This window comes from Balaenoptera borealis (assembly GCF_965194805.1).
Source record: "Balaenoptera borealis genome assembly, chromosome: 20".
In the NCBI taxonomy this organism is placed as follows: domain Eukaryota; kingdom Metazoa; phylum Chordata; class Mammalia; order Artiodactyla; family Balaenopteridae; genus Balaenoptera; species Balaenoptera borealis.
The window spans coordinates 33,111,415-33,173,398 of NC_138879.1; the positions used below are offsets into that span (position 1 = coordinate 33,111,415).

A 61,984-nucleotide genomic window follows, 5' to 3' on the forward strand; every position below is an offset into this window, starting at 1 on the left:
TCTCAGGTCTTTGTATTTTTATTTTACTAGTGAGGAAACTAAAACTCAGCAGTGTTAAGTCCTTAACTTGCCTGGGATGCACTGATAGTTACTACACACCTTTTGGGTGCCAAGAACTTGTTGAATGTTCCAGTTGAGCATATAGAAACCAGTAAGTAAAGCATGATTTCTGCTCTCAGGGAGCTTATACTCTAGGACAGTAAAGCCACAGGTAATCTTTCTGCTAGAGGGAATACCAAACAGCTATGGGAGATCCTTGGAAGATGAAACCAGTCTGGTCCAGGTGGCAGGGAAATCTTCATGGTAGACTGGTACTTGACAGTGTAAGTAGGGAAGGAGAGAAGGTGATTCTAGTTGGAAGGAACAGCCTATATATAAACATAGCTCAGAAAAGTGAAAATCTGCAGAGAGCTTTGAGTAGCCTGTGTGGCTGAATTTGAGAGAGCATGGGGCAGACAGGGAGCAGTCCAAATAAGACTGGAAATGGTTGCTGGTGAGATCATTGCTTCAGGGTTGAGTTTAGACTTTATTTTGAGAGCAATGTGGGTTTTGAATAGGATGGCATGGTCGGCTCTGCGCTTTGTCAGTAGTAGCCTGGCATTAAAGTGTTGGGATGCACAGGGCCGGAGGCGGGGTGCTGGGGGTGGGGAGTCAAAACGGGGAAGCCAGAAAGTGTGCAAATTAGAGAACCTTTGTGAATGTCCACATGAGAGTGCTGGGGGTCTGATAATGGAAAATGCATACAGGTGGGGAGTCACTACAATGGGTAGAATCGGTAAAAGTTGGCAATGGATTTCACAGGGTAAAATTACCAAGGGAGAGGGGTTTGTAAGGTTTTTAAGCCTAAGTAATTAATAGCTTGGTGATACTGTCAGCAGAAATAGAGGGCAGGGTGCGGAGGGTATACACTTAGTTTGGTTAGCATAGCTATCCATTTCTCCAACAGAGAGGCAAATGCTAGAGAAAGTGGCATTACTGCTTGACTACTAATTTGTGAAGCATTGTCTTAGTGGCCAAATAATGCTGTCATAGTCTCACAGATGAATTTTCCACTAAAATTATGATTGAATTTATAATTCACTTCATTTCATGCAAACACACAAAATTGCAGATACATATGCAATATACATACATGATTTGAGATTGCTAACTTTCTGCCTGGAACAAGAAATAAATATTTTAAGAATTCAGATTTGAGACTTTAGATGTACTGACTATATGCAAATAATATATTGATTCAATTTTAAAGTTTAATTTTAAACTCCTCAAAAACAAGAACATAAGTATGCAGTTCTTTTTGTACAGTGTTTAGCATGAAAAAGGCACCTCAAAGACGTTTTCTGGGAATGAAAATGTTTTCTCCTCCCATTGATCACTACTCCAAGGGTTCGTATAGAGAGTGCCAATCATTTCATATTTGGAGAAACAGCCTTTGTCTGTTATTAAAATTAAGAGCTAATTTTATGTTGCCCCATGAGTTAAAGCTTTAAAAAAAAAAAAAAAGCAGTCCCAGTCCACTATGGATTTCTTTAGAAATGTCCTGTTTTGGGCCTCATGCATTGTAAGCAAGCCTTCACATTAGGGTTTACCAAGATCATGTTGACTGGAAAATCTCCCATAAGTTCCTGAAGGATAGTATTAGCAATTATATGTGTAAGGAAAGTTTTTGCCAAATAAATGAACAAGTAAAAGGATGACTCTATATTGAAATCAGATATAAACTTGAAAACTCAGATCATTTTTCAAATGGATAATTTCAAAGTGTCCAGCTATTTAGTGCTAATTACATTAGTTATTCAGTTATAATTGAATTACTCAATTATTATTTGCATTTTCCAGTATTCTTTGGATGGTGGGTACCCTGTAGACCCAACAAGAGGCTGTACCTAATAATAAACAAATATTTATTGAACATTTAGTTTGTGTTATATACTTTTTATAGATTTATTATTTCATTTAATACTCATAAATAATCCAAGATGTAGCTGCCAGACAGTCCCATTATACAAATGAAGAGATGAGGGACTTGTTTTGGGAAGTCACCATTTAGAAGATGGTGAAGCCCAGAGCTAGAACCAAAGCCTGTTTGACTCCAAAGTTTATCCCTATGCATTATTGTTTCTGTGTTCAGATGATATGCATGTTTTCTGTTGCTCATAGGAGTTTACACTCACCCCAGAATAAACTTGGGTTTAGAAAAAATTACTTTGCCAGAAGAAACATGCAATCACCTTCCCACAGAACCCCTGTAGTGACCCACTGATGAGAATAGGATCAGCTCGAGAAACTGTTTGGAAGTATTTTTAACCACTTAAAAAGTCTTTGGTGTTCACAACGTGGGTGGATAGTGGGAAAGGGAACCATTTGCCCAGCTGAACTGAGGTCAAACTAGAACTATTTATCTTATGAACTTATGGAACAATGAAGAGAACAGATCCCTTGCTTTCTTTCTTTAGATAAAAATTTTAAAGTCTTGCTTCACAAAGGAGATGGTAACTTGCTGTCTCCTTGTTTACTTAAGTAAACTATACAGGAAATGGGCATTATTGTCTTTGTAAAAGCAAGTGTAAAACTTGATAAAACTAATGATCCCAAGACAGTGCATGGCCACAGAATGAGAACACGATGTTTCTTCCATCGTGCACACTGAGGGCTTCAAGTCCACTTTGAACTCCGACTGGCCACTGAGCCTGGTCAGTAAATCTGCCATTGATATCTTTGGATGACTTCCAATTTGAGGGACTCGATGGTCTCAGGGGAACCTCTCTCCCCTGACTATTTCTATTTATCCTCTAAGTTAAACTTAGTTTGGAAAGGCTTCTTTACAGCTCTGATATAACTTGTTCTTTCTTTCTAGGGTTACAGGGTAAGGTTTTGGATCACTTCCACAACAAAATTAACATTTCTGACTCTACACTCTTGTTGTGCAATGAAAACAGCCATAAACTGAAAGTGAGGAAACTTGGGTTTGAATCTTTTTTTTCCTTCTTGTTGACCTTAGGCAAGACACCCAGCCACTCAGGTTCCCATTTGTCAGATCTCAGGGTCCCCTCTGTAGGTTCTTTACTATTCTTTCCTTTTATTCTATTTTAAAAATCCTATTTGGGGTCCTATAATTTCCCATATCATTATCAGAGAACATAGATGAGACAACTTGGGAAAATAGCTAACACAACTACCCTAGCTACCAGGAAATCTCTTTAAAAAAATATTCCCTGGTGCAGCATCTGTCAGCGAAGCCATTGACCTCTTACTGTGGATATTCATCTATTTCCCTGAGAGGAGAGTTGCAGACATCTGGCTCAGAGACAGACTGCAGTGCAAAGGTTTCCTCCAGTTCAAATCAGAAATTCTAGGATTGCAGTGTTTACACACTAATTTCCACTCTTGCTGATCCAAAGCGAATATAGTAAGAAGTGTCCAAGGAAATCAGTTAAGCCATAGATGGCAAGTTGAATTTGGAAGGCAAGCATCAGGGGCCAGAATTCCCACTGGTGGAGCCTTACTCTGCTGTGACTGACATGATGAGATATAAGTCCGAGATCTCAGCTCACATCTTAACGTGACAGGACACAGGAGCAGCCAGATTCAGGGAAGACTGGTGGGAAAGCCCAAGGGTGAGTCTCTCTGGGAACAGGAAGCAGGTACTGCTGTACCAATAAGGCTTTGGGACACAGAATTTTTCAAGTTGGAGAAGCAACTGAGCTTCCCAGAGGCTGCCAAGCGTGTGTCACATGGAGCGTGCACTTCCTTAGTGCTTCTCCTGTCCCAGGTCACAGAATCCAGAAGGGAGCAGCTGTGTTGCTTTATGACTTGCATTAACACAGATTCCTATATAAGCACCCAGTTCAGATCCTCACATTGTGGATTAGAGCAGAGACAAGGATGAGTCTATATATTCCTCTCTTTCTGAAATTCCTTTTTGTTTTCTTTGTGGTGGGAGTATAATTTTACCACCATCAAATATATTCTGTATACCAGTGAGGAGTTGGACTACCCGCATGAGAATTGCACAGAGTACTTACCAAAAAAATATGTGTTTCAGGGTTCTACCTAGACCTACTCTATTATTGCATCAGGATGTTTGGTGTGTGTGTATGTTGGTAGGTCAGGAATCTGCATTTTTTATTCATATCCCAAATGAAGTTTGAGATCCTCTGCTTGACACTAATATAGCAAACTATTGAGTATGTGCAGTTAGCCACATGGTTCTCTGGTTAAAACTATCAGTGGTTCCTTTTCATTGAAGGGTCAGCTTCAGCTTAGATCAAATTGCAAATACAACACACTATTTCATGTTCCTCTTGCCTGTTGGTTCTTACCTATACTCAGGATGATGTCTACTCATTTTTCCTGATACCTCAAGCATCACCTACTTCCCTGATAAGTCCTCCTCTGTCATTGGACCAGGCAGACCTGAATTTCCTTCCACTGTGTCCTTATACTGCTCTATGCTAGGGTGTCTCGACCTAGGCACTTTTGACATTTGGGGCTGGATAATTCTTTGTTGTGGGTGGCTGTCCTGTTCATTGATGGATGTTAACATCATTCTTGGCTCTACCCACTAGATGCCAGTAGCAACTCCTGAGCTGTGAGAACCAAAAATGTCTTCACGCACTGCCAAATGTCTCTTGGGGGGCAAAATTGTACCTGGTTGAGGACACTGCTCTACACTTGCAAATATCATAGCCCTAGCCAAATAATGTGGAAAGTTTCTGCTTGCTTGTTTATCTCCTCTGAGATTCTCAGAGTTCAAGAGTAGGGAGTTTGCAAAATGTATCCCTGTGTTCCCTGTGCCAAGGCATAGCACCTGATGCACAGTAGGCATATAATACACATTTCCTTAGCAAAACTTTATTGAGGTACTAGATGTCAGAAGACCTGGATTTTAGCTTATCTTGGTTGGCTCTACGGTTTAAAATGTGGTGACTCTGGATACATCAATTAGCATCTCTGTGCCTCAGTTTCCCTCATTGGAAACATCAGCATTGTGCCTTCGGATTGTATGTGGATGGAATGTGAGTGGGTCTATGAAAGCGTAAAGTGCAGAAAGAAGCCTAGTTAAGGCACCGTGTCCTGAGGAAAACATGCTGCTGTCATGTTTTTATCCTCCAGGCACAAAGTCTGGGTAGCACTGAAAATTCAGGTCTGTGCAAACAGTACAATGTTTTATAACAGTATCTAGAGGATTTCTTTAATGTGGAACACTATAAATACAAGAAACTTTGTTGAACTGGTTGAACCTGTGATATGGAATGAGACTACCACAAAGACTAAGCATAATGCTGTACAACACACTATAGAAACCTTAAAGTTTCAACTCCCTGCCCCCAGATACACTTGTGTGGGTCTGATAAAGACCCAGCCAGGATTAAGGGAGCCTTCTCTGCTCTAGGTCTGTCTGATGTTCTGTGGCCTGCAGGATCCTCCAGATCCTCTGCTTGACACTAATATAGCAAACTACTGAGTATGTGCACTTAACCACATGGTTCTGTGGTTAAAACCATCAATGGTTCCTTTTCATTGAAGGGTCAGCTTCAGCTTAGATCAAATTGTAAATACAACACATTATTTCATGTTCCTCTTGCCTGTTGGTTCCTACCTATACTCAGGATGATGTACCCAAACCCATTCTTTGAGCCCTATTCTGTTCTATGCTGGGACTGTGGCTTCCTTGTTTCCTGACCTTTAATATCAGTATCAGGAAATTAGCAGGTTTTGCATCTGCAACTGCACAGAACGTGTGGCATTAGTAGGGAGTCTCATCCACTCTTTGTAAAGATTTTTTCCTCTAATACACCCTATGGAATGCCTCTCCAGTTATTTATTACCTTCAAAAACCTCTCTCTCATTCTGCTTACCTACTTTTATGACTTCCTTTTACACCCTGGGCATGCCATCACTCTTGCCTCTATGCTCTCCCAGTGCTGTGGTGGGCTGGTTTATAGATCTCTCTCCCTTCTTTTAGAAGAATGAATTAGTTTCCAGGTTGCGCTCAGCTGGGAAAAACCTCTGTCGCATGGAAATGTGGACTCTGATACGCGCGCGCAAGCTTGTGTGTGTGTGTACCATCATCAACTCTCCTCCAGCTGCAACCGGCCAGGACTTTCCCACTAACCATTTCATGCCCCAAACATGTAGGCTGCAAAAGCACTCACAAATTGTAAAACTATACAAACAAGTCAAAAAGTCCTGAACACATGTACTGCTAGGTCTGCAAGAGGGCTTGATAACCATTTAGTCTAGCTCTTCCATTTTAAATTTGAGAACACTGAAGCCTGCACAGGTTAACTGACTCCCTCTTAGTATTTTCTTTGCAGTTTCTGACCATGTCAGAAAGCTACCATGAATCATTCCATTACTTTTTAAATGCATCACAGCTAATCTTTATTTTCCAACTTTTTCTATACTTCATGATCATCTCTTTAAGCTTAAAATAATAATTTCCTTTCAATATAGGGCTTGGGGATATCTCATCTGAAAGAGGTGGTAGGTGTTTTTAAAATAGTGAGCTCTGTGTATTTTTACAATGACACATGGTTTAGAGCAATGAATAGGACCTTTTTTTCCATACAAATTGACAATTATTCTGCTCCAAAATTTTTCTTACAATTTCTTTTTAAAATATCTTAGGCAGATTTCTGAGATTTGTTTGTAAGAACATGGCTCTGGAGGATATTTGTCTGCTCATTAGCCACTAAAATTTTTCTATTTTGAGAATTTTAGAGAACTTATAGAATGGATGTACCTGTCTACTAGTTTATCCGAAGAGCTCATGGACAGCTTTTTTTTTTTTAAAGAATAAACAGTCAATTTTATTGGGTTCAGACTAGGAATCCATGGGTCTTGAGGACCTCTGTGAATTTGTCAGTTTTCTTCTCTCTGTTCTTTTTGCCCTGCTTCCATAGCCTCATAAGCTGCTTCTTCTTCCAGTAATGGATCTTGGCCTTCTCCTTCTTATTCTCCTCCAGGGTAGCTGTTACTGCCTGGGACTTCCAGCCAACCTCATGAGCCAGGCACCCTATGTTAGCAAACTTTTTCATAGGCTTCAGATGCACAACCTTAAGGGCAGCAGGAACCACCATCTGCTTTTCTTGTCATGGGGGTGGTGTGATCCCACCAAACATCTTGAGGTGGTCCAGAGCAGCCTGGCCTCTCTTGGTCTTATGGGGCAGCATGCCTGTGGGCAGAGGACAGCAGCCCTGCTCAGTGGGGCACACGAGGACACTGCTGCCTGACCCAGGCAGGCAGACAGGTGGCCTCAGATGGTAATGCGTGTGGAGTCTTCTCATGGTTGGGAAACTCAAACATGAGTGAGAAAAGTCCTCATCACCAGCCTCATGGACAGTTTTATTGAAAAGCTTGGCAGCCTGAGAATCCAGGATTGTTCATTGCTGATCAAAAACTGTGTTTCCTTGGGAACTCAGATCAGTAAAAAAGTAAAATGAGGAGGGAGAGACTGATATAGGATTTCAAACTTTTTTTGACCACCTGACTTGAAGAAAAAACTAAGAAGTAATAGTCCCTCCTTCCATGCACACCATTCCCAACCCATTCTACCTAAAAATCCTTCATATTGTGGGTTTTATTTTTCATTTTAATATTAATTGTATTTTAAATTAGGTCTCTAAGAAAGAAGTTGGCCTTTCTCATTCTTTTCAGAGTGGTCTGGGAAATACTACATCAATGCATCTGAGAAAAACATAGGAAAACAGGATCTCTTGTAGTTTTGTTTTTGAGTCAATACCCGAAATAATGATCAGAAGCAAAAATCCACTGGTGGGTCCACAAGCAGGGTGCTGGGCCAGTCAGCTTCATCCTTCCCGCCCTGAGCTGTTCTCCTGCAGCCTCCATGCCACTGCTGCGAGCCCCTAGAGCAGATAGAAAATGTAGGACAGAATGAGCAGATCTATGATGGCAAAGAACATCAGGATGAAAATATCCAGCATTGTGGACTCCTTGGCCAAAGAGGCCTCTGGATTCCAGAGAGATGTGAGCTGTGAGCACAGAGTTTGCAGTCGGTGGAGAGAAATGGCTCTTTCTTCCCCGTGCTGCTCAGCCCTCCTTTCCCCTCCCCCTCCCAGGGCCTGCGACTACTACTACGGGTTGCTGCAGCTCCATCAGCAGCTTACTTCCCTCCTCCCTCACTTCCACAGCCAACCAATCACAAAGCCTGGAGGAGGTAACCAGGGAACTGCTCCATATAGACCAGGCAGAAGTGAAGAGGTTTAATTTCTCCCTAGGAACCCAGTCCCACCCCTTTGTATCTAAATGGAGTCTGCATGACATGAACATAGGAGGAGATCTGATCTGTATCCAGATGCCCTAGGGATGAATCCTCCTGACTGCCTTTCTTCTCCCTTTTCCCACTCACACACTCTGGGCAAATTATCTCAGAAAAATGACAGTTGGGAGTTGGATGGGCCGACCACTGGCAAGTAGTAAAAGTCATGTCATGGAAGACATGGACAAAGGTCCCATGTGAGTCTCAGCTGGCATCTCTGTGGATGGAGCTAACACTGATGGGGATTCCTAAGCTGTGCCAGATTCTGCACACGTGGTGTAACTTTTTTTTAAAGAACAATTCAATTTATTTAAATTAAGCAAAAAAACACATCAAAACAGTTCACCTATTGCCCCCACACCAACAATTAATCTGTTCTCTGTATCTATGAGCTTGCTTTCTTTTGCAAAACAAGTACTTTAAAGAAAAAAAAAAAAAAAAAAAGCAGTGTACCACCATCCACAATCATGATTATTTCTTAAAAGAGAGAATACTTTAGAGCAAAAACAAAAACAGGATATAACCTCATGAAATTGCTTTTATTTTTCACATTTTTCAGTGCATGTCTCCAAATTAGCATTTGGAAATCACCAAAGCTAGATTAATTAATCCAGGAGCCAGAGATGTGAGTTATAATGTCAAATCCTGTAAAAAATAATGGAGGACCAAAATTCTTTGATTTGCATTGGTATTAACTATTGCTCATACCGTGTGGCTCTTTCATGGGTCCAAGGTGTTATGTCTGAAGATTTCTCGATTATTTGAGAGACAGCATATGGAAATCAGCATGCCCAGACACACAAGCCTTGCTGAGAGAAACTCTAACTTTGCCACACTCCATAAACCACTCAGCCTTCATCTTTAAAAGAAGGATCTGTTTTACAGGATGTTATATGAAATGAAATAGTAAATCTGAAAGCATTTAATAAACTATAAAGTGATCTGTAGCCATCAGATTTTGTCAGTATCTCTAAGCTTTATAGACGTTTTCTTTAATCAAAACCTCATCAAGGGGCTTCCCTGGTGGTGCAGTGGTTGAGAGTCCGCCTGCCAATGCAGGGGACACAGGTTCAAGCCCTGGTCTGGGAGGATCCCACATGCCGCGGAGCGACTGGGCCCGTGAGCCACAACTACTGAGCCTGTGCATCTGGAGCCTGTGCTCCGCAACAAGAGAGGCCGCGATAGTGAGAGGCCTGCGCACCGCGATGAAGAGTGGCCCCCACTCGCCGCAACTAGAGAAAGCCCTCGCACAGAAACGAAGATCCAACACAGCCAAAAATAAACAAATACAATTAAAAAACAAAACAAAACAAAACCTCATCAAGGCTGTGTTAATTTGCCTGCAATGTCTGATGAAACATCAAAATATGTTCTACATAGGAGACCACAGTATATAATGTATATGTCAGTGCCTGGCACAAAATAGGCACTCAATTATTTTCTGTTCCCTTTACCCACTGAAAGTACGTGCTTTGACTCTCTAGGTAATGCCAAACATTTTGCTGTAAAAGCAATAGACAAACTGCAGTTATGCATCTATGATCTTTTTGAAATTTTCTTGGATAAATGAATGGAAAGGAAATCAGAATAATCTTTATGTTATGAAAACCTTCATCCTACTCATACATCAGCTTTTTCACTTCACTTCCTTCTCTCTCTCCTTGCGCCCTCTACTGACTGCAAGTTTGTATTGATTTAGCAAATTTAACTGTTCTGAACAAAAAGATCACAATTTTCTCCAGCCTGTGACAGTGACTAATATGTATGCTACTTTTCCCACATATATAGGATCAAGCTGTATATCAGTTTTTGAAAATCGCTTTTAGCACTAACTGTGTATGGCAAACATCTCTCCATGTCAATAAATGGACCATCCAAGTGGCTACATAGTGTGCCATTGCAAGGATGTCTCATCTTTATGGGAACACATTTAGTCTGTCTCAGCTTTTCTCACTGCTGTATTTTAAAAAGTTTCCTTTTATGTCTCATATTCTCCATGAAGATATGTTAGAAACTAGAGCCAAAATTGATAACACTCCATAATTAACATTGGAATCTAAAAAAGATACACCAGTACTCAAAATTGCAATATACAGTACTGTCAAATATTTATTCTGCCACTTTCTTTTCCCTGCACTGCTTATCCTTTTCTACTAAATTGCACCAAAATATATTTATCATAATCAAAGAGCAAATATTTAAAAAGACTTAAAATCTTGTTTACAATAGAACCCAAGAAGATATTTCATCTCCAAAATGAATGAGGGTTGATTGTCATGAATAAGGAAAAATCTGAGGTCTGGAAAAGCTAGGTGAAAATTAGAAATATATTTGCTATGTTCACCCCCCCACCAATGAAGGAGTGAATGTCCTATATTACACTGAAAAAATCCAATTAATGAAGCTGAAGAAAAACTTGAGCATTCTCTCAAAATTCACAGGAAAATTATAAATAATTGAAAATAATGAAATAAAAGATAAGAAATAAGGAGTCCAAAACATGTAGTTATACAAAGTAGGAATTCCAAAGCAGGAAATGAAACCAGGAGAACACAAGCAAAAATTAAATGACAGAAGAAGAAATTTTTAAGCTAAAGAAATATTTAAGTTTGAAGCTTTAAAAACTTCACTAAAAATAAATGAAACACATGCCTAGGTATATCAGGCAAAATTCTTGACTATAAAAGATAAATCAAGCTTCCTACATGAATTGAGGCTTTTTAAACAGGAAAAAATCATGTATTCTAGAGAAGAACACAAATCAAGCTATTCTCCCTAAAGCTAAATGCCAATCCTCAAAGTTTACAGAACTTTGAGGATGGGTCAAAATTAAGAATTCAAGAACTGTAGAGACTTAGCTTAAAAGAACTAACAGTGAACAATAAAAGCATGGTTTTGAAGCAATTTGCAAATATAAAAATATAATTATTTAAAGACAGGATGGATGTTGTAAACCATAACAGTAATAATCTAGGTTTTCATTCCAAAATAATATAAGCAAACCCAAGAAATAGCAAAGGTTAATGAAAGGTAGTATAAAATCACTATATTTTTTTCTTTTTTTGGATGAGATTAATATTTTTTATTGCAGTATAGTTGATGTACAATATTATATGTTACAGGTATACACCACAGTGATTCACAATTTTTAAAGGTTATACTCCATTTATAGCTATTATAAAATATTGACCATACTCCCCATGTGGTACAATATATCCTTGTACCTTATTTTATATCTAATAGCTTTTACCTTTTTTTTTTTTTTTTTTCCAACATCTTTATTGGAGTATAATTGCTCTTCAGTGGTGTGTTAGTTTCTGCTGTAAAACAAAGTGAATCAGCTATATGTATACATATATCCATATTTCCTCCCTCTTGCGTCTCCCTCCCACCCTCCCTATCCCACCCCTCTAGGTGGTCACAAAGCACCAAGTTGATTTCTCTGTGCTGTGCAGTTGCTGCCCACCAGCCATCCATTCTACATTTGGTAGTATATATATGTCCATGCCACTCTCTCACCTTGTTCCAGCCCACCCCTCCCCCTCCCCATGTCTTCAAGTCCACCCTCCAAGTCTGCGTCTTAATTCTTTTCGTGCCCCTACGTTCTTCAGAACCTTTTTTTTTTTTTAAATACCATATATTTGTGTTAGCATACGGTATTTGTTTTTCTCTTTCTGACTTCACTCTGTATGACAGACTCTAGGTCCATCCACCTCACTACAAATAACTCAATTTTGTTTCTTTATATAGCTGAGTAATATTCCACTGTATATATGTGTCACATTTCTTTATCCATTCGTCTGTCGATGGACACTTATGTTGCTTCCATTTTTTGGCTATTGTAAATAGAGCTGCAATGAGCATTGTGGTACATGACTATTTTTTTTTCTTTTCATTTATTTTACTTTATTTTTTAAACACCTTTATTGGAGTATAATTGCTTTACAATGGTGTGTTAGTTTCTGCTTTATAACAAAGTGAATCAGCTATACATATACATATATCCCCATATCTCCTCCATCTTGCGTCTCTCTCCCACCCTCCCTATCCCACCCCTCTAGGTGGTCACAAAGCACCGAGCTGATCTCCTTGTGCTATGTGGCTGTTTCCCACTAGCAATCTATTTTACATTTGGTAGTATATATAAGTCCATGACACTCTTCCCTTCGTCCCAGCTTACACTGACCCCTCCCTGTGTCCTCAAGTCCATTCTGTATGTCTGCGTCTTTATTTCTGTCCTGCCCCTAGGTTCTTCAGAAACATTTTTCTTTTTTTTCTTTTAGATTCCATATATATGTGTTAGCATACGGTATTTCTTTTTCTCTTTGTGACTTACTTCACTCTGTATGGCAGTCTCTAGGTCCATGCACCTCACTACAAATAACTCAATTTCGGTTTTTTTATGGCTAATATTCCATTGTATATATGTGCCACATCTTCTTTATTCATTCATCTGTCAATGGACACTTAGGTTGCTTCCATGTCCTGGCTATTGTAAATAGAGCTGCAATGAACATTGTGGTACATGACTCTTTTTGAATTATGGTTTTCTCAGGGTATATGCCCAGTAGTGGGATTGCTGGGTCATATGGTAGTTCTATTTTTAGTTTAAGGAAACTCCATACTGTTTTCCATAGTGGCTGTATCAATTTACATTCCCACCAACAGTGCAAGAGGGTTCCCTTTTTTCCACACCCTCTCCAGCATTTATTGTTTGTAGATTTTTTTTTGATGGCCATTCTGATTGGTGTGAGGTGATACCTCATTGTAGTTTTGATTTGCCTTTCTCTAATGATTAGGGCTGCTTGCATCCTTTCATATGCTTGTTGGCAATATGTATATCTTCTTTGTAGAAATGTCTACTTAGGTCTTCTGGCCATTTTTGATATTGAGCTGCATGAGCTGCTTGTATATTTTGGAGATTAATGCTTTGTTAGTTACTTCATTTGCAAATATTTTCGCCAATCCTGAGGGTGGTCTGTTGGTCTTGTTTATGGTTTCCTTTGCCATGTGAAAGCTTTTAAGTTTCATTAGGTCCAATTTGTTTATTTTTGTTTTTATTTCCATTTCTCTAGGAGGTGGGACAAAAAGGATCTTGCTGTGATTTATGTCATAGAGTGTTCTGCCTATGTTTTCCTCTAAGAGTTTAATAATGTCTGGCCTTACACTTTGGTCTTTAATCCATTTTGAGTTTATTTTTGTGTATGGTGTTAGGGAGTGTTCTAATTTCATTCTTTTACATGTAGCTGTCCAGTTTTCCCAGCACCACTTATGGAAGAGTCTGTCTTCTCTCCACTGTATATTCTTGCCTCCTTTATCAAAGATAAGGTGACCATATGTGCGTGGGTTTATCTCTGGGCTTTCTATACTGTTCCATTGATCTGTATTTCTGTTTTTGTGGCAGTACCATACTGTCTTGATTACTGTAGCTTTGTAGTATAGTCTGAAGTCAGGGAGCCTGATTCCTCCAGCTCCGTTTTTCGTTCTCAAGATTGCTTTGGCTATTCGGGGTCTTTTGTGTTTCCATACAAATCGTGAAATTTTTGGTTCTAGCTCTGTGAAAAATGCCAGTGGTAGTTTGATAGGGATTGCATTGAATCTGTAGATTGCTTTGGGTAGTAGAGTCATTTTCACAATGTTGATTCTTCCAAACCAAGAACATGCTGTATCTCTCCATCTATTTGTATCATCTTTAATTTCTTTCATCAGTGTCTTATAATTTTCTGCATACAGGTCTTTTGTCTCCTCAGGTAGGTTTATTCCTAGGCATTTTACTCTTTTTGTTGCAATGATAAATGGGAGTGTTTCCTCAATTCCTCATTCAGAATTTTGTCATTAGTGTATAGGAATGCAAGAGATTTCTGTACATTAATTGTGTATCCTGCTACTTTACAAAATTCATTGATTAGCTCTAGTAGTTTTCTGGTAGCATATTTAGGATTCTCTACATATAGTATCATGCCATCTGCAAACAGTGACAGCTTTACTTCTTCTTTTCTGATTTGGATTCCTTTTATTTCTTTTTCTTCTGTGATTGATGTGGCTAAAACTTCCAAAGCTATGTTGAATAATAGTGGTGAGAGTGGACAACCTTGTCTTGTTCCTGATCTTAGAGGAAATGGTTTCAATGTTTCACCATTGAGAACCATGTTAGCTGTGGGTTTGTCATATATGGCCTTAATTATGTTGAGGTAAGTTCCCTCTTTGCCTTCTTTCTGGAGGGTTTTTATCATAAATGGGTGTTGAATTTTCTGGAAAGCTTTCTCTGCATCTATTGAGATGATCAAATGGTTTTTCTCCTTAAGTTTGTTAATATAGTGTATCACATTGATTGATTTGCGTATATTGAAGAATCCTTGCATTCCTGGGATAAACCCCACTTGACATGGTGTATGATCTTTTTAATGTGCTGTTGGATCCTATTTGCTAGTATTTTGTTGAGGATTTTTGCATCTATGTTCATCAGTGATATTGGCCTGTAGTTCTCTTTTTTTGTGTCATCTTAGTCTGGTTTTGGTATCAGGGTGATGGTTGCCTCATAGAATGAGTTTGGGAGTGTTCCTCCCTCTGCTATAGTTTGGAAGAGTTTGAGAAGGATAGGTGTTAGCCCTTCTCTAAATGTTTGATAGAATTCGCCTGTGAATCCATCTGGTCCTGGGCTTTTGTCTGTTGGAAGATTTTTAATCACAGTTTCAATTTCAGTGCTTGTGATTGGTCTGTTTATATTTTCTACTTCTTCTTGGTTCAGTCTCAGAAGGTTGTGCATTTCTAAGAATTTGTCCATTTCTTCCAGGTTGTCAATTTTATTGGCATAGAGTTGCTTGTAGTAATCTCTCATGATCCTGTGTATTTCTGCAGTGTCAGTGGTTACTTCTCCTTTTTCAATTCTAATTCTATTGATTTGAGTCTTCCTTTTTTTCTTGATGAGTCTGGCTAATGGATTTTCAATTTTGTTTATCTTCTCAAGGAACCAGCTTTTATGTTTTATTGATCTTTGCTATAGTTTCCTTCATTTCTTTTTCAATTATTTCTGATCTGATCTTTATGATTTCTTTCCTTCTGCTAACTTTGGGGGTTTTTGTTCTTCTTTCTCTAATTGCTTTAGGTGTAAGGTTAGGTTGTTTATTTTAGATGTTTCTTGTTTCTTGAGGTAGGATTGTATTTCTCTAAACTTCCCTCTTAGAACTGCTTTTGCTGCAGCCCATAGGTTTTGCTTCATTGTGTTTTCATTGTCATTTGTTTCTAGGTATTTTTTGATTTCCTCTTTGACTTCTTCAGTGATCCCTTGGTTATTTAGTAGTGTATTGTTTAGCCTCCATGTGTTTGTATGTTTTACAGATATTTTCCTGTAATTGATATCTAGTCTCATAGCGTTGTGGTCGGAAAAGATACTTGATACGATTTCAATTTTCTTAAATTTACCAATGCTTGATTTGTGACCCAAGATATCATCTATCCTGGAGAATGCTTCATGAGCACTTACAATGGTGTGTTAGCTTCTGCTTTATAACAAAGTGAATCAGTTATACATATACAATATGTTCCCATTTCTCTTCCCTCTTGCATCTCCCTCCCTCCCACCCTCCCCATCCCACCCCTCTAGGTGGTCACAAAGCACCGAGCTGATCTCCCTGTGCTATGCGGCTGCTTCCCACTAGTTATCTATTTTACATTTGGTAGTGTATATATGTCCATGACACTCTCTTACCCTGTCACATCTCACGCCACCCCCTCCCCATATCCTCAAGTCCATTCTCTAGTAGGTCTGTGTCTTTATTCCGTCTTGCCACTAGGTTCTTCATGGCCTTTTTTTTTTTTCCCTTAGATTCCGTATATATGTGTTAGCATACTGTATTTGTTTTTCTCTTTCTGACTTACTTCACTCTGTATGACAGACTCTAACTCCATCCACCTCATTACAAATACCTCCATTTCATTTCTTTTTATGGATGAGTAATATTCCATTGTATATATGTGCCACATCTTCTTTATCCATTCATCTGTCGATGGACATTTAGGTTGCTTCCATGTCCTGGCTATTGTAAATAGAGCTGCAATGAACATTTTGGTACATGACTCTTTTTGAACTATGGTTTTCTCAGGGTATATGCCCAGTAGTGGGATTGCTGGGTCGTATGGTAGTTCTATTTGTAGTTTTTTGAGGAACCTCCATACTGTTCTCCATAGTGGCTGTATCAATTTACATTCCCACCAACAGTGCAAGAGTGTTCCCTTTCCTCCACACCCTCTCCAGCATTTATTGTTTCTAGATTTTTTGATGATGGCCATTCTGACCGGTGTGAGATGATATCTCATTGTAGTTTTGATTTGCATTTCTCTAATGATTAATGATGTTGAGCATTCTTTCATGTGTCTGTAGGCCATCTGTATATCTTCTTTGGAGAAATATCTATTTAGGTCTTCTGTCCATTTTTGGATTGGGTTGTTCGTTTTTTTGTTATTGAGCTGCATGAGCTGCTTGTAAATCTTGGAGATTAATCCTTTGTCAGTTGCTTCATTTGCAAATATTTTCTCCCATTCTGATGGTTGTCTTTTGGTCTTGTTTATGGTTTCCTTTGCTGTGCAAAAGCTTTTAAGTTTCATTAGGTCCCATTTGTTTATTTGTGTTCTTATTTCCATTTCTCTGGGAGCTGGGTCAAAAAGAATCTTGCTGTGATGTACGTCACAGAGTGTTCTGCCTATGTTTTCCTCTAAGAGTTTGATAGTGTCTGCCCTTACACTTAGGTCTTTAATCCATTTTGAGTTTATTTTTGTGCATGGTGTCAGGGAGTGTTCTAATTTCATACTTTTACATGTACCTGTCCAATTTTCCCAGCACCACTTATTGAAGAGGCTGTCTTTTCTCCACTGTATATGCTTGCCTCCTTTATCAAAGATAAGGTGACCATATGTGCGTGGGTTTATCTCTGGGCTTTCTATCCTGTTCCATTGATCTATATTTCTGTTTTTGTGCCAGTACCAAACTGTCTTGATTACTGAAGCTTTGTAATATAGTCTGAAGTCAGGGAGCCTGATTCCCCCAGCTCCATTTTTCATTCTCAAGATTGCTTTGGCTATTCGGGGTCTTTTGTGTTTCCATACAAATTGTGAAATTTTTTGTTCTAGTTCTGTGAAAAATGCCAGTGGTAGTTTGATAGGGATTGCATTGAATCTGTAGATTGCTTTGGGTAGTAGAGTCATTTTCACAATGTTGATTCTTCCAATCCAGGAACATGGTATATCTCTCCATCTATTTGTATCATCTTTAATTTCTTTCATCAGTGTCTTATAATTTTCTGCATACAGGTCTTTTGTCTCCTTAGGTAGGTTTATTCCTAGATATTTTATTCTTTTTGTTGCAGTGGTAAATGGGAGTGTTTTCTTAATTTCACTTTCAGATTTTTCGTCATTAGTGTATAGAAATGCAAGAGATTTCTGTGCATTAATTTTGTATCCTGCTACTTTACCAAATTCATTGATTAGCTCTAGGAGTTTTCTGGTAGCATCTTTAGGATTCTCTATGTATAGTATCATGTCATCTGCAAATAGTGACAGCTTTACTTCTTCTTTTCCAATTTGGATTCCTTTTATTTCTTTGTCTTCTCTGATTGCTGTGGCTAACACTTCCAAAACTATGTTGAATAATAGTGGTGAGAGTGGGCAACCTTGTCTTGTTCCTGATCTTAGTGGAAATGGTTTCAGTTTTTCACCATTGAGGACAATGTTGGCTGTGGGTTTGTCATATATGGCCTTTATTATGTTGAGGAAAGTTCCCTCTATGCCTACTTTCTGCAGGGCTTTTATCATAAATGGGTGTTGAATTTTGTCGAAAGCTTTCTCTGCATCTATTGAGATGATCATATGGTTTTTCTCCTTCAATTTGTTAATATGGTGTATCACACTGATTGATTTGCGTATATTGAAGAATCCTTGCATTCCTGGGATGAACCCCACTTGATCATGGTGTATGATCCTTTTAATGTGCTGTTGGATTCTGTTTGCTAGTATTTTGTTGAGGATTTTTGCATCTATGTTCATCAGTGATATTGGCCTGTAGTTTTCTTTCTTTGTGACATCTTTGTCTGGTTTTGGTATCAGGGTGATGGTGGCCTCATAGAATGAGTTTGGGAGTGTTCCTCCCTCTGCAATATTTTGGAAGAGTTTGAGAAGGATAGGTGTTAGCTCTTCTCTAAATGTTTGATAGAATTCACCTGTGAAGCCATCTGGTCCTGGGCTTTTGTTTGTTGGAAGGTTTTTAATCACAGTTTCAATTTCAGTGCTTGTGATTGGTCTGTTCATATTTTCTATTTCTTCCTGGTTCAGTCTCGGCAGTTTGTGCATTTCTAAGAATCTGTCCATTTATTCCAGGTTGTCCATTTTATTGGCATAGAGTTGCTTGTAGTAATCTCTCATGATCTTTTGTATTTCTGCAGTGTCAGTGGTTACTTCTCCTTTTTCATTTCTAATTCTATTTATCTGAGTCTTCTCCCTTTTTCTCTTGATGAGTCTGGCTAATGGTTTATCAATTTTGTTTATCTTCTCACAGAACCAGCTTTTGGTTTCATTGATTTTTGCTATTGTTTCCTTCATTTCTTTTTCATTTATTTCTGATCTGATCTTTATGATTTCTTTCCTTCTGCTAACTTTGGGGGTTTTTTGTTCTTCTTTCTCTAATTGCTTTAGGTGTAAGGTTAGGTTGTTTATTTTAGATGTTTCTTGTTTCTTGAGGTAGGATTGTATTTTTCTAAACTTCCCTCTTAGAACTGCTTTTGCTGCAGCCCATAGGTTTTGCTTCATTGTGTTTTCATTGTCATTTGTTTCTAGGTATTTTTTGATTTCCTCTTTGATTTCTTCAGTGATCCCTTGGTTATTTAGTAGTGTATTGTTTAGCCTCCATGTGTTTGTATGTTTTACAGATATTTTCCTGTAATTGATATCTAGTCTCATAGCGTTGTGGTTGGAAAACATACTTGATACGATTTCAATTTTCTTAAATTTACCAAGGCTTGATTTGTGACCCAAGATATCATCTATCCTGGAGAATGCTCCATGAGCACTTGAGAACAAAGTGTATTCTGTTGTTTTGGATGGAATGTCCTATAAATATCAATTAAGTCCATCTTGTTTAATGTATCATTTAAAGCTTGTGTTTCCTTATTTATTTTCATTTTGGATGATCTGTCCATTGGTGAAAGTGGGGTGTTAAAATCCCCACTATGATTGTGTTACTGTCAATTTCCCCTTTTATGGCTGTTAGTAATTGCTTTATGTATTGAGGTGCTCCTATGTTGGGTGCATAAATATTTACAATTTTTATATCTTCTTCTTGGATTGATCCCTTGATCACTATGTAGTGTCCTTCTTTGTCTCTTGTAATTGTCTTTGTTTTAAAGTCTATTTTGTCTTATATGAGAATTGCTACTCCAGCTTTCTTTCAATTTCCATTTGCATGGAATATCTTTTTCCATTCCCTTACTTTCAGTCTGTATTTGTCCCTAGGTCTGAAATGGGTCTCTTGTAGACAGCATATATACGGGTCTTGTTTTTGTACCCATTCAGCCAGTCTATGTATTTTGGTTGGGGCGTTTGATCAATTTACATTTAAGGTAATTATCGACATGTATGTTCCTATTACCATTTTCTTAATTGTTTTGGGTTTGTTATTGTAGGTCTTTTCCTTCTCTTGTGTTTCCTGCCTAGAGAAGTTCCTTCAGCATTTGTTGTAAAGCTGGTTTGGTGGTGGTGAATTCTCTTAGCTTTTACTTGTCTGTAAAAGTTTTAATTTATCTGTTAAATCTGAATGAGATCCTTGTTTTGTAGAGTAATCTTGGTTGCAGGCATTCCCCCTTCATCACTTTAAATATGTCCTGCCAGTCCCTTCTGGCTTGCAGAGTTTCTGCTGAAAGATCAGCTGTTAACCTTATGGGGATTCCCTTGGGTGTTATTTGTTGTTTTTCCCTTGCCACTTTTAATATTTCTTCTTTGTATTTAATTTTTGATAGTCTTATTAATGTGTGTCTTGGCATCTTTCTCCTTGGATTTATCTTGTATGGGACTCTCTGTGCTTCCTGGACTTAACTATTTCCTTTCCCATATTAGGAAAGTATTCAACTATAATCTCTTCAAATATTTTCTCAGTTCCTTTCTTTTTCTCTTCTTCTTCTGGGACCCCTATAATTCGAATGTTGGTGCACTTAATGTTGTCCCAGAGGTCTCTGAGACTGTCCTCAATTCTTTTCATTCTTTTTTCTTTATTCTGCTCTGCAGTAGTTATTTCCACTATTTTATCTTCCAGGTCACTTATCCGTTCTTCTGCCTCAGTTATTCTGCTATTGATCGCTTCCAGAGAATTCTTTGCTTTTTTTTTTTTGTTTTATTTATTTATTTATTTATTTATGGCTGTGTTGGGTCTTCATTTCTGTGTGAGGGCTTTCTCTAGTTGCAGCAAGTGGGGGCCACTCTTCATCTCAGTGTGTGGGCCTCTAATCATCGCGGCCTCTCTTGTTGCGGAGCACAGGCTCCAGAGATGCAGGCTCAGTAATTGTGGCTCACGGGCCCAGTTGCTCCACGGCATGTGGGATCTTCCCAGACGAGGGCTCGAACCCATGTCCCCTTCACTGGCAGGCAGATTCTCAACCACTGCACCACCAGGGAAGCCCCTAGAGAATTCTTAATTTTATTTATTGTGTTGTTCATCACTGTTTGTTTGCTCTTTACTTAAGTGTTTCTTGTATTTTCTCCATTCTATTTCCAAGATTTTGGATTATCATTGCTATCATTATTCTGAATTCTTTTCAGGTAGACTGCCTATTTCCTCTTCATTTGTTAGGTGTGGTGGGTGTTTACCTTGCTCCTTCATCTGCTGTGTGTTTCTCTATCTTCTCATTTTGCTTAACTTACTGTGTTTGGTGTCTCCTTTCACAGGCTGCAAGTTCGTAGTTCCCATTGTTTTTGGTTTCTGCCCCCAGTGGCTAAGGTTGGTTCAATGGGTTGTGTAGGCTTCCTGGTGGAGGGAACTAGTGCCTGAGTTCTGGTGGATGAGGCTGGATCTTGTCTTTCTGGTGGGTAGGTCCATGTCTGGTGGTGTGTTTTGGGGTATCTGTGGCCTTATTATGATTTTAGGCAGCCTCTCTGCTAATGGATGGGGTTGTGTTCCTGTCTTGCTAGTTGTTTGGCATAGGGTGTCCAGCACTGGAGCTTGGTGGTCATTGAGTGGAGCTGGTCTTAGCTTTGAGATGGAGATCTCTGCGAGATATTCGCCATTTGATATTACGTGGAGCTGGGAATGTCTCTTCTGTACCAATGTCCTGAACTTGGCTCTCCCACCTCATAAGCACAGCCCTGACACCTGGCTGGAGTACCAAGAGCCTGTCATCCACACAGCTCAGAAAAAAAGGGAGAAAAAAAAAGGAAAGAAAGAAAGAAGATAAAATAAAATAAAATAATGTTATTAAAATAAAAAATAATTAGTAAAAAAACTTTTAAAAAGTAATAGAAAAAAAAAGAAAGAAGAGAGTAACCAAACCAAAAAACAAACCCACCAATTATAACATGTCCTTAAAACTATACTTAAAAACAAACTAACAAAAAATGGACAGAATCCTATGACAAATGGTGAAAGCAAAGCTATACAGACAAAATCACACACAGAAGCATACACATACACACTCAGAAAAAGAGAAAAGGGGGGAAATATATATACATCATTGCGCCCAAATTCCACCTCCTCAATTTGGGATGATTCGTTGTCTATTCAAGTATTCCACATTTGCAGGGTACATCAAGTTGGTTGTTGAGATTTAATCTGCTGCTCCTGAGGCTGCTGGGAGAAATTTCCCTTTCTCTTCTTTGCACAGCTCCTGGGGTTCAGCTTTGGATTTGGCCCCGCCTCTGCGTGTAGGTCGCCTGAGGGCATCTGTTCCCACTCAGACAGGATGGGGTTAAAGGAGCAGCTGATTCGGGGGCTCTGGCTCACTCAGGCCTGGGGGAGGGAGGGGTATGGAATGCAGGGCGAGTCTGCGGCAGCAGAGGCCGGCGTGACGTTGCACCAGCCTGAGGCGCGCCATGTGTTCTCCCGGGGAAGTTGTCCCTGGATCACGGGACCCTGGCAGTGGCGGGCTGCACAGGCTCCTGGGAGGGGAGATGTGGATAGTGACCTGTGCTTGCACACAGGCTTCTTGGTGGCTGCAGCAGCAGCCTTAGCATCTCATGCCCGTCTCTGGGGTCCGTGCTGATAGCTGCGGCTCGCGCCCGTCTCTGGAGCTCCTTTAAGCAGCGCTCTGAATCCCCTCTCCTCCCGCACCAGGAAACAAAGAGGCAAGAAAACGTCTCGTGCGTTTTCGGCAGCTCCATACTTTTTCCCGGCCTCCCTCCCGGCTAGCCGTGGTGCACTAGCCCCCTTCAGGCTGTGTTCACGCAGCCAACCCCAGTCCTCTCCCTGAGATCCGACTGAAGACCGAGCCTCACCTCCCAGCCCCTGCCCGCCCTGGCAGGTGAGCAGACAAGCTTCTCGGGCTGGTGAGTGCTGGTCGGCACCGATCCTCTGTGCGGGAATCTTGCCGCTTTGCCCTCCGCACCCCTGTGGCTGCTCTCTCCTCTGTAGCTCCAAAGGTTCCCCCCTGCCCACCCTCTGTCTTCGCCAGTGAAGGGCCTTCCTAGTGTGTGGAAATCTTTCCTCCTTCACAGCTCCTTCCCACTGGTGCAGGTCCCATCCCTATTCTTTTTTCTCTGTTTTTTCTTTTTTCTTTTGCCCTACCCACGTACCTGGGGAGTTTCTTGCCTTTTGGGAGGTCTGCGGTCTTCTGCCAGCATTCAGTAGGTGTTCTGTAGGAGTTGTTACACATGTAGATGTATTCCTGATGTATTTGTGGGGAGGAAGTTGATCTCCACGTCTTACTCTTCTGCCATCTTGAAGCTCCTCCCCCAGGATCTACTTTCAAGATGACTTGCTTACATGGCTGGCAAGCTAGTGCTAACTGCCAGCTATAAACTCAGCCAGGGCTGTGAGCCAGGGGCCTTGGATCCCCTCCAAGGCTGCTTGGTCTTCCTCATTTCATGGCGTCTAGGAATTGAGATAGACTTCCTAGAGAAACAGGAAGCAGTATTATCGTCTATGACCTGGTCTTGGAAGTCACAGAATATCACTTCTGAGTGTGGGCAGAAGCTCACCCTGATTCAAAATGAGGGGACACAGACACTACCTTTTGGTGGTATGAGTGTCACAGTCACATCATAGGAGTTATGTGGGATAAGAGATATTGTTGTGGCTATTTTTTAGAAAGTACAATTTGTCTACCTTCAAATTACTAAAGGGGAAAAAGTATTTTAAAATCTCCACATATATGGCCTTATTTACCTCAGTAGTTGTGAGAAGTGGCTAGAATTAGAAAGATTTGGATCCTGAGTGTAATATTTACTTTCTTTGCATGTATGGACATTTCACTTAGCCTTTTAAAAGCTATTTGTTAAATGGAAATATTGATATACAACTCATAGGGTTTGTAGTGAGAAAATGTATATTAACTAGTTAGCATATTACCTGGCTCATATTAAATAGTCAAAAAATGATCATTTTTAAAAAGACAAGGATGACTGGGATACCACTGTTTACATTGTTTCAGAAGTTCTAGCCCAGTGATTCTCAAGTTTCTTTTGGGGAGTAGAACCCTTTTCCCTTCATAAACTCTTCTGTAGAGCAATTAGAAAACCAACTAAAGCTTAGCTCTTATTTTTGAGGCAAGACTAGGGGCCTGGAGCTCTACCTGCTAGTTTACCCTATTTCCCACGATGGAGCCAGAGATATCTCCTCAGATGTTTCAGCTCATATAATAACATGGGAAAGGAAAAGAATTGGTATAGCTATTGGATAAGCTATGATGCAGTTATCTTCCCCACTCCTGACAATATGATTGTCTATGTAGAAAACTGAGAACAACTTAAAATCTAATGGAACTGACAAAAGAACTTAGTATATAATTCATATATATATGAATACGTATAAGGATCAACAGAATTCTTATATTAATTCACTCAACAGTTATTTACATGCCAGTGTGTATTCATAACTGGAGATAACAGTGGTGAGAGGGGTGGACCGGTCTCTGCTTTTGGGCTTATGCTCTAATGGAGAAGACAGATGCTCAGCTAATTACAGATCAAGATCATTGTTGGAAAGAAAAGATCACTTACTTTTTTACTTTTTAGTTTTCCTACTGCCCCCAGTGGGGTGCAGGTTCAGTCACAAGTAGCAGTAAATGTTATACAGGAAAAAAGCAAATGGCTGAGATAGCAAATAAAAGAGGCTGAGGAGGAGAGTCTATGGAAGGAAGGTTCAGGCTGATATCCAAAGGATGAGAATGAGTGAAGGGTGTGGGGAAAGCTGCTGAGGCAGAGAAAAGAGTGAGGACCATGCTTCTGAGGTAAGGAAATACTTGGCACAACCCAGAAACTAAGAAACAGCAGGCTGGAGCCTAGTGAGTGAGGGGAGGGTGGAGAAAATGGGGATGAAGATGCAGGAAGGGCCAATCAGATGGCGGAGGACTCTGTAGGCTAGGGGAAGAAGTTTGAATGTTATTTAACGCACCCCTAAGTCAATGAATGGTTGTAAGGAGTGGGGTTACAGGATGACTCAGCATTTTAATACAGCACTCTGTGTGTCTCTGTGTTGGGAGTGGGCTCCATCAGGGAGACCATCAGAAGGTCACTGAGCAATCAGGGGAACAGTCATGTGGCTTCGGCTAGGTGGGTAGTGCAGATGGAAAGCAGTGGAAAAATCCAAGCTATGTGGGAAGTAGAAATAGCAAAAACTGTTGACAAATCATATGTGGAGTCTGAAGGAAAGAGAGGAGTATCATTGTAAGGTTTTTAAACTTCCAAACAAATCTGATCTACCCTCATGGACACACAACCTTAGTGAGACAGTGCATAGAGAGGACCTGAATGAGACATTTTCTAGGTGGAAATGGCTTAAATTAAGTTGCCTGAAATTACGAAGAGCATAGTCTACAATCCCAGTCAGGCTTTGGATCCAAACTTGAGTGCTCCACTCTAAGAGAGGAACCCATATTTATGCTGATTCATATGAAAGTGCAGCCCTGCAGTCTGGAGATCACAACCCAGCTGAAACCCTAGACTTGGTCTGAAACATCCTAGTGCTGAACTTGGATCCCCTGTGGAGATTTGTCAGGGCAACAGAAGGGACTTCGTAATACAATACTTTTAGCTAGTCTCTGGAATCCCCTTACTGGAAGGAAGGTGGTTGATGATTTTATTCTCTGATCCCTTCCAGGAGTCAAACAAACCTAGTTTTGTGAATTATCATTTTCATTTAATAAAGTTCACACAAAGCATGTTTTAACAGGCAAAACTATAAACTCATCTTTCCTAACACCTAATTTGTATGTCTTATTATATTTATATTAACAGGCAAAATACACTAGGGACACTTGGTCTTCATGGGTCTGTGACAACATGATTTGACTAACTGGATAACCAAGTTATTATTCAAGGTATTACCTCTTTGTACCTCAATTCTCTCAGCTGTAAAAGTGGTGGACTAGATAATACATGACATACATAAAATACTTTCTCTAATTAATTGTGTTCATGTGGATTGCAAGCTAAAGATAAGAATTTGCATCTCGTGTATCTTTTCTACAATAGCTCTTATAGCCATGGAAGCATAAAATTTCATACTTAAGGAGAATTCAGATATTGTCTTTAATTTATTCTTTTACCTATTAATATAGTCACTTGTTTGATAAATATTGATCAATATTCAATAAATACCTATCAAACAAATGAGTACATAAATAAATTAATAAAAGAATAAACTAAGGGTGATATCTAAATCCTTTTTCAGTATTAAATTTTATAGTTTTATGGCTATAATGGTTCATTAAAGTCTTTTAGGAATGAAAACCTTGTTTACAAATCTAGTTGGGTTAGAAGTTATGTTCACTGCTTCATGTCTATAGATCCTGTATCAGTAATGGGTGACCCAGACATGAGAAATAGGTTCTAGAATCCAACAAAACTAGCTCCAAACCTCAGCTTTGCCTTTGACCTACCCATGTGACTGTGGACAAGTTACTTCACTTCTCTAAACTTCAGTTTCTTCATGTAAAATCTGGAGAGTATAATAGAACTGATTTCAAAACTGGTATTGTAAAGATTAAATGAAAACCCTTAGCATAGTTTCTGTTATAAAGAGTACTCAGGAGACTTAATCTGTTATGAACCAACTTACAAGTTACTATTTTATGAGTTTTGGAGCCCGGTAACAGCTTCATCACCCTCTTTTGCTTCTCCATTGCCCTAGCAAGATAAAGCTCTTGAGCATTTTAATAGAGGCAGACATTCAACAGTACAAGTTGAGTAGAATAGAACTAAATTGATTTGGATGGCCTTTGAAACAGATTAACATCAGCTCAGCTATAGAATTTAGAGTTAACTACTGAGGTAATACATTTCATAAGGGTTTTACTTTCACTTTACAGAGAGCTTTCATTTGTATTATTATTTTTATATCACTGTTAAGTAAACAGGTTTAAAAAATTGAAGTGATCTGCCAGGTTCTTAAAGACCAGAACCCAGAGTTTTTATTGCAAAGCTAGTTTTTGTGACCATGATTCTATCTTGGGAATCCACAAATCAAATTAGTTCTGTACTGTGAAACACATCTCTAGGGAAAGTGAGAATTTCTGATCTTTACACAGATGTTTTATCCATGATACCATATATTTCATTCACTTTTCAATTACTTGGGGCCTAGTAGCTTTTACTAGTGAATAAGAACAGATATTCTTTTAATCCCCTAATTAAAAACAAAACCAAAAACACTGATCAATCACAATAGGTAATGCCTAACTTTGTTCCCTGTGCAAAGTTAGGCATTTGTGAACATTCATTATTCATTCATTTTTCATAGTATCTCAGAATGGTGTTTTTCTTCTGCTATTGTTAATGGCAATTATAGTATTACACCTTTATTAGAATTATTTCCTTTATTTTTTTAAATTACACAAATTTCAAATATACAGAAAAGTGTAGAGAATAACATTCATGAACCCACCACCCAGTGTATACATTACTATTGTGCCTTATTTACCTCATACTTTTTTAAATAAATAAAATGTTACAGTTACTGTTGAAGTTAACGGGAATTCTTCCCATTCACATTCACAGTTTTCAGGGCATATGTATTGTCCGTAAACACTATAAAGTATCTTACTCTGTACGTCCTTCTACAACTTGCTGTCTTCATTCATCAGTGTTTTCAAGATTTATCCATAATTTACAAGTAGATTATTTTTTTAATTTCAAAAACTATACAATGAATAAGCCACAGTTTATTGATACTTATTTATTTTCTGGTTGGTAGATCATTATGTTTTATCAAAAAATTTTTTTTGCCACTAAAACAATGTGCATCCTTATGCAATATTAGCAGTTGTCTCAGGTGTACTAATAGATGTGGAACTGCTGGGCCAGACAGTACATGTATCCTCAAATTTAATAGGTCTTTTCAAGTTGTTTTTCAAACTGTCATTTAAATTTTAACCAGAATACTTTGTCAGAGCTATCATTTCCCTCTATATTCACCAACACCTAATTTTTAAGTTTTGGCCAATTTAACGTAAATGAAATGATGTAATTTATTTTGCACTTCTCCAGTTACCCTGGAAGTTAAGCAACTTTTCATGTGTTCTTATGCTATTTGGGTTTTCTCACTGTTCATATTTTCAATTTCTTTATCTGGGTTTTTCTCACTGATTCCTAGTTCTGTGTATATCATCAATATTGATCCTTGGTCGGCTTTGTGAGTAACAAGTGTCTTCTACGAATCTATGTGTTGGATTTTAATTTATTTATAGTATGTAGCTGAACAGGAGTTCTTGCTTTTTAATGTAGACAACAATCAGTAAGGGTAAGTGCAGAAAAGAACACTCTTTTCTGGTACTTCAAGCAGAAAGGAATTTGATGCAGGGAATTAATTGCTGGCTAAGTTCCTAGAATAAGTGTGTATTTGTTTTGTTTTGTTTGCAAATATATGGGGGGGGGGCAGGGATTGGCTATTTTTGTTTCCTTTTTATTCCTTTCTTTTATCTTTTACATTGTCATCAGAGAATGATATAGATTCTTTCCTGTTGGTTGAAAACATCCTTTGTGGCTTATGGAATCATCAATTTTAATAAATGTTTTATGAGAGTTTGTAATTGGGTTCTATAAATGCCCTTTATATCAGACATATGAATTATATGCTCAAATCTTTCATATCTTTACCAATTTTTTTGTCTACTTGATCAATCCATTTCCTAGAAAAGAGCCTTAAAATCGTCCACTATGATTGTAAATTTGATGATTTTTCCTTGTACAGTGAGCCCTTCACATCCATGGGTTTCCTCGATTTAACCAACCACAAATTGAAAACATAAAAAAATTCCAGAAAGTTTCAAAAAGCAAAGCTTGAAAATGTTACACACAGGCAACTCTTTATGTAGCATTTACATTGTATTAGATATTATAAGTAATCTAGAGATGATTTAAAGTATATGCGAGGATGTGCATAGGTTATATACAAATATTATACCAATTCATATAAGGGATGTGAGTATCTGCAGATTTTGGTATCCTCAGGGGTCCTGGAATCAATCCCTCCAAATACTGAGGGAAGACTGCACTGGTAACATCTTTTGCCTTATGTATTTGAGACTATGTTGTGAAATGAATATAAATTTAGGCATTCAGAACTCCTGAAGAGTTGTGTCCTTTGTCCTTTAACTCATGAACTTCTACTAATTTTTTTCTGGCCTTAAAGTCTGTTTTGTCTGATATTTTTACAGCCACATCAGCTTTCTTTTGTTTAAGGCTTACTTGTGTATATTTTGCATACATTTACCTCTACATTTTCTGTGTAATTATATTTTAGTTATGTCTCATATAGACACATATAGCTGGGTTTTCTCAAAATTTCTATTTTGAATAATTTCAAATTTGAAGAAAATTTGAAGGAATAGAATAGAAAATATTGCTACCCTTACCTAAATTTATCAGTTGTTTATATTTTGTCACTTTTGCATTTCTATATATATTACACAATTTTTAACTGACCAATTTGAATGTAAATTGCAGGTATCATGCTACTTCACTCCTGAATTGAATGATTTATACAAAATTGCATAAATTACATTGTATATATATATGTATATCACATACATATGCACACAAGTTCATATACACATATATTAATCATTTAAAAGTGTATTGCTGAGTAGTACTTGGTTGGTGGATATATCACAATTTGTTTTATCAATTCACCCATTGAAGGACATTTGAGTTGTTTCCAGTTTTTGGCTATTACAAATTAAGATGCTATGAACATTTGTGTCTATATGAACAATGCTATTTTTTTTCTCTTGGATAAATACCTAGGAATGGAATGGCTAGATTGTATGGTAGGTGTATGTTTTTGTTTTTTTTTTAACATCTTTATTGGAGTATAATTGCTTTACAATGTTGTGTTAGTTTTTGCTGTACAACAAAGTGAATCAGCTATATGTATACATATATCCCCATAGCCCCTCCCTCGTGTCTCCCTCCCACCCTCCCTATTCCACCCCTCTAGGTGGTCACAAAGCACCAAGCTGATCTCCCTGTGCTATGTGGCTGCTTCCCACTAGCTATCTATTTTACATTTGGTAGTGTATATATATCAATGCTACTCTCTCACTTCATCCCAGCTTACCCTTCCCCCTCCCGTGTATGCTTAACTTTTAAAGAAATTGTCAGTTTTCCACAGTGTTTGTCCCATTTCCATTCCCATCAGCAATGCAGGAGGGTTCTATTTCTTCCACATCCTTGCCAACACTTACTTTGGTCAATCTTTTTAATTTCAGCTATCTAAAAGGTGCATATTTATATCTCATATGTGATTTTAATTTATATTACCCTGATGATGAATGATGTTGAGTATCTTTTCATGTTCTTATTTGCCTATCTTTTCATGTTCTTATTTGCCATCAGTATATATTCTTGGTGAAATGTCTGTTTAAATCTTTTGCCCATTTTTATTTGCTTGCTTTCTTATTGTTGCCTTTTGAGAATTTATTCCATTAAATTTTAACATGCACAGAAGACAATTAATCAATATCTCTTACCCACCTTCTAAAGAAAACTCTGACTTTTCCTCCCCTGTTTATGTTTTTTGCTGTTTAGAATTTTACTTTCTCTTTGCTTCCATATGTCCATTTATCTATCTACCTCCCCACCCATCCACCTCACCTCTTCACCTCTCTGTTCTCTTCTTGTGGAACTCCAGTCATAAATGTTTTACCTTTTCAATGTGTCCTTCATGTCTCTTAGTTAATCTTTCATGTTTTCCATTTCTTTATATCTCTGTGTTGCTTTCTGGAGAATTTCCTCATAGCCACCTTCTTATTTCCCTCTTGAACTGTGGTAGGACAACTACTTTACCTCCTCTTTTACGTTTCTGATTGTAGTGACTGTTAATAGTTTTTATTTGTAAAAGGTGGTTTGCGTCTTTTGGTTCTTTTTTACATTCATTTATCTTTTTCTTAGTGTTCTATTTTCTAGACCTTCTTTTACCTCTTATATTATCACAAATACATGTTGAATAATTACTCTCATATTGGTCTGTTATCTGTGGTTCTTTGGTTTTGATAGTCCTGTTTGCACATCTGCTAACTCTCTGACATTGAGAGTTGTTCCCTCAGGCCTTTGTAACTCACTTTTTGTACATGCACCTTCTTGTGAGTGTTGTTTTCTCTTGGATAATTGCACGTGTCCTAGCTGTGAAAGTGTCACTGGTTTTGATTCTGGCAGGGTCCCAGGCGTTTCAATGGTCCTTTGTGTTAATTTATCTCCTTGTGGCTCAGTTCAGGTAGCAGGTAATGTAAGTTTAAATTCCATCTCTGGCATAGGCTTGGGGTGTGGTTTCTTCCAGTTGCCTTTTTGTTTCTTTCTACCTAAGGCTTCTGGAAAAGCACGAGTTTCCTTGAGGGCTCCATGGTCTACAGGCTGGGGATTTTCTGGTTTCATCGCAATGGAAGGGGCAGCTCTTAGGGTATCCAGGCTCCATGAAGAAGTCCCTGGTCTGGCTTCCCACCAGCTATGGCCCAGCACCACATCTTTAGTCCACGTGTGAGTACTAGAACCCCAACCCCAGCCCTTAGAACGTTTGTCTGTTGGGATTTTAGGAAGCCCCAAATATATTATTCCTCACTTGCCATGTTGCTGGAAGTTCCTCTAAAGAGTGTTTTTCACAAGGGAAAGAGGCTGGCCTATTATAATAGACAAGTCCTAAAGGAGAACAGGTCTTTCTGGACCCGCTTCCAACCCTTTTCCAGATTTTTGCCACAAAATAAAAATTATTTCCTAATATGATTCTTTCCTTCATTAGCTCTAATAAAATAAACATCGTTGTGAATCTCAACATACCCAAATGTATATACATTTACCTTATGAGTTTAGTAGATAAGCACACTTTTAAACACATGTAATAAACACAATTTAAACTTCCCACCTTATATCTTTCATAATGCCATTTATACTCTCATGCTTGTCTTCATTAATCAATTGCTATAAAGTGATAAAGCTGCAGCCTCATCAAAGCCAACCTTTAAAATGGAATTCCTTGACGATGTATGAAAATACTTCACAGTCAATGGTTTTTGAAGAAATTCCTTTTTTTAAGCAATTAAACTTTAGTTTAAATATTTTTTTATAAAGAGGACTAAACTTAAGAGTCTCTAACCTCTTGTGCATTTAGTGTAGGGAACTACCCCATCCCTCCTCCCATCCTCATAAAACAGAACAGAACCAGCCTTGAATTGAATACAGCAGTAACTTATCTACGCTGCCAAGTCTAATAATTTTCTCTTCTTGCAAACTGGCATAAATGCAGAGTTTGCCATCAACTTCAAGGCTTTCTTTCAAGTACAGAAGGAGAAACATTTCAATATATAAATATAAAACAAGTGGGCATTTTAATGAACATTTACTTTGATAGGCACTGCGCAAACATGTTCTATGTTTATTTTATGTAGTCATCTCCTCAATTCTAACTGGTTGCACAATTTTACCCCATTTTACAGATTAGGAAACATGGGTTGCCAGAGTTTACTGGCACCCATGTACTGTTACACTGATTGATGTTTAAGCTGTCTACTTTATCCAAACCAAAATGCAGCCTGGTGGTAAGAAATATAGTAACATCGAAGGGACTTGAGGGAACAAAAAGGTCTTTGAGTTGCAAAAGACCAAAATTATGCAACAAGCAGAAATCTTGGATGGACACCATGATACCTTTTTAGATCATCTTCCACCATCCAGGGGGCAAAATACCATTATGGATTAGGTTTCTTAATCTTTTTTGTGAGAGGGACCCTTTGGCTTTCTGGGAAATCCCATGGACCTCGTCTCAGAAAAATGTTTTAAAGTGCATAACAGAACGAATGCAATATTGCTCTAGCATCTGACCCCTGAGATTTTCAAGCATTTCTGCTCTGTCCATCTTACCTCCATGTCTACCGCATCACTCAGAGACCTTCCCTAGCCTTCTTCAGAGAAGGTAAAGGAGAGACAGCCAAGCAGGTTTGGTGGGTATGGTGTTGGGGAAGAGATGCTTCTGAGATGACATTAGTGTCTGCCTTTTCCCTTCTGTCTAGAAGCCTCCCCATTTCCTAGCCTCTCCAGCTTTCCCCAGATCAAGTCCAAAGTTTCTCTAGTTTTCTTTCTTTCCCGTCCTTCCGCAGCTTTCGCTCTGCCGAAACCTTCTGTAGGCCTGCCCCTCACTGGCCCCGCCTCCCCTTTGCCTCCTCCTCCCAAGTCCCGCCTTCTCCCAATCACTTTTCGGTTCCCTGCCAATCACGCTGGGCCACCGTCTCGCCCCGCCCCCGAACACGAACCTAGCCTGTCCTTGGCCTTCCCAGCAGGCTGAGAAGCAGCTGCTGCGGAACGATGGACCTTGGGGTCGGCGGGTTCTCTGAGGAGCAGTTCCGGGAAGCCTGCGCTGAGCTTCAGCAGCCCGCACTTTCCGGGGCCGACTGGGAGCTGCTGGTGGAGACCTTCGGTATCAGCATCTACCGGCTGCTGGACCAGGTAGCTGTCGGCCCGCTGGAGGACCACGGGGCGACAGCATACGGGGTTCCCCTGACCGCGGGGAGTGCGGGGCTGCAGCCAGAAGTGCGGACCTCGCGGGTCTTCTGGAGCCCAGAGGAGCTAGCTCTGGGGGTGCCTCCCGCTGACTTTGCCCCCTGCTGGTCGCGGGGAGTGGGGAGGTCATCAGAATTTAGTCTCAGGTCTGAGGCCCGACAGGGCAAGTCGTTTGTTACAACTTACTGAAAGAGTTAAAAGGTGGGTCTGCTGATTCTTAGCTCCATGCACTTGCCTGCAAGGGACGTGGAGCCCCGCTCCCGGGTGGATGCCAGTGGTGTCTGTGGGGTGGGAAGTATTTTAGGATTGAATACAGGTAGAAAAAAGAGTGGACTTTTCAGAGAGTGGATGTGCAGGGTGCTATGTGTGGGGAGAGGAGTGTTGCTGAGAAGGGACCTACTGTCAACTCTAGTCATTTTACTGACTTGCTTCGTTTGGATGCTCCCCGCTTCCTTGTACATTGGACTTAATAACTTGTCTGAAGCTTCCCGGGAGAAAGATTAAAAGGGTAGGAGGAATGGAGTTGGGGGCCTGCCTGGAGGCCTTTGGAGCCAGGTGGAATGATGGCCAGTCATCAGTTGCTCTGTGTGCTGGTAGCTGCATGGCAAATAGCATAAAAGTTACCTTTAGACAAGGTAAGTGAAGTTGAGGTTTCCTGGCAGAGGATCAGAAGATTATAGAGTGTTCGAGAAGGGAGGAGCTCTGAATGTCTGTGAGTACTAGGTCACTGGGTACAACAGGATGAGCAGGAAGTTCAGTCTAGGGCAGGCAGAATTAATTTCTTAATGTCATTTCAGCAGTTACCTTGGTGCAAACATGGACATGTTTTCAGACAACATCCTTTTATCTTCTGACCATTTCATTTTCCGCACCAGCCACGCCCAGGCATTTGCCAAGTGTTGTCAGTTCACTGCTCAGATGTATCTGATGTCTGGTCCATTTCCCTTCCCTTTCTTTCCTTTACCTTTGCTACTCTGAGTGGCACCTCTTACCTAGAATTGCAGTGACTTCCAGACTAGCTTCTTGGCCTTCCACCTCTCTGATCCCTTCCATCCTACACACTACAGCCCAATCAAGCACCTGAAGGAGAGGTTGTGATCTTATCAGTCCCCTTCCAGTGGCCCTGTTGATTGCAGAATTAATAATAATAATACCTACAGTAATAGCTAACACATTGCATGCTTTCTTAGGCTCCAGGCACTGTTTAAGTACTTTGCAGGCATTGACTTCATCCTCACATCAACCCCATGTTGTAAGTTACTATGTATGTATATGTAAGGTACTGTGACTATCACCTTTTTACCAGTTTGGTAATGGATATGTGGAAAGGTTAAGTTGATTGCTCAAGACTCAAACTGGGATTGGAACTCAGCTATCTAGCTCCAGACCTGTGCTGTAAATATGCTCCTACACTGACTCTGAAAGAGGGCAAGTGCTGCCAGGTGGGCTACGCATGTGGTACTAGGCTGGTCCCAACTCACATTTCCAGCTTTACCTCCCATGACTCGTCCATACCCCTCCTGTCCTCCAGTCAACCCTGGCTACTCCCCTCACCTCCCCCCAAGGGCTTGTGCTCTTTTGACGTTGTGCCTTTTATCGCACAACATCCACTGCTTGAGCTGAGACAGAGTGACTGGCATTGTATTATGTATTGTCTCCATTGTGTATTGTTATATAGCAGGTCCCATCTCCCTCCTGTGGGGAGGATGTGAGTGGTATTCAGAATAGTTCCTATCCCTACCAACTGTAAGTCTTATTTCCACCCGTTCTGGGTGTGAGGGCAGTCATGGTACATTGACGTAAGCTACAAGTCTTTCCAGAGAACTTCCGTAAGTTGGAGGCTGTACAATTCCCAGAGATGTGCCCTTGAGCCTCAATAGCTAGGATGGAGGGCCACCTTGATCTCCATCTGTATTAAATTTCAAGATGCCCTGTTGTGTTGGGTATAAGCCCTTCCTCTTTCTTTCTTCCTTTTCTTTCTTTCTTTCTTTCTTTCTTTCTTTCTTTCTTTCTTTCTTTCTTTCCTTCTTTCTTTTCTTTCTTTCTTTTTCTTTCTTTCTTTCTTTCTTTCCTTTCTTTCTTTCTTTCCTTTCTTCCTTCCTTCCTTCCTTCCTTCCTTCCTTCCTTCCTTCCTTCCTTCCTTTCTCTCTTTCTTTCTTCTTTCTTTCTTTCCTTTCTCTTTCTTTCTTTCTTTCCTCTCTCTTTCTTTCTTTCTTTTTAACCAGTTGCCAAGTGATGCTGAAGCTCCTGGTCCACAGACCATACTTTGAGAACCACTGATATATGGGGAGCATCTTGCATGGTGCTCAAGGGGGTTCTGACATTGAGAGGCAGGAGAGGGCCCTAGAGATGAGAAGCAGTGGGAACTGAAAGGTAAGGGTGAGAAAAAAGAGTATCTTAAGACAAAAGCAATGCCCACTTTAAGACTCACTCTCCCTGATTTTTAAATTAGTGGTCACTTGGGAGTGAATGTGGTCCCCTGAACAGTGTTGAGAAGTTCCCCTGGAGAGAAAGGCCATGGGTTACTTACAAAAACTTTCCCAGGGATCTGCAGTCAGATCTCGCTGGAGCTTTAGGCTAGTTACCATGCCAGTAGGCACTGTGAACTGCCAATAGATGGTGTGAAACTGGTGTGCAGAGGCTCACATCATTGATTTAGACCAAGAAAGTGTTGGACTGAAAAGATCTGGCTGAGCGCTTGACTTCTTATGTTTTTAAACCAAGTGTCTGGCACTGTGAGAAGGGACTGCCTTTGTCCTCTCATAGGTCTTCTAATCAATGAGTTTGGTGAGGAGCAGACAGTACTTTCCTAGGGACTGTTCTTTCCTATACTGTTGACCTTCTAAAGTACTGAGAGCCTGGATTTACTGGGAAAACTCTGTGGTTAGCCAGGCTGGACTGAGAGAAAGTTTGGCCTTTTGGAGGGAAGCAGAGATTTAAATGCCATGAGAACAGATTTACCTCGATGGATGAGAAGCTTCTACTCCCATTCCCCAGGTGGGATCATAATCCAATTTGCATCATGGGCTTCTTTACTTCCGGATGATAAGACTCTTCTGCTCCCTTCTCCCACCCTTCTGCCTCTTTCTTAAGGGAGGAGTAGGTACCAGTGTGATTGATGGAACAATTGTTGCACCCAGGACACTTACAGAGCCATATTTACTCATGGGTAGGGCCACCATGTCTTAAAGCTGAACACCATGTGTTGCCTCCTTCTACTTCCTGCCGCTGATCGAGGCTAACTCTCTCTCTGTCTCTCTCTCTCTCTGTCTCTGCCTCTCTGTCTGTATCTTTCTCTGTCTCTGTCTCTCTCCTATTTCATCTTTCCTGAGCGTACAACTGGATGGAAATGTCAGAGCCTCAGTTCTCCCTCTCCTCACTTGTCTCTCAGGATGAGGGTGTGGTGTGAGGCAGTATGAAGATGCTGGTCCCAAGATTTAGATTTGGGGGAATGAAGGGGGAGGGATGAGTAGGATCCCCCACTTCCGTCTGCCGGTATAAGTCGAACTTTGTGCTCCACAGCTGCCTTTGGGCTGTTTGAATGTGTCCTAGTGAGAAGAAACCTCCAAAATATTGGTTCATGACCCATTCAAGCAGTCTTTCAGGACCTATTGTGTGCCTGCATTTTGCTAAGCCCTGGTGACGCCTGATGAATAAGACAAAGTTCATGCCTTCCAGAAGCTTTAAGACAATAAAACAGGCACTTTTTTTGCTACGTAGATCTGAGCGCCTGACCTATACCATTTTTCTTCTGCCTGAAAAGCTTCTTTTAACATTCCTTCCAGAGGAGGTCTGCTACTGATGAACTCCCTCAGTTTTTATTTGTCTGAAAAAGTTTTTATTTCTTCTTCACTCTTGAAGGACAGTTTCATTGGATGTAGAATTCTAGTCAGTAACTTATTTCTTTCAAAATATTATATATTTCACTCCACCCTCTTTTTGCAGGGTGGATTCTCAGGAGATGTCTGTTGTAATTCTCATCTGTATTCCTCTGTAGGTAAAGTGCTCCCCCATCCCTCCTGCTACAGCATCTTTCAAGATTTTCTTTTTCTCTTTGGTTTTCTGAGTTTGATTTATTTAAGATTTTTTGGCGTTTCTCCTGTATGGTGTGCTCAAGATTGGCAGATTTACTTTGAAGGGTGGTCTGAGCTTAGATGGTCAACCACCATGTGATTCAAAATAAAATATAATATATTTGGGGCTTATGACACAAAGATTTCTCTCTTGCATGTGGAATTGCAATACAACTCTAGTAATTCAGAGTTTTCCTGGGGTGTATGTTTTAGAAGTGGTGGTGGCAATGGTCTAAAGCAGGGATTGTGAATTTTTTTATGTAAAGAGCCAAATAGAAAATATTTTAGGCTTTACAGGCTAAGAGGCAAAATGGAGGTAATTATGTATTGACTTATATAACCACTTAAAAATGTAAAAACCATTTTTAGCTTGTGGACTGTGAAAAATAGCCAGCATGACAGATTTAGCAACCCTGGTCTAACGTATAGTTTTGATGCCTAATTGCCCTGTCACTTTAGGATTTATGAACCTAAGACCCTAGCTGAGTCTCTGCTTCCCAATCTACAAGCTGGAGATAATTCCTGTCCTGCCAAGTTTGTACAAGGATCCATTGAGAGGATACATTTTGAAGCACCTTGTAAATTGAATGGTATTTGGTTGTGAGATATAGCAAGGGTGATCTATATCCCGATATACCCACCACAGGCCTGGTTTACACTTGTCCTGGTGAAACATTTTACAACACCTCTCTCACTCAAAAGTGTTCTGGTTGGAATGATAAATTATATGGTCACCCTAATGCTATATGCACCCTGAGAGCTTATTAATTTATCTAATGACATGTTTGGAGAGGTCAGTGACTATTTGAGGCAGGATCATAGCCTTTGAACTCTGCGGTCACATCGCTGGCTTCAAGTCCAGGTTCTGTTGCAACTAATGAACTTCAAGTTCATTAGTTGTGTGACCTTGGGTGGGTTTCATAACCTTCTATTTTTATTTTGATAGCTTTTTTGAGGTATCATTTAAGTACCACAAAATTTACTCATTTTAAGTGTACAGTTCACTGATTTTTAGTAAATTTATGGAGTCATGCAGCCTTCCCCAAGTCTAATTTTAGAACATGTGTGTTACCCCCAAAGAAACCTCCTGCCCATTTGCAGTCATCCCCTGTTCCCATTCCCAATCCCAGACAACCACCAAGCTACTTCCTGTCTCTACAGACTTAACTTTTCCAGGAATTACTCAGAACTTCTTTAATCCTCAGTTTTGTTGTCTGTAAAATGAGTTTACCAATGGTCCACAACCTCATATTTTCATTGCGTAGATTAAATGGGATGACCCCTGTAATGCACTCAGCCCAGGTCCTGGTATTCAGTAAGTACTCAACAAGCATTAGCTATCAGTGTTATCTTACCTAGCTATCTGCAGTCCTTCAGGATTAAACCTGCCATGTGTTCTTGGAGAGACCTCAAATATTGAATCTGATTTAGTCAGCCGTCTTTCTTCATACAGTCTTCTTCATACACACTGCCCAGTGGCAGCTACAGCGTTGACATCTGCCATTAGGAGTGATTCTTGTTGGTGAAAAATGCTTACTTTTCACACCTTCTGAGCCTGTTACTTGCCACAGAGGGCTGGAGTTGGGCAGCTTCCACAGTGGTAGATTGGAGAGGTGTCCTGGGCCCTGAGGAATGGAAATGAGCTCTTCTATGAGAGGCAAAGAAAATTCAGTGCACACTCGAGGGTGCATTTATAGGATTAGAGAGATGTGATTCACCAAGGCTGTCTTGTAGTTAGTGATGTAAATGTGGATAAACACCATAATTGAAGAGAATGAGTGATGCCTTTCTGCAGGTGAAGTGTCAGGGTTTAGGAACAGTGGGGATTACTCCTCTGTGGGATTACTCCTGTGTAGGAATTGCAAATGTTAAATACAAACATTGTGACACTTTGGTATTTCTCATATGTAAACACATTAGCGCTACAGAATTTATTCTGCTTAGGACAAATAAGTGAACTATTGGCAGCAATGTTTCTCAACCTATTTTAACTCTATGAATGCAATTAAAAAAATTGAAATAAAAAAAATGCATTTGAATTACAATTGGTAAGAAATGTAACAGCTTGATTTTTAGACTAGTAAGCCAGAATAACAGAACATCTCAAAAATTAGTGATGACAGTAGCAAATTGCTAAAGCATGCCTCCACACCCCTTCCGCTTCTTCACTGATAAAGTGGAGATAATGAGATGCTTATTTCATAGGGTTATTATAAGTATTAATCTCCAAGTACAGTGCCCAGCTTAGAGCAGGTCCTGCATAGATGTTAGTTCCTGTAAAATGTGCATTACATTACAGTTCTGAATTATCAGTTCTTTAATCTGGAAAAAGGAGATCATTATTACACCTACCTTATTAGTACTTACTAAGTACTTATTACTAGTACTGGACACCACAGTAAGAGCTTTAGATGGATTATCTAATTTAATCCTCATAATCATTCCCCTAGGTAGAAACTCTTATTAGACCCACTTTGCAGCTGAGGAAAGCAAGGCTAGTAGGTGGAAGAGCTTAGACCATACCCGGGTTGTGACTCCAAGCCCATTCTATAAATGCCACGCTGTATTTCCTGGCACGGGAGTTTTGAGATGACTCTGAAATAATATATGGAAAAATACCACAGCTCTAGCTCATTGAAAGTGATAATATTTATCCTTTCTCCATTCCTGCCTTTTCCTTTTTCCTTGTCTCAATCCCCCAGAAGCAGCATCTAAAAAATACCTCTTCTGGCTGTTGGAGGCCTATTGGACAAACACACCAGGCTGAAGGACTCATGGGAGTATCTCAGTGGGAGGTCCATCCTGGGTGGTCTGGTGCAGGAACACTGGCTTGGGGGCTGCAAGGAACAGTTTCCCAACCACGCTTTGCCACCAAGAGTCATCAGCTGACTCTTGGCGAGTCACTGTCACCTTTTCCATAAGGGTCTAAGGCCCCTTCCAGCTCTAAGAGCTTGTGTTGTCTTTACTGAAATTATTAGCTTGTCATTTGGAACAGTGGCTTGGAGCAAATGTGCAGAGAGAATAGAGCTAAATTAGAAGACTTTGTGGGCAGAAGAAGGGGCTGGTGTCACCCTCTCTCTGGCTGTCCCAAGTGCTAACTGTAGGACTCAGGCAACTAATGTAGCCCCTTTGAGCTTCATTTCCTCATGTAAAGGTGGAGATGACACCAATGCCCCTATTGATACCACAGGGCTATGTTGAGATTATATGACATAATGAATATAAAACTGAAAACTGCACCGTGTTTAGAGAAACAAATGCTAGTGTTATTGAAAGAACTTACAGCAGGTCCAAGTGACTGGAAGACTTCAAATGCGTAATACATGATTGTTGCAGTGACTGCTGACAGATCACCAAAGGAAATACATTCCAAGCTGAAAAACCAAGTATAAGACTATGCCTGATTGTTTTCTCAGGGCCAAGAACATAGTGGGTCCATAAATTTTTTCTGAGTTACATAGTGGAAGGAGGTGGAACTTTCTATGATAGTGTGTGTGAAGTTTCAGATATCTGTGCAAAATTAAATATGCTTCAATTTAATGTCCATTCATAGTGTCCATTATCTCTTCTCTTCCTTGACAATTCATTTTAGTAATGCTTATGTATTTCTGTACTATTTTAATGTTTTACACATAGTCATGTTTGCTTGTAATGTTTTGTCAGTCTACTTTTCTACTTAAAATAATGTTAAAGAAAAAGCAAACCTGGACTTAGGGTTGGGGGTTATTGTAGTAGAGAGAATACTTTGACCATAAGATCCACGAGTATCTCAGAAGTGAGGCAGAAAGGTCTTTCTTTTATAGAGAGAAGTCAGCAAGGCTAGAAGCCATGTGTGGGCAAGTGAGATGAAGGTGGCCTGACTGGAGAATAGAACAGAGAATATCTTACCCTGAGGCCAGTCCGTTCTCAGGAGGTGCTGGATGCTGACTCAGGCTGAGGCTGGGCCAAAGTTTAGGGTCTGGAGGAAGGAGGGGTGCTTAACTAGCTTGGTTAACAAGTATTTTGTTCCAATTGATCAGTGGAATAAGCAGTTTAGCTAATCATTTACAGGGCAGTGAAAGGGAATTTAGAGGCTCTATGTCTGGCCTTGTGATAGGTAAACAAGGGGTGTGTATGTGAGTCTCATCTAAGTCATGAGGGGAAAGGTGGTTCTTTTGTGATAAGCTGTTTTCTGGAACCCAAAGGGTGGGAGATTTTCTTAACCTCTACTGTTTTCTGGGATGACAGAACTCAAGTACAATTCTCAGTAAGAACTACTTGTAATAATTAGGATTGCTTTTAGCTGCAAGTACAGAAAACTGGATTAACAATGACTTAAACAAAGAGGGGTTCATTTTTCTCACCTAACAAGTAGTTCAGAGGTCAGCAGTTGCTGGCATTGGTTTAGCTGATCAACGACGTTAATAAAACTCTTTGAATATTTTCACTCTGCTTTCTCATGTTTGTTGTCTTTTAGTCACAAAATAGCTGCTGCAGCTCCAGAATCATATACATATTCAAAACAAGAGGGAGGTGTCTTATGGCTATTACCTCTACTTGTATAGGAGACCAGGAAAGTTTTTAGCTGTGCACACAGCCATAGGGGTTCTCTTAATAAGAAAGAGAGTATATGCTATAACGAATCTTCTGTTTCTTCTGGGAATTATATTCTACACATGATATTGACTGATTCTCTACCATTGAGTAATTCCTTTACCATCTCAAGTATAGGAAATTAAATATCCTATAAATGGAGCATTAGAAAATCATGCAGTGTGTTTTACTTTAGATAAAAAAAATTGAGCCATTTTTAGAAGTGGTTTTCTGGAGGACCTTCGGGAAAAGCCAAGAACCTCTTCAGTAAACTTGTTTGGAGTAATTTATTGACATGTTAGTATGTTTGGAAACGTATCTGCAACAAATGTTGTACAGGAATTATATCTCTAATTTGAAAGAGACTAAATACTGAAGTTTTATGTGGGCAATACTAGAAACATTGCCCAAATAAAACTAAGGTTTATGTTCTTTTTCTATTAAATTGTTTGTACAAACAATGGTACCTAATCCTGGTAAGATGCTCCTTTGCTACTGGTGAGAGTATAAATAGGTAAAAATTTTTTCTTAAAGGTTTAGAAAAAGTAAAAAGAGCATTAAAATGTTAATGTCCTTTACCCTAAAATTTATCTCTAAGGAAGAATTTGCTTTCCTTGTGAAAATGTTAGAATTATGAACCAAGTTTGTCCATACAGAATCATTTTTCCAGCAATGTTCATAATTGTGAAAATATATGGAAACAGAAATAACTTACAAGAATAATTAAATTAGTTGTTATTGCTCCATAGTTTCAAAATAATATAGTTAAAAATAGGAATACAAGCTGTTTATACCACCTTACTCCCATTTTATAACACGTAGAAGTATTTATTTACTCAAAAAAATGTCAAATATTACCAATGGATACTTGAGGATTATGGAATTTCACGTCATTTTAATTTTCTTTATTATTTTTGGCATTTTCTAATTTTCCTTAATGAATATGAATTATTTCTATAATTATAAAAAAATCACTTTATTTTGTAAAAGATATAATGAAAATGTGAGTATGTTTGCTGAGACCCTCTTTTGAAAGAAATAAGGGGTGAAAAAGGGCTTTGATCCAAGAATTTGGGTGGGGTTGCTCAGAGCCTGAAAAGAACATTTTATTGATAGACTAGAAAAGGTGTCACAAAGCATTTTGTCCTCTGGAGTTCTGGCATTTCTCAGTTCTGCCAAGAAGGAAGTGTTTAAAGGAAGTTGTCACAATAGTTCATTCTTTGGTATTCAGTTTAATCACATCTTTCTATTTTTCTCTTCCTAGAGAGCTTTCTGTTTTTCTTTTCTATGATATGTACAAGACTGAGGTTACTAGGGCTGAAACTATATTCAGAGGGATGGGAACCAATTCTAGAAAACTGTCTTAATTCATCCAGATAACCAAAGGTAACTCATGTGAAGTTGGGGAGGTCATTATCTCTATACATAATTATCCCTTTTGCTTAGTATGTGTAGAAAATGGGGACCCAGTACTACTGAACAGAAGCTAATTGTCTTGCTCCTAAGACATTAAAATGTGTGTGGGTGTAGATGTGTGGTGTGTACAATCCCTCACTATCTTTCTATCTGTGAGCTTGAGGGGAGGGGACAGGAGGGGAAGGAGATGTTTCTCTTGAGTCCTGCCTTTCCTATGGGGCATCCATGGTACAGCATAAAAGGAGGTCAGACCTACCAGTTTGTCATTTGCTGGTTGGAAACCCTTGGTATAAAGCCACATACTTTTGGAACTGAAACATCCTTATGAATTCAGTTTCAATTTTACCTTCCATATCCTGCCAGGTACTTTCATATACATCTGAGATTCCTAAACTGGGATATGCTTATCCCTGGGTTATGCCACCTGAGTCAGGAGACACTTGAAGCCTCAGGATCTCTAGAAAGATTCCCCATGTTTACCCCTTGACCTCAGATAAGTCCCTGGAATGGTGTTTAAGAAGATGGGTTCATTCATGTTTGATTAGCCAATCAGATTGCGTTAGCATGTGGAAATATGAATACATATAAAAGCTTCATTTTTGTTTGTTTGCTTTTGCACTGAAATTAAGAGACATTGATTTAATTTTAACAATAGAGCCTTTAGACAAGGTGAGGTTCAGGAATTGTTAGCTGCCATTGTACGGAGAGTGAAGCGTGTAGTGTCACCAACTCCAGCCCAGAACCCTCACAGAATATGGCTTAACATGAAAACAAGGAAAATCTCTTGTACTTAGGAATCTAGATATGGTCTTTTACTGAATAAAAGGGACTAGTATGATTTGAGGCTGGTGTGTTGCCCCCTTTTCATTCTTTTATACACAAGTCTTTTATAGGGACTTCCCTGGAAGTCCAGTGGTTAAGACTTCGCCTTCCAATTTTAGTGGATGAGGGAGGGTTCAATCCCTGGTTGGGGAGCTAGGATCCCACATGCCTCGTGGCCAAAACCCCAAAACATAAAACAGAAGCAATGTTGTAACAAATTCAATAAAGACTTAAAAAAAAAAAGTCACTTATAGAAAAATTCTGTCTTGGAATTGGTAAAACAACGTGTTGGGTTTCATTACGCCCCATGGATATCTAAAACAGTAGTCTGAACCCTGAATGCTAGCTACCTATATGATACCCCTACATGGATGTTTAATAAGCATCTCAAACTCAACTTGCCCAAGGTAGAACTCTTGGTTACCCTGCAGTCCACAAATCACCTCCTCTGCAAGTTTTCTCTGTCTTAGAAAATGGATCTCCCATATACCTGGTTGTTTAAGCAAATATTATAAGAATTATCCTCAACTCTTTGTTTTCTCTGTCCCCACGGTCAGTCTGTCAGCAATTCCTGTCGACATTACTTCCAAAATGTGTCCCTAAATCACTGACTTCTCCCCATCACTGTTGTTACCTTACTGTCTAATCACCATCATCTCTTTTCTGGACCATTGCACTGGTCTTCTAACTCAGGGGTCCCCAACCCCCGGGCCACAGACTGGTACCGGTCCGTGGCCTGTTAGGAACCACACTGCACAGCAGGAGGTGAGCGGCAGGTGAGCGAGTGAAGCTTCATCTGTATTTACAGCTGCTCCCCATCGCTCGCATTACCGCCTGAGCTCCGCCTTCTGTCAGATCAGCAGTGGCATTAGAATCTCATAGGAGTGCAAACCCTACTGTACACTGCTCACGTGAGGGATCTAGGTTGCCTGCTTCTCATGAGAATCTAAAGCCTGATGATCTGAGGTGGAGCTGAGGCCGTGATGCTAGCGCTGGGGAGTGGCTGCAAATACAGATTATCATTAGCAGAGAGGTTTGACTACACAGAGACCATAATAAAGCAATTGCTTGCAGACTCATTTCAAAACCCTATCAGTGAATGGCAAGTGAAAACAAGCTCGTGGCTCCCACTGATTCTGCATTAGGGTGAGTTATATAATTATTTCATTAAATATTGCAATGTAATAATAATAGAAATAAAGTACACAATAAATGTAATGCACTTGAATCATCCCGAAACCATCCTCCACCCTGGTCCGTGGAAAAATTGTCTTCCACGAAACCGGTCCCTAGTGCCAAAAAAGTTGGGGACCGCTGTTCTAACCCATCTCCTTGCTCCCTTATGATCTATTTTCTACCAAGCAGCAAGAATCATCTTTTAAAAGTCATCCCCTATTTAAAGTCATTCCCATATTTAAAATTATTTGTTGGTTTTCCATAGCAATTATAAAAAATTTTTTACCCCTTTACCCTGGTTTACAAAGCCCTCTGGGCATGGCCTCTACTACCTCTTTGACCTCAGCCCCTACCACTCTCCCCCATCACAGTTCTCTGGACCCCCTGACTTTGTGTTCTGTGAGTAAGGCAAACCATCGGGCCCCCTCCCAACCAGAAGTGGGCTTTCCTCATCTTCCCATGGCTGGATCCTTAGAATATTTAGAAGAAACCGTTCTGATAAATCCCTCATAGAGACATTTCCTGAACACCCGATGATATAGGACGCAGCACCAGCCCACCAAAACTAGACACCATTTATCACATAACCCTCTTTTATCCTACTTAAATTACCTGGATAGCATATAGCTGTCACCACCTCCAATGCCTAAGGCCAAATATAAGACCCATGAGATCAGGCTCCTCATCTGCTTTTTCACTATTGTTTCACTAAGACCAAGAGGAGGTGCTCAGTAATGGTGCTGCATGAACAGCTGTTTTTCATATGCTGTGTAATCTCAACCTGGGAATCAATAGGTTGTTTCTATCTGTTCTTGTTTTATAGCAGACTGGATTGTATGAGTATAAGGTCTTTGGCGTTCTGGAGGATTGCTCACCGGGTCTACTTGCAGATGTCTATGTGGACTTAGACTATAGAAAACAGTGGGACCAATATGTTAAAGGTGAGTGACACCTACAATCTAACAAAACCAATTAGAAAGTAGAATCTAATGTTATTTATTCTAGCCAGCAGTAAGCAAAAGGTTTAATTTTTACTGTATTATGTTTCATTTTTAATTTTGGCATAAGTCTTAAAGTTCTAGGTTAAAATGTGACTTTGCTAATCTTAGGATTTGCTCCTTGCATACTATTAGAGTCACTCTCCAGTTTGCTCTGAGGGCTGCTTTGTTCTTATTATAAGTTTGTTGTCATCTCATAAACCTAGGTGGTCATGGAAGGCTTCTTGGAGGAGGTGGTACCCAAGCTTTGTTTTCGAGGTTGAATCAGAGTTTTATAAATGGCAAGAATACCTATATGTGAAGAGGTGAGAGGGTGAGGGGGTGAGTGGTTAAAGGGCACCTGAGGTCTAGGGAATAGCATGAGTAAAGTGAAGAAGGCATGAAACAACATGAAATATTAAAAAACTGTGAGCAGTTGGGTGCTGTTGAGTTGCTGGGGTAGCAGAATCTGGAACTAGGGTGGGAGGAGGGTCCAGAGCCCCAAGGGCCTAGGCTGGCCACCTGGCTACACTTCTTAGATTTTCACTAGAAGTGAGGGAGAGTTATGAGAAGCATTAAATAGGGGCTCTTCCTGCCACTTAGAGTGGGGAGTGGACTCTGCCATCCCAGTCACAGCAGGATAGATACGCAGCAGCTAGCCCAGGGACACAGAAACCCTGACAGACCCTTGCTGTGGTCAGGAATCTTGGTTGCAAGTAACCAAGCACTAACAAATGCCAGTGTAAGAAAAGGAGAAAACATTTTTTTTGTTGTTGTTGTTCATGGAATTGAAAAGTGCATAGGTGTCTGGCTTCCGGGTCAGCTACATCCAATACTTTATATCTCCAGCTTGACTGTGTTTTCCTCTGTGTTGACCTCATTCTCAGTCAGATTCTTATGTCATGGCAAAGTTGCCACCAGAGGGTGCAGGCTTACATTCTAACCATGTACATAACCCGAGAGGAACAGGAACTTTCCTACTGATGCAGCCAGAGTCCCAGGGTTGGCTCTCATAGCCTCAATATGGATCATATACTTACTTCCTGGGGACGTTTATCATGGTTTTGGGTCACTTAGTGCTATCAAATAGCCTTCCTATCTAGGGGAAATTGTGATGCCACCTATTCAAGGGAGAAGCCACAAGTTCTCTGTCCATCTCTCTAGCAGACATTGTTCAGTCGTGTGCTGTAGACACTGGAAGAGCCTCTGATGTGTGGTACTTGGCATCAGCAGCCCACACTATGGAGTACAGTCCAGAGACAGCAGTATTTTGGCTTCTCTGGAGCCATCCTGAGGTTCTAACCTAACTCTGGTCCTCCTAGATGTTCTGTAGACTGCATGAGAGCCTTTAAAAAAACACTTTTTGGCCTAAACTTGCTAGAGTGGCAAGCCAAGACTCTGTCCACACATGCCTTCCCTAAACTAATCACCTTGGCCATGTCTGGATCAATATCCCACCCCTATAATTAACGCCGAGTCAGTTCTGCTTAAACCACATAGTGAAGGAGAAAAAGGAGAATGAGACGCTGGTCCAAGAAGGGGAGAGCCAAAGCTGAGCAGGCAAAGCAACAGATGTCTGCTCCTTCCCTTCCTTTCAAGGGCATCTTCAGCCTCCTGTACCAGTGGGCTGGCAAGCTCTTTACCCCATGGTCTGCTTCTAATAGATTTCACTTTTTCAAAAGCTAAATTAATTAACGCATTGCCACAGTTAGTATCTCCTCAAGGGACTCTCTTGGTTCCTTCAGCAGCCTTGGTGTAGCGCCTTCTCTAACTGGTTAGTTAGAAGCTTCCTGCACAGCTTGGGGGCAGAGGCTGCGCACTTCATAGCATTCCTTTGCTATCTCCCTACGAGAGCTGATGCTATATGCATTATATGCATGGTGGATATTAAGGAGATTTGGTCCCTGTAGCTGTGGTGTAAAGCAACATAGGAGAGAGGAAAGAAAGTTACGGTTAGCACAGTTAAGCAAATTTCTAGCTGTTTAGGAAGGACACTGCCCTCTCTGGAACCTTCGTTTCCCAATTGAACACACTAGACTGGGTGGCTCAGTCCCAGGACACCTGTAATATGTCAAGAAATCTAAAGGGGGGCGTAAGGACACAACAGTAAAACATTTGGTACTCTAGTGACATCTGGTGGTTTCCCTGATTTTTAAACCTGAAAATTTATTTTTTAATGCCTAATTTTATTTCACTGCATTTTTTTGAGAGTGTTGTTTGTGCTATATGATAAACAATTATTGTTGGGTTCTTTTATTTTTACTCTGTTTTTATATCTACTAGACTCTGCCCCTGGGCAACAAGCTTTCCATGGTAGTAAATCTGACTTTTTCTAGAATTCTGTGCCTTATGAGTGAGTGGTTTATCATCCCTACAGGATCATCATATCAAAGCTTCTTGGGTTTTTTTTTTTTTTTAATTCTTTAATTTTATTTTATTTATTTTTTTATACACCAGGTTCTTACTACTTATCCACTTTATACATATTAGTGTATACATGTCAATCCCAATCTCCCAATTCATCACACCACCACTACCCCGCCGCCACTTTCCCACCTTGGTGCCCACACATTTGTTCTCTCCATCTATGTCTCTATTTCTGCCCTGCAAACCGGTTCATCTGTACCATTTTTCTAGGTTCCACATATATGCGTTAATATACGATATTTGTTTTTCTCTTTCTGACTTACTTCACTCTGTAAGACAGTCTCTAGGTCCATCCACGTCTCTACAAATGACCCAATTTTGTTCCTTTTTATGGCTGAGTAATATTCCATTGTATATATGTACCACATCTTCTGTATCCATTCATCTGTCAATGGGCATTTAGGTTGCTTCCATGACCTGGCTATTGTAAATAGTGCTGCAGTGAATATTGAGGTGCATGTGTCTTTTTGAATTATGGTTTTCTCTGGGTATATGCCCAGGAGTGGGATTGCTGGGTCATATGGTAATTCTATTTTTAGTTTTTAAAGGAACCTCCATACTGTTCTCCATAGTGGCTGTATCAATTTACATGCCCACCAACAGTGCAAGAGGGTTCCCTTTTCTCCACACCCTCTCCAGCATTTGTTGTTGGTAGATTTTCTGATGATGCCCATTCTAACTGGTGTGAGGTGATACCTCATTGTAGTTTTGATTTGCATTTCTCTAATAATAGATGATATTGAGCAGCTTTTCATGTGCTTCTTGGCCATCTGTATGTCTTCTTTGGAGAAATGTCTATTTAGGTCTTCTGCCCATTTTTGGATTGGGTTGTTTGTTTTTCTAATATTTAGCTGCATGAGCTGTTAATATATTTTGGAGATTAATCCTGTGTCTGTTGATTCATTTGCAAATATTTTCTCCCATTCTGAGGGTTGTCTTTTCGTCTTGTTTGTAGTTTCCTTTTCTTTGCAAAAGCTTTTAAGTTTCATTAGGTCCCATTTTTTATTTTTGTTTTTATTTCCATTACTCTAGGAGGTGGATCAAAAAAGATCTTGCTGTGATTTATGTCAAAGAGTGTTCTTCCTATGTTTTCCTCTAAGAGTTTTATAGCGTCTGGTCTTACATTTAGGTCTCTAATCCATTTTGAGTTTATTTTTGCGTATGGTGTTAGGCAGTCTTCTAATTTCATTCTTTTACATGTAGCTGTCCAGTTTTCCCAGCACCACTTATTGAAGAGACTGTCTTTTCTCCATTGTATATCCTTGCCTCCTTTGTCATAGATTAGTTGACTGTAGGTGCATGGGTTTACCTCTGGGCTTTCTCTCTTGTTCCTTTGATCTGTATTTCTGTTTTTGTGCCAGTACCATATTGTCTTGATGACTGTAGCTTTGTAGTATAGTCTGAAGTCAGGGAGTCTGATTCCTCCAGCTCTGTTTCTTTCTCTCAAGACTGCTTTGGCTTTTCGGGATCTTTTGTGTCTCCATACAAATTTTAAGATTTTTTATTCTAGTTCTGTAAAAAATGCCATTGGTAATTTGATAGGGATTGCACTGAATCTGTAGATTGCTTTGGGTAGCATAGTCATTTTCACAATGTTGATTCTTCCAATCCAAGAACATGGTATATCTCTCCGTCTGTTGGTATCATCTTTAATTTCTTTCATCAATGTCTTGTAGTTTTCTGCATACAGGTCTTTTGTCTCCCTAGGTAGGATTATTCCTAGGTATTTTATTCTTTTTGTTGCAATGGTAAATGGGAGTGTTTCCTTAATTTCTCTTTCAGATTTTTCATCGTTAGTGTATAGAAATGCAAGAGTCTTCTGTGCATTAATTTTGTATCCTGAAACTTTACCAAATTCATTGATTAGCTCTAGTAGTTTTCTGGTGGCATTTTTAGGATTCTCTATGTATAGTATCATGTCATCTGCAAACAGTGACAGCTTTACTTACTCTTTTCCGATTTGGATTCCTTTTATTTCTTTTTCTTCTCTGATTGCCATGGCTAGGACTTCCAAAACTATGTTGAATCATAGTGGCAAGAGTGGACATCCTTGTCTTGTTCCTGATCTTAGAGGAAATGCTTTCAGTTTTTCACCATTGAGAATGATGTTTGCTATGGGTTTGTCATATACGGCATTTATTATGTTGAGGTAGGTTCCCTCTATGCCCACTTTCTGGAGAGTTTTTATCATAAATGGGCATTGAATTTTGTCAAAAGCTTTTTCTGCATCTACTGAGATGTTCATATGGTTTTTATTCTTCAGTTTGTTAATATGGTTTATCACATTGATTGATTTGCATATATTGAAGAATCCTTGCATCCCTGGGATAAATTCCACTTGATCATGGTGTGTGATCCTTTGAATATATTTTTGGATTTTGTTTGCTAGTATTTTGTTGAGAACTTTTGCATCTATGTTCATCAGTGATATTGGTGTGTAATTTTCTTTTTTTGCAGTATCTTTGTTTGGTTTTGGTATCAGGGTGATGGTGGCCTCGTAGAATGAGTTTGGGAGTGTTCCTCCCCCTGATATATTTTGGAGGAGTTTGAGAAGGATAGGTTTTACCTCTTCTCTAAATATTTGATAGAATTCACCTGTGAAGCCATCTGGTCCTGGGTTTTTGTTTGTTGGAAGATTTTTAATCACAGTTTCAATTTCATTACTTGTGATTGGTCTGTTCATATTTTCTATTTCTTCCTGGTTCAGTCTTGGAAGGTTGTACCTTTCTAAGAATTTGTCCATTTCTTCCAGGTTATCCATTTTATTGGCATAAAGCTGCTTGTAATAGTCTCTTAGGATGCTTTATATTTCTGCGGTGTCTGTTGTTAACTTCTCCTTTTTCATTTCTAATTTTATTGATTTGAGTCCTCTCACTCTTTTTCTTGATGAGTCTGGCTAATGGTTTATCAATTTTGTTTTTCTCAAAGAACCAGCTTTTAGTTTTATTGATCTTTGCTATTGTTCTCTTTTTTTCAATTTCATTTATTTCTGCTCTGATCTTTATGATTTCTTTCCTTCGGCTAACTTTGGGTTTTTTTTGTTCTTCTTTCTCTAATTCCTTTAGGTGTAAGGTTAGATTGTTTATTTGAGATTTTTCTTGTTTCCTGAGGTAGGCTTGTATTGCTAAAAACTTCCCTCTTAGAACTGCTTTTGCTGCATCCCATAGGTTTTGGATCATCTTTTTTTTGTTGTAATTTGTTTCTAGGTATTTTTTGATTTCCTCTTTGATTTCTTCAGTGATCTCTTGGTTATTTAGTAATACATTGTTTAGCCTCCATGTGTTTGTGTTGTTTATGTTTTTTTCCCTGTAATTGATTTCTAATCTCATAGCGTTTTGGTCAGAAAAGATGCTTGATATGATTTCAATTTTCTTAAATTTACCAAGGCTTGATTTGTGACCCAAGATGTGATCTATCCTGGAGAATGTTCCGTGTGCACTTGAGAAGAAAGTGTAATCTGCTGTTTTTGGATGGAATGTCCTATAAATATCAATTAAATCTATCTGGTCTATTGTGTCATTTAAAGCTTCTGTTTCCTTATTTATTTTCGTTTTGGATGACGTGTCCATTGCTGTAAGTGAGGTGTTAAAGTCCCCCACTATTACTGTGTTACTGTCGATATCCTCTTTTATAGCTGTTAGCAGTTGCCTTATGTATTGAAGTGCTCCTATGTTGGGTGCATATATATTTATAATTGTTATATCTTCTTTTGGATTGATCCCTTGATCATTATATAGTTTCCTTCCTTGTCTCTTGTAAGATTCTTTATTTTAAAGTCTATTTTATCTCATATGAGTATTGCTACTCCAGCTTTCTTTTGATTTCCATTTGCATGGAATATCTTTTTCCATCCCCTCACTTTCAGTCTGTATGTGTCCCAAGGTCTGAAGTGGGTCTCTTGTAGACAGCATATATATGGATCTTGTTTTTGTATCCATTCAACGAGGCTGTGTCTTCTGGTTGGAGCATTTAATCCATTCACATGTAAGGTAATTATCAGTATGTATGTTCCTATGACCATTTTCTTAGTTGTTATGGGCTTGTTTTTGTAGGTCCTTTTCTTCTCTTGTGTTTCCCACTTAGAGAAGTTCCTTTAGCATTTGTTGTAGAACTGGTTTGGTGGTGCTGAATATTCTTAGCTTTCACTTGTCTGTAAAGCTTTTGATTTCTCTGTCGAATGTGAATGAGATCCTTGCTCTGTAGAGTAATTTTGGTTGTAGGTTCCTCCTTTTCATCACTTTAAGTATATCATGCCACTCCCTTCTGGCTTGTAGAGTTTCTGCTGAGAAATCAGTGTTAACCTTATGGGTGTTCCCTTGTAAGTTATTTGTCGTTTTTCCCTTGTTGCTTTCAATAATTTTTCTTTGTCTTTAATTTTTGTCTATCTGATTACTGTGTGTTTCAGTGTGTTTCTCCTTGGGCTTATCCTGCCTGCCACTCTCTGTGCTTCCTGGACTTGCATGGCTATGTCCTTTCCCACGTTAGGGGAATTTTTGACTATAATCTCTTCATATATTTTCTTGGGTCCTTTCTCTGTCTCTTCTCCTTCTGGGACCCCTATAATGCGAATGTTGTTGCATTTAATGTTGTCCCAGAGGTCTCTTAGGCTGTCTTCATTTCTTTTCATTCTTTTTTCTTTATTCTCTTCTGTGGCAGTGAATTCCACCATTCTGTCTTCTGGGTCACTTATCCATTCTTCTGCCTCAGTTATTCTGCTATTGATTCCTTCTAGAGTATTTTTCATTTCATTTATTGTATTGTTCATCTCTGTTTGTTTGTTCTTTAATTCTTCTAGGTGTTTGTTCTTTAATTCTTCTAGGTCTTTGTTAAACATTTCTTGCATCTTCTAGATCTTTGCCTCCATTCTTTTTCCGAGGTCCTGGATCATCTTCACCGTCATTATTCTGAATTTTTTTTCTGGAAGGTTGCCTATCTCCACTTCATTTAGTTGTTTTTCTGGGGTTTTATCTTGTTCCTTCATCTGGTACATAGTCCTCTGCCTTTTCATCTTGTCTATCTTTCTGTGAATGTGGTTTTTGTCCCACAGGCTGCAGGTTTGTAGTTCCTCTTGCTTCTGCTGTCTGACCTCTGGTGGATGAGGCTATCTAAGAGGCTTGTGCAAGTTTCCTGATGGGAGGCAAAGCTTCTTGTTAATACAAGCCAAAGAGACTTCTAGATGCAATAACTTCTTTTTTTTTTTTTTTTTTAAAGAACTCTATGAAAAAGAATGCAATGGAGAAGCAGTGGTCTACTGGCAAGTCAAGTACCCTTTTCCCATGTCCAACAGAGATGTATCCTTTCCAAAAGTACACCATTACTCAGCTTTTGAAGTGTTTCTGTGCCCCATGGCCATCACCCAATGGTAGTATGTCCAGCAGATGTGGACAATGTTGTTTTTGACTCTTGCAGAGACATCTGCTACAGCTGTTGCTTCCTGTGTGGCTTTCAGTTTTCCAGACCTGACCATGTGGAGCATCTGTAATTGTAGTCATGGGAGGGCAGCTCATACTTTCCTGAAAAGCTTTCTAGGAAATCCTTGTGCCAGAGAATTGGGGACCTGACAACAACTTTTCATAAAGAGTATTCAATACACTCTCTCAATCTATAGGAGAGGAGGTAGGGACCCAGAGAGGCAATGTGACAGAGGCCCACACTCAGGTGGTTAGCAGCAGACTGGGGGCTGGGACTCAGGCCCCACATTTCCAGCTCCCTCCACCTCCCTTCCTCCTGGAATATTGGATCTGGACTCTGTGTGTATGCTTCTCCCCCTCAGTTTCCTCGATTACGATATGAAGCATTTGAATGGATGTGAGGAGTTTTAGCTGACACTCCAAGGCTCTATGAAGCCCCTTAGGGCCAGCCTGGGAGGGTTTGATGGACATTTGCTGGGTGGGCAGATGGGGTAGAATATAGGCGGGGATAGGTGAGATTTCGACTCCACTGTTCTCTTCAATCATAGCAGCTGAGTGTTTTACACACTGAATTTCCATAAATAATCCTTTTAACAAAGGGTCTGTGGAATTAAAAAAAACAAAACAAAAACTTGGAAACCACTGAACTGGATGATTGCTGGGATCTTTTCTAGCTCTAACATTCTGTGAGTCTGTATGTTCCTAAATGATTGTTCTTTAGAAAGAGAGGGGACATCGGGGTGGTTTGTGGGTATTGTTTCTGTGTGTTTTGTGTGTATGTGTCTACCCTGGCCCAGCTAGATTATAGACTCCATAAGAGATTATTTCTGGCACAATTCCCACAGACTGCTAAATACAGGTGGTAGGTATTTCAAGAAATTGTGGTTACTTAATCCCTTAGATTTTATGTTGTTTTCTCTCCTCCTGCCAACAACTGTGCAGGGTAGGAGCCATCATCCCCATCAGTCAGGGAAGGAAACTGAGGCAAAGGGAAGTTCAGAACCCTGCTCAGGTTCTCATCAGTTTCTCACCACTAGAGGCAGGCCTGGGCCCAGGTCCAGCTGTGACCAGAGAAGGTGATCTGGACCAGGGCAACACCACTTTCTGACCTCATGTGGATACTGCTGGGGGCTGTTCTCAGGAGTGGACACTGGCTGCTCCTTGAAGTTTGGTTTCATTGGCTTTCCAGTGCCACACAATCCCATAATGAGTTTCTTAGTCTTTGTATATACACATATGTCTCTCCAACAAGGGCTGTTCTATTTTTAGAATAGAGAACAGTATAATGGAAAAGAACATTAGTTTTGGAGGGAAAGATCCCAGGTTGAGTGTGCACTTATTTCCTGGTTTGCTCTGTGACCTTGGAAAATGCCCTTCACTTCTCTGGGCCTCAGTAAACTAGTGGCTCTCCACTCATAGACTGTGTGCCACGCTGGACCTTCGAACCCTTCAAAGAACTCTGTGAAATGGCAGTCAATATATCAAGTTAATTTTTCCTCAGTGGAGTGTCAGGTGATGTCTATCACATGAGCTAAGCAAGGTGTGGGACCATATTTGCTGTGAGGAAAAAATAAAAGACTTGGGAGAGAGGAAATCCAGAACTAAAGCAACTTCATTCCTTCCCTAAAACATTTAAGAGCTTTACTCATCAGTGCGTAGAGAGTGGGGGCAATAGACCATCCTGCAGGGTGCCTGAGGGAGGGGCAGACCACCGTGGGTGCTGTAGAGCCTCTGAGCTGGCCTGGGGCTGTGGTCACGGGTGTTGCAGTAAGTGTAACTGTGTTGTACTTACAGTGATTGTTTGGATTATTTTAGGCTTTAATTCCTTCTCCTGTGAAACCTAAAATTCTACTGTTGGAAAGTCTAATGAACACATTAAAGAGCTGAGCCCTCTGTAGCTATGAAAATCTCACCAGGTTTTGGAGCCTAATCTTGGTTCAAATTCAGGTTCCATCACTTCAGCTGGGCTATGGGATCTTCAGCAAGTTTCTTTACTTCTCTGAGCCTCAATTTGGTCATTTGTAAGATGGGGATACTTATGCTGAACTCACAGGGACTTTCTCAGGATCAAAATTGATGCTAATTGTAAAGCACACGATGCATGTACGTGGTAAGGGCTCAATAAGTGGTGACTCTTGTTGTTTCTTAAAATGAAATCATCTTCCCTATAATAGTGCCACAGACATAGTGGTTATTCTGTAAGTGTTTATTGAGTTGAAATGACTTCGTGATTCTTGGTGAACCAGAACCAGCAAGGGCATCTGCCTACTAAATATTCAGGTATTCTTGTGTCTTTCTATGATCTCCAGGTGTAAGTAACCCTTCCTGACCATCGTCTGTGCATAGAGGTCAGTGATTAGGGCTTAGGGAGAGGACGAAGAACAATGGCCCCATTGTTTACTGAGGGCTGCTTCTGCTCTAGTCTCTCTCTAGAGCCCCCACCAAGTCTGCCTGCAGGGCAGTGGTACCCTCTTTTCTTTCAGAGGGAAACCAATCTCAGAAAAGTTGAGTAACCAAACCAGGATCACACAGCTGATAAGTGACCAGTCCTCTGAGATCTCATTGCCTTCTTGGAGAAACGAGAAGTGGGTTCCCCACATAACTAAAAGCAGCAGGGAACCATTCACAGGTGGATAATACACGCTCTCAAATAAGAACACCAGTTGGGAGGAGCTATGGTTTTGCAGGGCAGGTAGGCAGATAAGGCAGGAAATGAAGTAACAGTGCAAGGGAGCAAACACCAAGTGGAGGAACAGAATCATCTCCCTTTGCTTCTGGCTTGAGGGCTTTCCTTCTGCTCATCTGAGGTGCTGGCCTTGATGTCGTACCTTGACTGGTGGTGTGGTACGTCTATGTGCGGCAGCGGCGAGAGCTGGACCATGAAGGACAGAAGATCCACGTGATCCTGGCCCAGAGCACCCCCGTGCCACAGTTTCCAGAGAAATCGGGCGTGATTCGGGTGAAGCAGTACAAGCAGAGCCTGGCGATCCAGAGCGATGGCAAGAGGGGGAGCAAAGGTAAAAGGAGGGCACGTGTTGGCGCGCCAGCCAGGGCCACCGATGTAAGGCCACACTGGCTGCAAGGCACGTAAAATGCAGGATGCTTATTCCCTGAGGTCAGAGACTTAGGCATGGGTGCAAAAGAAACAAGGGAGACTCAATTCACCACAGAAGCTTGGCTACAATGCAGCGTGGATGTTTAAATCTGATCAATTCATTCTTTACTGACTCTTGCATCGTCCAGATGAAATCAGAACATCCAAGGGAATCAAAATGTTTAGAAACTCAATTCAGGCTGGTCCTGTCCATGCACACACCGGCCAGGGGTGGGCAGGAGGGCTGGTGGGACCATCTCTGAGGAGGCAGCTCCTGCTCAGCAAAAACCCAGGGACTCAGGACCTGCCTGCCTTGAGTTCCAGCCTCTGGAGAGAGGCTGGGAGGGGTCCATGTGGCCACCTGCTGGACTGGAATCAGTGTGGCCTTGAGGCTGTGGCAAAATCTGAACTGTAGTTGTGACGTGTGTTAGATCTGCCACCTTGGGCATGTCACCCCACTCTTCTGAGTCTCCATTTTATTATTTATAAACTGGGGTTCAATTTTATCAACTCCTTAGGATTGAGATGATTAATGAGAGAAATAATAATATGACAGACTATATCCAAGTCTAGCACTTGCCAGGTGTTTAATAAATATCTGCAGAATGTGCCTTGACTGTTTTCCAAAATGTTTATATGTAAGTTTCCCGTAAGGCAAGGCAGAGGGGCGAGTCCACTTGAATTCCTCCTTACTTTCTGGGCCTGGATATGAAGGTGGAATGTTTGCAGGGTTTGTTATTGTATCTTTCTAACATGTTTCTTCCTCTTGAATTGTCCTTTCTTTCCCTCTCTAGTTTTCATGTATTACTTCGATAACCCAGGTGGCCAAATTCCGTCCTGGCTCGTTAACTGGGCTGCCAAGGTGAGATCCCAGGAGGCAGGAGGGGAAGTGTGTTTGACAAATGTTGACTTAGCCCATGGGGCTGTCAGGCTGAAGAGACGCGCTGTCTCAGCCCTCATGATGCTCTTTTATGAGACAGCTCTGTTGAGTGACTATGGTTAGGACTGGGGTTGCCAACACCCAGCACAGAGGATGGGACAAAAGACAAAGAATCTTTACCTGGAATGCCAGCCCTCCCTGCTTTGCTCTGAGACCCCGCACCAGGATCACAATAGCCTGCTCCTTGTAGGGACAATGGTGCCTGTGGACCCTGTATCTGCTTATGGAGGAGTTAGACAGGCCAACCTGGCCCAGGAGACACCAGCCATGTCCAAGCCTGGGGAAGCCTTCAGGTTTTTTTATGGTTGTTTTGTTTTTCTGTAAGGAGAGGGAACCACAGTGGTACCCAGATCACTAGAGACTGCCTAGGACCTGGAATCATGCCGACCATTCAGTCTGTTTATAAGGCCCTACTTACTGGCTGGAAGGCTCACCAATTCCCTGCGAGAGTGAAAAAGCACATAAGTTTTGAGTCAAACACATGATATTTTGAATCCTGGCCTTGTTTCTGACTGTATAATCTAGGGAAGCCATCAATTTCTTCCCTCTTAAAAGTGGAGTTGGATATTCCCACCCTGTAGAGAAGGAGTAAATAGAACAATGTTTGGAGAAAATCTTGAACAATGTTCAACACTAACTAAAGAATGACATATCCTGCCTCTTGCCCCCAGTCCTTACCATTTTCTAATTCTGTAAAGCAAGTCCTTTCTCTCACTTCTTTGGAAGAATCCCACAGCCTAACCCAATCGCATTTGTGAGTTTTCTTTTTCTTTTGAAAAAATGGTGTCTTAGAAATATCTTAGCTTTTTATTAGCAAAAGTTAAAATATACAACAAGGTCTTATAACAGTGGCACCGGCGGTTCAGCCTTACCTGTGCCCTGCATCTTACCTTTTGTCATCATCTGTTGCAACGCTCTGTGGAAATCTGCTCGTGGGCCCTATTGTCATATTTATTACTCCCAAAGCCATCTTCCTTTACCTTTGCCACATCCCGAAGAATTAGGAATAATCCCTGTGAGGACATAGAAGTGACAGTCTCCTTTCCTTTGCAGAATGGAGTTCCTAACTTCTTGAAAGACATGACGAAAGCCTGTCAGAACTATCACAAGAAAACCTAAGGGAAGGAATTGGGAGCCTTGTGTCCGTGGAATGATGTCTCTGGAAGTGCCACAACCGCCAGCGCTCAGCCTGCCTTTCACTTTTTTGTCCTCAGAGTCTTGCATGCTCTCCAGCATGTTGTCCCCAAGTGTGTTTGCCTGATGCCCGGCTTCCTTTCCCACTCTCCCTTCCCCAGGACCCACTGCCTTCTTCCGCTGTTGAATGTGGGTCAGATTAGGGAAACTTTTGCTTGTTTATTTTTAAAAAGGGGAGTCCTCAGTAAGGAACACAGTCAATCCATTGTGCCATTCTAGGGAGATCTTGGGTGGAGGACTGACAACACCATCTAAGAGTGACTGATCCCGGCAAGCTGGCTCCTTCCCACATGTGATTTCTTGCAACCCAGGGAGGTGATTTCCTGCTGAAGTTGCATTTTCTTCAGAACTGACGCTCCATGCACCAAGACTGGAAGATTCATGTCCATTTGCCTTATGCTTTGCTGCCTTGATTTGAGATGATAAACCACTAAGCCTCTCCCCATTCCTACTTGTGGAGGATCATGAGCTGTTCTGATTTTAAACCATTTTGAAAAACGTTGCAGGTCTAAGTGTATAGTGTGATAACAATTTTTTCTCATCACCCATGTCTGGGTTTCTCTCTTTCCCATATGCCCCTGGGGAAAGCCGTCCATACCTCAGTAGCTCTGCATTTTACTGGACACTGAGGCATCAAGACTGCTCTGGCAGTTACCAGAAGCCAACATACTTTGCACACAGCATTGAGATAAAGTGTCTTTTTATGCAGTTTCCCTTCTAGAATGTTTGGAGATGTTGAAAGGATAAGAGTTCACTGCCAGGGAAATATTAATTAGTAGTGTCGTTGACTCTACACCTTTTTCTCAGGAATTCTACTTAAGTTATCCACCTCTCCCACTACCAGAAGACTTTCCGTTTCCTACTTTTCTCTTGAATTTTGGAGGGAAAGATATTCTGTGGACAAAGGCACAGCCTTATAATCTCAGGGAAAAATTTTAACCACTGTATGTGACGGTACCAAACATTGATTAAGGGGCATACAAATTCGGGATGCAAAGCCGGAAGCAGGGGATTTATTAAAATGGGATACTCCAGACTCTGTAATTTCTCTCTGGAAAGGGAAGTGCATTGAATACTAAATAAATACAGAGTGACTTATACTTGTCCTGTCTGCAGTCTCCTTCCTGCCTTGTTCCTTCTGTGAGAATAAGTCTGTTAGGTCTCTTTGGTTTGCAAGTCACATCCAACCTAACTCATGGACATGAAGGAGTTTTAGGCTCACTTACATGCAAGGCCAGGTGTAGAGTGGTCTCAAGTAGGGGTTGATATGGGTGCTCAAACTGGCCTTAGGAATCAGCTCTGTTCTTCTTTCAGGTTTCTTTGATTTGGGGCCGTGTTTGGTGGCAGGATTGCTGCTAATAGCAAATGGTAAGCCTGCATCTTCTCAGGTTCATGCTGAGTCAAAAAAAGACAACATTTCTTTCCAGTAGATCCTGAACCATCCCATGATTCCCTCTAAACAATGTGTCAATCCCTGCCCCAGTCACTGTGGTCATATGGATAGAATTATGCAAATTAGCAATTACTTCATAAATGTGTCATTAAAATATCACTATTAGTAACGTAGTTGGAATTTAATTTTTGGTAAAGTAAATCTAAATGTCTCATGTAATAGAGGTCAAGTTGACATTTTATGTATAAAGTCACTGAAAGACAAGCTCTAGGATTATAGTCTTTGAGCAGAGAATCTGCATGAAATGGTGTCAGGCAAACCGTATCGTTTACAGTGTTTGATAATCTGCTAAGAACACTGAGTATACTAAGAATACTGAGTTTCTAGGTAAGGCAGTTTAAGAAAAGTCACTAAGCTTGCTATAATTAGTAGAGTTAAGACCCTTTGGCATTCATGCTTGCTTATTCAGAGAAGACAGTCCTATACAGCATTGATATAGGTTACGTGGGAAACTGAGAACCCCTGAGCCAATATTAAATGCAAGGGGCCCAAAATATGTAGAACTGGTGCTCTGGAAGCTGCACTGGATTCTTCAAGGTCTGTCTCTGTGCAAGGGCTGAAAATATCATTTGGAATTTGAAAGTTATAAGTGTATTGTCATTCCTCTAGCTCTTTGTTTCACTTATTTTCTCATGTCTGTCTCTCTGAATAGACAATAAGATCTTTTTGGATAGCAACCCTTCTTTCACTTTGATTTCTGGCCCTCAAATGATAACTAAATGAGTGAATTTAATGATTTGGGGAAGACTGACCAAATGACACACACCCAGAAGGCAAAACTTATCCAGATATAGAAGTTTAACTTGATTACATTAAATACTACTTTAATATTTAATAATTTAGTTCTAGCCAAATTGTTTCCCCAAGTCATCATTTTAGGGGTTCCTGATTCCTGAGGATCTCATTGTGTTTTCCTTGAAAGCACTCAGGTCCTTTGTTTGTTAAGGGGTGGCTTTGCTGGTGTGGCATGGG

The 61,984-nt window shown here is 40.2% G+C and overlaps 2 protein-coding genes across 5 annotated transcripts in view; one reads left to right on the forward strand and one right to left on the reverse strand.

Moving 5' to 3' along the window:
* Positions 1-561, reverse strand: part of TMEM100 (transmembrane protein 100) — an 8,781-nt gene extending 8,220 nt beyond the window's left edge. For both annotated transcript variants that reach the window (XM_082371937.1, XM_082371935.1), the window contains exon 1: positions 1-561. This exon is cut by the window's left edge and continues 2,630 nt beyond it. The gene's annotated coding sequence lies outside the window, so the exon portion shown is untranslated.
* Positions 562-33,201: 32,640 nt separating this feature from the next.
* On the forward strand, positions 33,202-60,659 carry PCTP (phosphatidylcholine transfer protein). 3 transcript variants are annotated; one of them, XM_082371932.1, is made up of 6 exons: positions 33,205-33,403; positions 46,340-46,457; positions 54,132-54,211; positions 57,195-57,348; positions 58,220-58,287; positions 59,419-60,659. In XM_082371932.1, the coding sequence occupies exons 1-6, from the start codon at positions 33,263-33,265 to the stop codon at positions 59,482-59,484; spliced, it is 627 nt and encodes a 208-aa protein (XP_082228058.1). In that variant the 5' UTR covers positions 33,205-33,262; the 3' UTR covers positions 59,485-60,659. The 3 variants fall into 3 exon arrangements, with proteins under 3 accessions (XP_082228059.1, XP_082228058.1, XP_082228057.1); XM_082371931.1 differs by having other exon boundaries at positions 33,206-33,403; positions 57,177-57,348; XM_082371933.1 differs by lacking the exon at positions 58,220-58,287 and having other exon boundaries at positions 33,202-33,403; positions 57,177-57,348.
* The last annotated feature ends 1,325 nt before the right edge of the window (positions 60,660-61,984 follow it).

Bases quoted from the DNA above. Each gene is read 5' to 3' on its own strand.
- PCTP (XM_082371931.1), top strand. From the start codon at position 33,263: ATGGACCTTGGGGTCGGCGGGTTCTCTGAGGAGCAGTTCCGGGAAGCC. The intron at 46,458-54,131 runs GTGAGTGACACC...TTTTTTTTAAAG, and splicing joins GTGGGACCAATATGTTAAAG to AACTCTATGAAAAAGAATGC. The intron at 54,212-57,176 runs GTATCCTTTCCA...CTGGTGGTGTGG, and splicing joins TTCCCATGTCCAACAGAGAT to TACGTCTATGTGCGGCAGCG.